The following is a 72,089-nucleotide window of genomic DNA, read 5'->3' as shown; positions in this document are numbered from 1 at the left end:
CCGAGAAAGAACACTCCACCGGTTGTTATTTTTTGGTCGTCCACATTACCTACCCAATCGACATCGGTATATACCTTGAGATTATAGTCACCATTATATAGATACCACAATCCATAATAAACTGTTCCTTTCAGATATCTAAGAATCCTTTTGACAACTACCAAGTGGGATTCTCTTGGACATTTATCAAAATGAGCTACTATGCCCACTGCATGAGAAATATCTAGTTTGTTGTGAACCACATAGTGTAGTTTAACGATCATTGACTAGTACTCCTTTTCATTTACCAGTGTTGAATCATCTTCCTTAGTTAGTTTATAGCCAGTCACCATTGGTGTACCAACTGGTTTTCTTTCCTCCATGGCAAAAGCCTTCAATACCTCTTTGACATACTTGGACTGGGTAATAAAAATACCCTCTTTCATTTGCTGAATCTGTAAACCAATGAAGAACTGTATCTCTCCTATCAAAGACATCTCAAACTCTTTCTTCATTTCATCTGCAAACGCATGACTCATTATATCATCTCCTCCAGAGATTATGTCATCCACAAACACTTCACAGATCAGAATCTGATCACCTTCTGATTTCAAGTAGATGTTGCTATCTTCACTTGTTCTCTGAAATCCAATCTTCACAAGATGAGAATGTAGTCTTTCATATCATACCCTAGGTGTCTATTTCAGTCCATACAGGGCTTTATGTAACCTGCACACCATGTCACTATCTTCTGATAAGGAAAACCCTTCTGGTTGCTCTATATACACTTCCTCTTCTAGGATTCCATTAAAAAAAGCAGACTTCACATCCATCTGATAAACCTTAAATCCCTTAAATGTTGCAAATGCAAGTAGCATTCGAACACCTTCTAGTCTAGCCATAGGAGCAAAGGTTTCTCCACAGTCTTCTCCCTCCTCCCAAGTGTATCCCTTGCATACAAGCCTAGCCTTGTTTCTTACAACTGTGCCTTCTTCATTCAGCTTATTCTTGAAGACCCATTTGGTACCTATGACATTTTTATGTTCTGGTCTGGGCACCAAAGACCATGTTGCATTCTTTTCTATTTGGTCTAGCTCCTCTTCCGTTGCTTTAATCCAGTCTTCATCTGTAAGAGCTTCTCTGGAAGTCTTGGGTTCAAATTCAGAAATCATGTAAGATTTCTCCTTCACTTTTCTTCTTGTGAGTATCCCTGCATCTTTATCTCCTATGATTTTCTTTGGATCATGATGCAGCTTCACATATCTAGGAATGACTCTAGCCTGATCTGCTAGCTTTTCTTCTTCTTCTTCTTCTTCACTAACCTCTTCTTCTTCTCTTACTGTAGCTTCTACCAGTACAGGAACATTGAGATCTTTACAAGTTTCTTTCTTAACCGATTCCTAGAAGGATATACTTGGTTCATCTTCCACTTCTTCACTACATGTTTCCTCAGGTTCCTCAGGGGATTCATCAACCCTGACGTTGATACTTTCAACAATTTTCTGAGTTCTATTGTTGTAGCACTTGAGAGCTTTTCTCTTAGTGGAATATCCCAAAAATATTCCTTCATCACATTTTGCATCAAATTTTCTCATATGCTCACCTCTCTTGATATAGCACTTACTACCAAAACACTTTAAAGTAACTCACATTGGGAGTTTTACTGGTCCAATACTCATAAAGGGTTTTATCTTTGCCTTTCTTGATGAGTACCCAGTTCATAGTATAGACTGCAGTGCTCACCGCTTCTCTCCAAAAAGTGTGAGCAACCTTTCCTTGGATCAACATTGTTCTAGCCGCTTCAACTACAATCCTCTTGTTTCTTTCTGCTATGCCATTCTGTTGTGGTGTCCTTGGGGCAGACAACTGCCTCTTGATACCGTTATCTTCACACTACTTATTGAATTCATCAGAAGTGAATTCTCCTCCTTGATCAGTTCTCAGACATTTTATCTTTTTACCACTTTCTTTCTCTACTAATACTCTAAAAGCTTTGAATTTTCCAAATGCTTTAGACTTGTCTTTCAAGAATGTGACCCACATCATTCTTCAGCAGTCATCAGTAAGAATCATAAAATACCTATCTCCCTAAATACTCCTAGTTTTCATAGGACCACACAGATCAGTATGCACAAGATCAAGTAAATTTTCTGCTGAGAAAGACTTACCTTCAAAAGTTGAGAAGACATCTTCCCAAGTTGACATTCTCTACACAAAGAATTCTCAGGTTTTTTTGGCAAAGGTAGTCCTCTTACCACCTTGAACTTACCAGCTTTAACAATGTTGTCAAAGTTCATATGACAGAGTCTCCTATGCCATATCCAACTGTCATCAAACTTAGCCATTAGACACCGACTTATATTGGCATTCAATTGAAATAGGTTACCTCTTGTCTGATTACCGGTGGCAATAAGTTCACCACTCTTCCTAATTATACTACAGACTCCACCTTTGAATTCCAAAACTAGTCCTTTGTCATTCAGCTGAGCAACACTCAACAGGTTATGCCTAAGACCTTCTACCCAGTAGACATCATCTGCACTACTCTTTCCATTCACTAAGATGGATCCTTTACCTTTCACCAAGCATGGTGCATCGTTGCCAAATCTGACAACACCTCCATCATATTCCTCTAGAGACAGAAACTTTCTCCGATCACCAGTCATGTGGTGAGAACAACCACTATCAATTATCCACTCATTAGATTTGTCAATGCGAGAGACAAGATATTGATTGTCAGACACTTCTTCCTTTACTGCTACAAACACTATGTCTTCATTTTCTTCATCTTCTGTTTCTTCATCAGTGATACCTTCATCCACAACAACTAGATAATTTCTTTTGTTTCCTCCTTTATACTTTCTAAACCTCTTTGGTTTATCCTTATTGTCATTGTTAGGACAATTAACAACTATATGTCCTATCTTGTTGCAGGAAAAACATTTCAAAGGAAGTTTAACTCTATATTTTCCAGTTCCCTTCTGAAGTCTTTTAGCAAGAAGAGCTTCAAACTCTATCAGAATATCTTCATCATCCATATCTCTGCATTGTCTAGATTCATAACTGGTACTAGTTTCTTTTCCTTTTCTGGATAGCACAATAGATGCTTTAAAGGCTGATTCAGTCTTCTAAACACTACCATCATAGCTATTCAACTCATATGTAGTTAACTTTGCAATGATAGAATATAAGGATACCTTGGTTTTATCAGTAGACCTTACTTCCTCGATAGAAGCAACTCTAATTGCATAGATTGGTAACAATGATCTAAGGAATTTACTAACAATAGTGGTATCATCAATAGTTCCACCAGTGCTTTTGCTATCACCAACCATAGTCTTAATCCTAATGCCATATTGCTGAATGGTCTCACCTTCAAGCATCCCCATATACTCAAATTTACCTCTAAGGCTCTCTTCCCTAGCTTTTTTTACATTCTCATCACCACCATAGATGTTTTCCAGTGCATCCCATACATCCTTAGGTGTTTCCTTATCTTGTACATCAATAAACTCAATATTTCACAAGCTATTGATAAGGACTTCCATGACTTGCCCATTTTCCTAGATCAATCTCTTCTGATCATTAGTCAGAGTGCTAGTGGGAGCCACATAGGCATTCTCAACATAGATCCAGTGTTGAGCTCCCATACTCTTGATGTAAAGCAGTTAAGCTTATATCACCGAGGACCTCGAGGTGCTCTAATACCAATTGATGAATAATGATGAAGAACAGATACCCCAATCGGTACTAAGAGGGGGGGTGAATCAATACAGGCAAAAACTTTCTCAACAACTTATCTAGTCAATGCAATACCAGCTAGTTGTCACCATTACTGAACTTAACCATGGCAACACTGGTTAAACACAGTAAGACATCAGATACCATAAACTGATAAGCCTGAACACTTCAAATACAATCAATACTCGATATCAAATTCACCCATAAACATATGCATGTGGTATACTAGAAATACAATAACCTATTAACTCTGAATGCATAATCTTTCAACCAAATACTTCATAAACATCACATGAAAAATGCATAACACATAACACACAGATTTTTCACATGGAAACCTAAATGGGAAAAACCACGGTGGGGATGAATACCCACAAGCTTGTTTTTTGAACTCTTTTGAAGCTCGTCCTGTTAGGAGCCTAGTCCGGTTAAAGGCTACAAATAAGGTGTTGCTAGGAACCAATCCTGTTAGAGATCACCTGGTTAAGGGATGGCTATATACCCTGTTAAAGGTTACCTTGCTAGAGGATTTGAAGAACTCAATGATCTTGAGTCACCTAGTTATAGGTTTTACAATAAGCCTGATAAAGCTACCCGGTAAAGGGATTTTCCATCTGTTGAAATGATTAGAAGACAACAGGAAAAACTTTTGATCTGATAACAACACTACATGCCAAGGCATATCCTTTTCATTTCCTCTACTCTGCAATCACACTCTACATTTTTCCTCATACTGGTCTAGCAAGTATCTCATCACTCAGATACACACACAATCATTTGCCAACAACTTTACAATAACAAACATCATCGACCTTATAGACAACAGATAGGTCGATAGCATAAACCCTAAACCCTAAGCATCTTAGGTTTACAACACAGACGGTCCAATATTGACCATCCAAACACATTGCATAGAGTATTACAATTTCAAATAGATCACAAGACAATCTACATCGTTCATTCATCACCTCTCATGGGAATCAGTAACCCATCACACTTTATTCTCATACCACTAAGAAGAATGATCATTCTCGAGGTAGACTTCAAACGTAGTCAATCTTCTCATATCTCAATCCTTCACACACACAAGGCTAACGTGGCACCTTGATCTCATTCATATCTCTTAGCTAACTCATCACAAAGTATCAGCGGCTGCATCCCACAAGCTAGATCGCCAAATCGATAACCATAGACCTGAGACTACCAACCGGTAGTCACACTTAGTGAAACCTTGACACCGGTTCACTACATCTCCTCATACCTCTACATATCGGTTCACTTAAACTTTATTGACATCAATGAAAACATAGATTATCATCATATCAACATATCGGTTCACCATATCTTCAATATCCAACAATCTCCCCATATGCCAACAATATCCAACAGATATCATGTGTGAAATGTATAAGTGTTATGATTAATTAAAATACATATATATGTGTGCTTGTATGTTCTATCTTTTTAATTGCAGGAATAAATGAGATGTTGCAGAGGTAGTTATTGTGTCACGTCATAAAGGCAGTTGGAGATATTCAAAGGGCGGTTAAATATTCAAAACAACAGAGAGAATAATGGGCGTAAGAAGCGGCAAAGGAATAGCAGGGTGCGCCAAGACTCATTTATGTTTGTCTGCAACAAACATCAATCTTGTAATACCGCCATGATATATTCCTGGTTGTGGTTTAGCAGAGATCCACTTTTTCAGTGGATTAGCTCCGTCTATTTTATGTCATAAATGTTTTCTACCTCATTTCATCAGCATGACCTAGATTGTAGGTAGTTGTTGTAGTTTTCTTTTAAATAAGAGTTTGCCCCTCTTCTCAGAGGTTAGAGACAGGAGGATTAGAAATAGAGTTGCAGAGTATTTTTAGAATTAAAAAACATATTCTTTCATTTTATGTGTTGTATCGCCCTTTGAAAACCAATGAATAAAATGATGCTATTCTGAGTATATAGAGTTATCTTTGAAGTCTGGATACACTCATCCAAGGGGGGCTACTTGGTGAGTATTCATGTGCATTCGTTAGATTCATTTTTTCTTTTTGCTGCAGTAGACGTTCTTGTGATTGACTGTTCTGCAGCAACTAGAAACAGATCCTGTGACTGTTCCTGCAGGCAAAGAAAATAAAGTAATTCCTATTTGACAACTTTGAACTTAGTTATTAGTTCTTTGATTAGAATTTTCTGTTAATGTTGAGCTTTCCTGTAGTCATTCAGTTGTTATAATTATTGCTTGCTAATTTCAAATAGGTTTAGTTATTGCAGTAATGCATAATAGCTATCGCAGGAACTTAGTGCATATATAGTGCAGACCCATTTCAAGTAATACGTCCCTAGGTTGACAAATAAATGAACTTCAGTTATGGAGATAATAACTTCACAGAGTGAATGTCTAAACTTCGGGTTGAAAATTTAGCCTCTAGTTATTATTTTTATTGGTGAGGCAAATAGCGAGCGCCATACGTTCAGCGTGAGCAAAGGGAGTTTTAGCGCGTGCGCACGCGCTTTAGCGCTAGCGCTCAGAATTTAAAATGTTAACCCGCCTTTTCTGCAGAATCCCATAATAGTGTGACCACCACTAAAACAACACCTCTGACAACAACATTTTCATACTTGCTTTTAGCTTTATCTTTTTGGTGTATTTTCTATTTTATTACTTAATCAGTAACAAAAAAACACTAAAAAAGGAAAAATATTTTTTTTTTGTTTTTTAGTGTAGTTTTACAATCTTTTCATTCTATATTTTTGGTTGAGCATGGGCACTTTAGTGATTTGGCGCTCATTTTTTAAAATTTCAATTTTTTGGGTTTTTGTCTATTGTTTTTGTTGCTAACTTATTTCAGCGCGTACGCTTGTGTTTTAGCACGTTCGACTTTACATCAGCGCGACCGTAGGTATATTGTGTTATTTTTAATTTTTTGTATAGTTCCTGTTGCTTTTAATTTTCTACCCCTTTAGCACGTATGCAGGTGTTTCAGCGCCTACACAAGCGCTTCAACATGGGTGTCTACAGAACAACGTGAGCACTGTTTCTGCAAACCTTTGTCTACTAATCAAAATTGTGTAGTTTTTGTAGGTTTTTCAATCAGTCCAAGACATCATCCTAGACTACTAACAATTGCTTTCCAGATTGCTTGCCAAAGAATACATTGATTAAAATACTAATCATTTTTTTTGTAGGTTACCAAGGAGATACAAATAAATCTTGTGTCTTTATTTTTTATCTTAGGCACCTAGATTTAATTAGGAGGGTTAAAGAACTAAAGTGCTTGATTTTGCTTGGGAAAAGTGTGAAAGTAGGGGAGTATGCTCTTGTCTATCTAGACAATCTGACCTTAGGCACTTTTCTAGTTTGATTGTGTGCTTTCCTTTAGTGGACCTTCCCTACCGATTTTCTTAGGCATTGGTGAGAGGGGAATGACCCAAGTGAGTATGGTCGGACCTGTGCATTTTGGCTCACTATAATAAATAGGCCTCTTGAGATGAAAGTTTCAGAGGACAAAGCTATTTGGGAGTTCACTCTTATATTGGGAATTTTGTAGGGCCTTTAGGTCTCAATCATGCTTGTGTGACTACATCTTTCTTGGTACTTTGTAGGGCTATAGGCCTCAATTGTGCTTGCGCAACTACAAGGAGTAGTCTTCAAATGGAAATCCATATTAAGAACTCTAGGATTAGAGGCCACCAGATTCACCTCTGAAAGGTGGATAATCTTTGTGCAAGGGAGATAGTAACTCCCCCAAGAGACTTTCCATATCGTGCCCCCATTAGTGTTTGGAGTCGGCTAATACGGCGTTGGGAATCCATTCCATGAGACCCAGCAGCCGTATTGTAATTAGCTCTTAGGTGTGTACCTGAGTTAGCAAGCAAAGGTTTTCCTCCTTAGCCAATTCCTTAGGGTAGCTTGATATGCTTGATGTGCTTATTTGAATTAATGTCCAATGTGTTTTCTTTGTCTTTTTCCCAAGAGTAGAATTAGTCAACATCCTAGTCATTATCACCAAATTCAAGTCTAGTCCACATCATATTCAAGGTCATGTCTTAGTCACACAAAATTTTGAACCAACATCAATCAAGTCCAAGTCATAACAAACTCAAGTATTCCAAACAAGTCCCAAACTACTTTGGAACTTCGTCCATCTCATATTTCATAAGCCCAAGTTGTATAAGCATCCCAAGAAGCCAATCCACTGACAAATCAAGAAGAAGAAGCTCACACAAGCACAAATCGTTAGACATCATAAGTTTTGGTACACCAGTCATAAACTCTTGCTTAAACATAGGAACTTTTTGCACCATTACCATGATTACATCCATGGTCATAGCAATGAGTTTGATGCTAGTGATGAATTAAGAGTATGTGCCCTCCATCAAGGTTCAAGTTTGTCTTTTAACACTAGCTATCATCAGAATCGAGGTGGTCACATTTCTTCATACAACTTGCCATCTGAATCAATCATCTATTGAATCATGTTCATGCCAAGAATATCCTAGTCGTCAAATTTCTTCTAATTATCACTATCACCTCTCTTTGATTAATCATCCTCAATCTTTCCTAAGAACTTACCACATCAATTGATCACAAATAAATCCTCAAATCAAACATCCTTAATCAAATCATCCTTTAATCCAATTTAGCCTTACATTAAGGTTTTATGCCTGGTGAAGTTTTATTTAGACCTCATCCTTAATCAATCAATCATTTGGCTTCATGCTTGAAGAAGAATCCTCTCCAAGTACCTTTTCCCTATCCTTTGAGTCGATCAAGAATCTTATCTCACGTCTTTACTTTTCTTAGGATCATTAGTCAATCCTTAGTAGAAGAAATACTTTGATCATTATCCTAAGGTCTAAATTTTACCCAGCTTGGTCATTACCTTGCTTGTGGTTTCATCAACATCTCTTGCCTAAAATCCTCATCCAAGGACTAAGGTGTAATCTTAATCAAACCCATGTCCTAATCCAAGGACTCTACCAATCAATCAAATCCAATTTCATCAAATCCAAATTAAATCCAAAATCCAAGATCCTTGCTAAGACCTTTCATCAAATTTCTTCTTCCTCTAATCAACCTTTCTAATGCTATTCTTGTATGGTCACAACTCGATCTCAAAAGAAAAATATGGTCGGAGAACAATATGGCATGATGGACATTAATGTCCTATAAGAAGACTCTACACAAGATCTTACACAAAGTATGCAACCCAACATCCAAAGTCAACCACAACACCCTAATATGGTTAATCAAGATGAACTCTCTCCAGAAGTGCGAACATTCTTAGAAGACTTATAATCAATAAATGTTGAAGAAATTTATCCGACATAATCCTAGTGCTCTTCTAAAGACTCTACTTGAAAAATAGAGCTCAACTCCCCCCAATTTTTATAAATAAGGAGACCTTGCTCCTACTCATATCGTCACACCTATTCTCCAACCCCATTGAATTATGCCCCCACTCATCATTCAACCCCAATCAATAGCACTCACGACATCTATCCCCATGGTCTCCATTCTTCCTTCTTCCTTCTTAGCATCTATGCCAATATCAAATTTTATCTCGTCTATTCTCCAAAAGGCTTCTATGCCATCTTCTTCTACCTGACCATACGTTTCTATTCCACAATCCTAAATTCCTCTAAAAAATGTTGCTAACTTCATTTGAGCTTCACTTCCTCTTGTCACAACAATTTGTGGGTCGCAACCAACTATCACTCAATTCCCTATGACATTGATCATCACATCTCACATCCCCGCTTCCTCATCACATCAATACATTAGTGGTGGTGGTCCAACTTCTATGACACATCCAATTCTAGGGGAAAACACAATTCATCATGTCCAAAATCCAGAACAAGACCTCATTAAAAAAATCCAGGACATGAAAAACATTATCAAAGACATGAAGGAAGGGACTAACAAGAGCAAACCTTACTTGTTCGAGGAATTTTGTCTTGTCCTTATGACCCATCTATATCATTTGCACCATACCCAACAGGGTTTGAGATGCCTAAGGTCATGAAGTATGAGGGCAAAGGGGACCCCCGAGACCATGTTCGTGAGATTCACATCTTATGTCAAGAAGTCTCCTATAGTGACTTATACCTTCAAAGTCTCTTCCCTAAGAGTCTCACGGGAGATGCTCTTGCATGGTTCTCATCCTTACCTCAAGGTTCTTTCACCTCCTTCCTGGACTTAGTAGAGAAGTTTGTTGCTCACTATGCCTACAACATTGCCAATAATGTTTCCATGATGGACCTTTGTAACATGAAATAAAGGCCTAGAGAGACTTTTGCTAACTTCTTGCAAAGATGGCAACATCTTATAAAGAAATTCCAGTGGGACGTGCCAGAACAACACCAAATTGAATTATTTCAAAAGAATCTGGTGCCCAAACTATCAAGTCCTTTGACATCTCAATGTATCAAATCTTTTCGAAAATTGATTGACAAGGGCCTAGCTCTTGAATGTGTCTTGTTAGAGGAAGGAACCTTAAAACATTACCAAAAATAAAGTCAAAATTTTTCTTGTTACCATAATGATAAACCAAAATTTTTCTCCAAAAATAAGAACGTTGTCCATGATGGTGTGACTGATACAAAACAGGTCTAGACCGTGGCCACTCCTAAAAACCCCACCACCACCAATCGCCAATTCAATAATCAAAATAATCAAAATCAATCTCAAAAACCCCCTAACAATGTCTCAATCCAGGGGCGACCACCCCGATCCAATAACAAGACTCCAAGAGATTTTACTCCTCTTGTTGAGCCCATTGAAGAGGTGTTTTAAAAGCTTGTCCAAGCAGGCGCACTGGTCTTCCCGATAACTTGCCCATTTGATCCCAATCAACCCAAACCTAGGTGGTATAATGAGAACGAGTATTGTGAGTATCATCATATCAATGGGCATGATACACGAAAGTGTATGAATCTTAAAATCTACATGCAAGATCTCATTGATAGAGGTGAGATTGAGGTAGCAACTTCAAAACTGGTAACAACAATGACAAACTCAAAATGTACTAGGAACCCTTCCCAAAACATGATAAAGGTAAAGGCTTAACATCTAACACTATGAACTATGATTACACTAATCATATAATGGGCGTTGACTTTTTAGTGGGTTGCATTGAGCCTACAGACAACCATGCCAATGTCATAACTATCCAAGGAACTAACCCTCCCCCTTCCCAAAGCGGACCTAACCCTACTAAGATATTCATTCAAGACACTAGACCTTCCGCTTTCTACTCTCAGAATGACTTCAATGTAACCACCCGTCAAGGCAGAGTCACTATCCAAGGAGCCCCTCCCCCACCAAACCCTTCCCCCCATGTCTTCCGCCCGCCGATATGACCTCCTTGACCAGATTGGGAAGACCCCCACACAGATCTCCATCCTAGAACTTATCAATACTTCCCTTGTCCACAAGATAATTTTGGAACGATCTCTCCTTGAGTCTCACATTCCCGATAATATCAATGTTGCCCAATTTCAAGCTCTCATTGGAAACCTTGTCGCCTAGCGAAGCCTTGTGTTCACTTCCAATGACACTCCTGTAGATGAAGACCATAATAAACCTTTGTACATCAAAGCCCTTATCCAAAAGCTCAAGGTCAAATGTATCTTGACAGATGGTGGATCCAAACTCAATTTGTGTACATACAAGTTCATAAAACAATTGGGGCTTTCAGAGGACTTGGTAGATACATCAAGAAGAATCACAATAAAAGCATATGATGATGCAGAAAGAGTTTCTAAAGGCATGATGACCTTTCCTCTTCAAGTCGGCCCTATTACAATTGAGACCCATTTCCAAGTCCTAGATCTTGATCTCCCTTACAATATTCTCCTCTGTCGCCCATTGATTCATTCCTTGTAGGCCCCTCCACTTATCATCAATGCATTAAATTCCCCTTCAATGGAAGAGAGATCACTATCAAAGGTGATCCACAACCCTTTCAATATTGCAAGCTCTTAAGAGGGGAAGAATCCATATCATTTCCCACTAAATAGACCCTCTTCAACTCCTCCATCTGACACATCAAACGTCTCCTCCACCTCATCCCAAGAAGAGCCCAAAATCAAGATCCTAGATATGGCTGCAGAGAATACAAACTCGAGGATGTCTTATTACCTCATCTCCAAGTCATTCGGCAAACCAAAAGAAATAAAAAAAGATCAAAAACCTGTTATACAATGCAAAGCTACCACCTTTTAGCAATGGGGTCCACTTGATGAGGAGCACCTTGACACACATGTGTCTTCATGGTTGTACCAGGAAGAAGATGAAGACCCAGCAAAAATACCTTAAAAAATGTATCCAAAAGCATCAACTATAGTAGAAAAGATGCATTACAAAGGACACGACTTGGGACCAGAGGAGAAAGGAAGAAAAGCACCAATAAATCCTATCTCATACAAATATAATAGGGGATTGGGGTACACTCCAGTGCCTAAGATCACTATCACTGGTGCCCCTTCAAGTCCTTCTTTGGATGTCAAAGACTTTGATGAAGAGGAGTTCCATGAAATCCCTTTAGAATACGAAGATGACATCTTCTTTGAAACCAACATAAACACCGTCACTCCCATAACCCCTCCTCATTCCACATGAGCTACATCTTGTCCATCCCGAACTTACAGACCGGGGCCAATGAGAGAATTTTTTTAGAAAATTGACATAAAATTCTCGAAAAGAAGAAGAAAGAAGAAGGGGGCATACACCATCGGCGTTTTACGCTGGGGCATATTTTTTCTTCTATATTTTACCCATCACCAAATTTGTCGTTGTGTAAAAGAGGGGCAAAATTTAGACACTTAAATTAATTATTTTAATTAATTAATTTAATTTCCTCACATAATTAATTTATTAATTATGTCAATCCCTATAGTTTCTCAATATTAATTAAATATAATTAATATTGTCACTATAGTCTAGTTGATTGATTTATTTAATAAATCAATCTACCTTTATTCTTCTAAAAAACCTAAAATTAATTCTCTCTAAATCCCCCCTTTAATTAATTAATTTCAATTAATTAATTAATCTAGGTGATTCCTACAAATCACTTTTTTCCTAATCCATCATTAACCTAATGAATTCTTCTAGAAGCCCCCTAATCTCACTTATCATTATTCTTCTAATTTTTAATTCCCTCCACTCATTCTCTCTCCTAGACAATTCCTCCTACAAATCCCATTTTCCCTAAGCTCACCTAATCATTATTCTAATCCCTCTCCTAATGAGTTGCTAGTGGCTAATCCTCATGATTAGCCACGAATTCAACTCCTTGTCTCTTCCATCCAAACACCTTCCTTAAATGCCCTTTTCCTAGGTGAATGTGAGATTTTCAAAATCTCACATTCCTCTAGACATCTCCTCCTCCAAGGAATTTTTAATTCCTCCTTATTCCTCCAATCCTTATGACTATCCTTTTTAAGGAATTTTTCAGTCCTCATCCCCATCTCTCAAGGAATATTTTATTCCTTTCTCTTCCCTCGAAACATTGAGAAGTCTTCCCAATGATCCTTGAGGAGTGTGGAGATAAGAAATGCTTTTAAGGCATATATCTTGGTCTCCACACTTGTCTTATCACCTCCTCTTGGGCCATGTGTGTGCTCACATGGAATCCTAACCCTTCATCTCAGATCAATCCTAGCCCTCCATTTCTTCTCCTATTCTCCTATAAATTGAGGACTCCATCCCCTTATTTCACATTTCCAAACTAGTTAAGTTTATGTTTTCCAATTGAGTCAAAGAAATCTTCCATAGCATCCAAACTCTACTCAATTTTCCACTTATCCATCACTTAGTCAAAATCCCTCATCCATTCCATCTAATCATCTTGTGCACAATCTTGGAGAGCCATCCACATTCAACAAGGGACCCAATCCAATCAAGTTAAGGAGAGGCACATATTTGGCTTCATCAAAGGCTCAATCTGAAGGAGAAGGTGTAGATTTGCAAGGTATAAATAGTTTGTTTTGTGTTTTTATATGGTTTGTTAGATGTTTTATGTTTTTGTGTGTTTGAATGCTCCATTTGCATACTAACCATCTAGTCTCACCTTGTTGGTTTTTCCCCTCTTCATTTATTGTAAGTCAGTGAGACTTCTTTTTGTGATTAGCAGTGAGCTCTAGGTGATTGGCTTGATTGCAAGTGCAATCCCCATGGTCATTTCACATACTATTGTAGAAGTATTATCTGATTGTGGGTAGAGTTTCCCACCATGTTTTTTCCCTTTATCTAGTTTTCCATGTCAAAATATTTGTGTTGTGTGTACTATTCTTTCATGTTCTATCCTTCATTGTGTTGGTTTCTTTGTGCTCTAGTTTAATGGTTTTGATATGCATAAGTTCTTATTTCTGGTGGTAAACTGATTCAGCCCACCCCCCCTCTCAGTTTACTCCTCGTATCAGATTTGTCTAACAATTGGTATTAGAGTGAGATCCTCTCTACAGAAGCTTAAACGCTTGAGGAGATTTAATGTCAACTACATTTAGTTCTACATTCAATCACTATGGAAAGGAGAGTCCCATATTTGATGGTATAAATTACAAAATATGGAAGGAGCGAATGAAGATTCATCTCAGATGTCTTGGAGCTAAAGTTTGGGAGATAGTGGAGAAAGGGTAATACCTCATGATCCTAATTCTGGAACACTGAGACCTACTGATGAACAAAACAAGGTTGAACATGATGTCAGAGCTAAAGAAGCATTGTTAAGTTCCCTATCCGATGAAAAGCTATTGAATGTCATAGAGTTGAAGAATGCAAAGCTAATCTGGACAAAGCTTGAAACTCTTTATGAAGGCAACCAGGCTTTGAAAATTGCGAAACTTGAAGGTTTCTGGGTAAGGTATGAAACTTTGAAGATGGAAGAAGATGAGAAGATAAGTTCTTTCATGGATAGAGTAAATGAGATTGTTATGGGAATCAAATGTTGCGGTGAATCAGTTAGTGAGGATGAGATAGTGTCAAAGGTTCTGAGAGTTCTACCTTTGGCTTATAAGATGAAGGCTACTGCAATCAATGAACTCCAGACAATGTCAAGTACCCTTGTTACCAGATATACACTACTTGGGAAATTGACTACTTTTGAGCTTGAGGAACTTGGAGATCAGAGTGCTACTAAAACTGATACTGCATTTAAAGTATCTGCCTCTAGTAAGAAGAAGATAGACTGGAAGGATATGTATGCTAAATATATGGACATTGAAATAGAAGAAAGAGAACTTGAAGAGTTGGAAGCCTTGATTGCTAGAAGAATTCCTAAAGGACTAGTTGGAAGTAAGTATGAAGGAAAAGTCCATTTTAAATGTTTTTCATGCAATAAGATTGGTCATTTTTCTTCTAGATACCCTAAAAGAGCTTTTAGCAATCATGAAAAATTTATGAAGAGTTATAAGCCTAATCCAGAATATCAGAACAGACCTAGATTCAGAAGGAATAAGGATAAATCATGCTATTATGTTGGTGATGATTATTTTGGTATTACTAATGTTGATGATGAACCTATGAGTGGAACCGGTAATGGAGCTTCCTCCGGTAAGGATTGGGTTTTTATTTCTATCAAGGATGATTCTTCGGAACCTATCATTGAAACAACTCATACTGAGGAAAATGCTTTAGCTACTAAAATTGAAGAAAAGGATGAATGGGTTATAGATAGTGGATGCTCACATCACATGACTAGTGACAAGAGAAAATTTCTATCACTACAAGAATTTGATGGCCGATTGGCCAAATTTGGAGACAACAAGGCATGTAGGACCAAAGGCATGGGAACAATATCATTGGATGGTAAGACTAACACTAATAATATTTATTATGTTGAAGGCTTAAAGCATAATCTTTTAAGTGTAGGTCAGATGGTGGATAGAGGATTTTATTTACAATTCAAGGATGGAAAATGTAAGATCATCAATAGATCTGGATTGGAAATTGCTTCCAGAACTCAAACTAATGGAAACATATTTCATTTGAACTCTAATGAGAAAGCTTGCTTGATTGCTCAGATTGATGAAAGTTGGTTATGGCATAAGAGGATGTGTCATGTAAATTTTGATTGCATAGTGAAGATCAGTTCAACACAGGCTATCAGAGATTTGCCCAAAATTGTCAAACCTCATAATCTGGTATGTAGAGAATGTCAAATGTGTAAGCAAGTCAAAACTTAAATTAGAAGCATACATGATAAATCTAATAAAATTATTAATCTTATTCATACTGATATGTGTGGACCGGGAAGGACTAAAAGTTTTCAAGGTGATAGATACTTCATGTTACTTATTGATGACTATTCTATAATGATGTGGGTAGCATTTTTGAAAGAAAAATCTGAAGCTTTTGAGAAATTCAAAATATTTGAAGCTATGGTTGAGACTAAGATGAGACTAAAGATAAAGTGTTTGAGATCGGATCATGACGGTGAGTTTACATCTGGTGAATTCAATAACTTTTGTGAGAAGAATAGAATCAGAAGACAACTTTTTGCACCTAGGACTCCACGACAAAATGGATTGGTGGAAAGGAAGAAGAAGACCATATTGGATGTGGCAAGGACTATGATGACAAAAGCTAAATTGTCTGATATTTATTGGAGGGAAGCTGTCAATATAGTTGTATACACTTTCAACAAAGTACACATAAAAGGTGATACCGGTAAGACTCCTTATGAATTATGGTTTGGTCATACTCCTACTGTCACATATTTCCAAATTTTTGGAAGTAAATGTTACATTAGAAGAGATGATGCATTGGGAAAATTTGATCCTAGAAGCGATGAAGGAATATTTTTGGGTTATTCAACCAAGAGAAAAGCATACAAATGTTATAACAAAAGATTGAATAGGATAACGAAGAGCATAAATGTCAACGTTGATGAAGATGGCAGTAATCAGATCAGATCATATAACTGTGGAACGGAAGATGAATTTATCAAACCTAAACCGGTAATGTGTGAAGTTGCTCAGAATAGTGAACTTGTCACTCCAATAACATCAAAAAACTCAACTGTGATAGAGGAAAAACAAAAAGAGTCAGTAAATCAAGACAATTCAAAGACTCCTAGGTATGTGAAACTAAATCATTCTGAAGATCAGAACATTGGAGGTAAAATAAAAAGGTGTGATGACTAGGAGAAGGCTAGCTACCGAAGAGGTATGTTTGATTTCTCAAATTGAACCAGAATCATTTATTGAAGCAAGTAAAGATGAAAATTGGATAAAAGTAATGGAAGAAGAATTAGATCAGATTGAAAAGAATAAGACATGGGAACTAGTTCCTAGACCTAAGGACAATAACATTATTGGAACTAAATGGGTTTACAAGAATATATTAAATGAGAAAGGTCAAATTATGAGGAACAAGGCTAGACTGGTTTGCAAAGGTTATTCACAAGAAGAAGGAGCTGATTATGGTGAGACTTATGCCCTGATTGGAAGAATTGAAGTGGTAAGACTTTTCCTTGCTTATGTTGCACACAAGAACTACAAAGTATATCAAATGGATGTCAAATGCGCATTTCTGAATGGAAATACTGAAGAGGAAGTCTACATTGAGCAACTTGATGGATTTTATTTATCAGAAGACAAGGACATGGTTTGCAGATTGAAGAAAGCTTTATATGGACTAAAACAAGCCCCTAGGGCATGGTATGCTAGATTGGACAAATATCTTTCTAAGCTTGGTTTTAGCAAAGGTAATGCTAATAGTAACCTATATTAGAAAATTGAGCATGATGACATACTGATCATTGAATTCTTTGTGGATGATATCATTTTTGGAGGAGAAGATAGTCTATGCATGATATTTGTTGATGATATGAAGAATGAATTTGAAATGTTTATGGTTGGTGAGATGAAATTTTTCTTAGGTTTTCAGATTACTCAGAGTGATAAAGGTATTTTCATTTATAAAACTAAGTATGTGAAGGATTTACTTAAGAAATTTGGACTTGAGAATTCCAAACATGTCGGTACTCCTATGATAACCAATTACAAATTGTCAAAGGATTATGAATCCCATAAAGTGAATCCAAGTAGATACAAATCAATGATTGGTGGATTGTTGTACTTAACTGAGAATAGACCTAATATTATGAATGGTGTTTATATTGCATCTAGATTTTAGTCAGATCCTAGAGAAACTCATGATACAATTATTAAGAGGATATTCAAGTATTTGGCAGGTACAAAAGACCTTGGGTTATGGTATCCAAAGAGTGATGACTTCAAATTATGTGCATATACAAATTTTGATTGGGCAAGAGATGTGGATGATAGGAAGAGCACTATAGGTAGTGCATTCTTTCTTGGGAAGAATTTGGTTTTATGGCTTAGCAAGAAATAATCATGTACTTCATTACCTACTATTGAAGCAGAATATGTAGCTGATGCTACCAACTTTACTCAGATTTTATGGATGAAACAAATATTAAAAGATTTAAGCGTAAGTTATGATGAGCCTATTGTTTTTCACTATGATAATACTGCTTCTATTGATATGTCAAAGAATCCGATATTTCATTCCAAATCAAAACACATTTGTATAAGGTACAACTTCTTGAAGGAAAAGGTTGAAGCAAAGGAAGTCAAATTGGTTTATGTGCCTAATAAGGAGCAGATTGCAGATATTTTAACTAAACCATTTCCTAAAGATACTTTTGAATATCTCAAAGATCAGTTGGGGGTTACCAACCCTCTGGAAGAGACTTAGAGATGCAGGAAAGCATCAATCCGGTAAGCTTATCAGATATTTTCTTTGATCTGGGTTGATGAGATGATGCTACTACTTAGGGGGAGTAGTCAGCTATTTGGTTTAGTAATTTTTTTTTATTCGTCCTTTGTCATTGATGTCAAAGGGGGAGAGGTGGTATTCATGTGAAAATCAGTCATATCTTTGAGGGAGACTGTTGGCATTATGTTGGTTTCTTTGTGCTCCGATTTAATGTTTTGATATGCATAAGTTCTTATTTTTGATGGTAAACCGATTCACCCCCCACGCCCCCTCTCAATTTACTCCTAGTATCAGATCTAGCTAACAATAAAAAACTCCAATATGATCCCTAGGATCGCCTTTTCCTCGATATCTATCAAATTTAGGTGTTTCAAAGTGAGGAGGAAAATCCAACATGTATAGTGTACGATCAAAAGGATATGGATTTAAGTCCTGCATCATATAGTTTTCTTGTCATTGCCGGTTTGCATATTTTCATCTTTTGTTGGATATTTTGGACTTGCTGATCAAGGATATCTGTTTGAGTTAATGGTACATTTTGTGCATACATATTCCCAATAAATGGATTAGCAGTAGTATAGATGGGAGGTCGTTGAAATATACCATAGTTGTAATTTTACGTGTTCTAGGTTCCGCTAGGTGGTGTGAAATAAGCAAATTGTGAACCAGTATTTAGCTGAGTTATACCAATTATATTAGCGGAACTTGGATTTATGTTTTGATGGCTATACGTGGAGCCCACTGAATGGGAAATTGGAGGTTGTATTGCACTTGTCGGAATTGAAACTTTTGATGTTTGTGTTTGACCTTGTGTGGAAGTACTTGATATAGTTGATCCAGTTTCAGAAGTGACACTAGTCTTTGTTTGTGTGTTGACACTTATATTTGATGATGCCATGCCAGTTTGTGAGCTATTAGTTGGAGCTACAGCTACTTGGGTGGATGATACTTGTGTTCTTTGGGTAGCATTTTGTGTAGAACTTGAAGCCGCAGCTTGCATTTGTGGTGTATTCGATGTTTGACTAGAATTTTGAATCAAAGTAACTCTTGATGGTAAAATTATTGTAACATCAAAATCTTGTGGTAGCTTAGCACCATTTTGCAATAATAGGGTGAGATACCTACTCTTGTCATGATTGATAAGTTCATTAAGGATCATAAGGACATGCAAGTTTTGTCAAGCGGCCTCAAGTTCTTCATGTGTCAAGTTTTATTGAGTTTCTTGTATCGTTGGCATGTTGTTAAAATATAATTGTCTGTGGGGTTGACTGTTTGATATGTCCATATTCCATGTACAGTTATACAATGAGTCACTATTGGATCCATCTTACTTTTTTCTTTATACAGTCTTGTGATAGACATTAAGGACACTATGATGCAAGACTATGATGTTCCTAGCATGTAAATGCAAGACTTAAGACTAGAGGACTATAAAGCATGCAATATATACCGACGTGCTCTATTGGGGATTAGGATGAGGTAGTTATTGAGGACCTTATTGAGGTGACTGTTGAGAACATTGTTGTTGTAATTTCAGCCTCTCAAGTCTTTCTTGAAGAAGTCCTTGTGTAATTTATTTATGAATTCTACAAGCCTTCTTATACTCTTGATCTATCTCAAACTCAACTCTTATGTATTGAGGGGCACTTGTTTTTAACTCCCAAGCCAAGTTATCTAAGCCGTCAAGAATTTCTTGTTGACCGTCATTCGACACTAGATTAGGTTGTTAAAAGGGGAACAAACCATCACCTGGTAGACCCATGCTGACTCATGCTATGACCTAATATGATTATATATCTAGTGAAGAACTGTGATAAACATAAATGGAGACTAGACAAGGACTAATGTAAAGATTATAATGACTATGCCAGAGCCTATGCAAAGATTTTGACGATGCAATTGGGATATAAATTAAGAATCTATAATGACAATGCTTAAGACTTATGAGGACGTAAATAGGTTGAAAATGATGACCCTATAAGGATTATGCAAAGACCAAGAAAGAATTTATATGAAGATTACGACGATGAAGAGGGGAAATCTATATGAGGACTATACTTGGACTATGCAAGGACTATGTAAGGAATGGTACCAAGATTATGATGACTATTCAAGGAATTATGCAAGACCCATGACTCTAGGTAAACTTGTAATCGCAAGTAGTAAGATGTTTTTGTTGTGAATGATTTTTACTTTGTTTTTAATGTTTGTGTTTTAGACAAACTAGTTGATGTAACTTTGTTTTAGTTACAATTTTTTCTTATTTGAGAACACTATGTATAAATGAGTGATAGACAAAAAAACATAGTAGACAAATCTTAGGCTAGAAATTTGAAACCATTTGATGATGCCCTTACAAAATACCAAAACAAGACGGACAACTAGAGAATATAGCAGCATTGGCTCCACTGCACGACACATACTTCTCGAGAAATACCAGTTTCTCTTACCTCGAAGATCTGAAGATCTTATCACTGAGGGATTTATATCTCATAATGCAAGGTACATGGAGGGTATCTATGGGGTACGATCTACAATCCTGGAATCATCAAATGTGGGATTTGGGCTACTAATTTGGTTCTTAGTGTAATTTCGAGGGGTCTCGATCCAACGATGGATTCTCAGAGAAAGCCACTTAAGGATTTAGTTAATCTTATTGGTGTAGGGAAGGCCCCCACATATGTCGAATTCACTCAACACTTCAGCCACCTAACCAGTATATTTATAGAGCAGCTCAAAAAACCCACTCGAGACTACGCTGGGAGAGATGATATCCCCAAAACATCCCAATTTGAATAACCTCTGTGGGGTGATGAAATCCCTAGTCAAAGATACCCCTCACTACTAAAAATAAAATTTAAGTGTCACTAACACTTTTCTCTTGCACTTAAGTCCACGAAAGCTAGGGGAGAGGATAGTGTGTGTTAGTAGTAGGACCACTCCAGACACAAAAAAGTTATTTGCCTTTAAAATATGGCAATGTGTGATGTAGTCTAATCAAAAGCCAAATTCACATCTATTTTAGAACCCAAAACTGAGGTGTGAGATACACATGTTCATATCAATTTTAAGCACCAAAGTCTTAATGTAAAATTGTATTGCATGTCAATTTTACTTGCATCTCATGTCAATTTTAAGCACCAAATCCAAAAGTGAAATCATGCACATCAATTTTAAGCACCAAATCCAAAAGTAAATTAAAGTCTATGAGATCCTGCAAAAGATATCAGTAATTTCAAAGAGCTTGGACCAATTGAGACTTCTCTGTTTTCTTTCGCCACATGCTACAAATAGAACATTAGTAAAACCAGAAAACCAGAGGTAAACAGAAATATCTCAAAAATAGAAAGATTCCTATTTTAACAGACGATTGTGACACAATATTTTAATGAATGAGAAACCCTATCAAGAAGAATGTGAATTACTGACAAAACTAATGTGAGTTACTGTCTAAATGATTGTGAATTTCTAAGTAGATGAATGCGACATGCAAAAGAGAAAACCTACAAAAATAAAGGAACTTGCAAAACAGAGAATTATTCAAGAATGACATTAACCATTACTTCATCTTTGTTTATCATATTGTATCTCATAATGTAATTTGCACCCTATTATGGTTTTGGATTCTCTTCTCTAATGTTCGCATTTGTTGTCGTTCTGGAACCTGAAATTTTAAACCTTACTTTATCTACCATAAGATGTCATGTATTTTATGAAGCATGTGAAAGTAATGATTTCAGGAATTGACAAACTAATGATGGGGTTAGACAGAAGATAGAATTACAACCCTAAATGATTAATCTACATGAATGGAAAATTGACCTAAACGGATGGGAATCATCTTAAGGAAGATTGCGACATGGATTTTGGATGATTATGAAATTTTGTAAAGGCACTTCCAAAGATTGAACCCAAGAACCCTTAGAGGATTTAATTAAAATCTCAATAGGAAACCCTTTTTAAACATCCATTTCAAGCAAAATACGGGAAAAGGTGGAGTGAAAAATATCATAGGATTCATCATCCAGCATCAAAAAATATCCAAGGGCATCACCTACTTCATCTAAAAGAGTATCAACATGTAATTGAAGGGGAAAATCAGGAAGTCAAAGCCAAATCAAAATCTTCCTCCCAGCTAAACTAGTGATCACATAAAATTTTGTTTCTATCTTGACCATTATCAAACTTAGCAATAAGAAACCCCTTAGCCATGGGGAAAATATAAACTTTACTAGTAATAAGAGGCTCCCACTGTTCTAAGATCTAGGTGTGTAGCTGAGGGAGGCTAGGCCAAAAACCCCTAAACTGACAAATTACACCATATAAGGAAAGAACATAAGCATTATGATCTATTTCCTCTTTTGTTTCTACTTTTAAATTAACAAAAATGGCATTTGCAACAGGAATGAACCCACCATCAAATGACTATCTCCCTTGTCGTGAAATTTAATCCTTCTGCTCACTAGACACAACCGCACTAGCGGCAACATTCAACAACTTTCCAGAAGGCCGCACACCATGTAGACCACCAACAAAGGATCGAGTCGAAACACGTTTGCATTAGAGAACTCCACCACCATTACCAGTAATGTTAATTGTTGGCAATATATTGGATTTGGTTAAGTGTTGTCATTGATGTCAACACTATATCTCGGTTGGAGGGTATCCTGGTTGGACCTATCCTGGTTAGTCTTGGTGATCATCTTGGTTTTGGCTACGATTCTAATCTAGTGTGATCAGATCTCTGGAATTAGTTTTGGATGCTTACTCTAGATGGTTATTTATTTGCTATATTATGTCGGTTCATGTTTTGGTGCTTCGGTAACTATCGCTTATGTTCCCGGTTGGTATTTCTCAGTACCAGTTAGCTTTACCTGTAACTGATATTTAGTGTTTAGGTCAAATGATTTTGGTCCGACTTATGGAATCGATTTCTATCATGTTGAAGGTGCTTCTTGATCATATTTTGAGTGTTTAGTGACTTTGCTTTGGCTAGAGTGTAGTAATGGTGGTCCTATTTGGATCTAGTTAGACTTTCTATGTTACTTAACTAAGAGTTTCTACCGGTTGGTGAAGCGTGTTGAATTTTGATCTTAGAAGAATTTCTGGCAGATGGAATTGTTTGGTTAATTGATTTAGGTCCATGTTATGTAATGTAAATCATAATATTGGTCCAATGATATCGTGTAATATAATTTTTATTATTATGGGTTTATGGGTTTAGGGTTTAGCCGACCTTGTCAATAAGGTTGATGATCTGTATTTATAGGGGACTTATTCATGTAATTTGAATATCTATGGATGGATGGGATCGATGGTTATGTCTATATTATCAGAGGAAGGTTTATGTGTGAACAAGTGATATATCATTCGGTGAAGGTTTTTGTATTGTAGGGCATACATCTGTGCTTAACTGAAACTGTATCAAGCATTAGGAGATGCTACTTTCACAATTCATTCTTTCTGAATTGCAGTCCGATGTTTTTGTAGGTCAATGAGACTTCTTTTTGTGATCAGTAGTGAGCTCTAGGCGGTTGGCCTGATTGCAAGTGCATTCCCCATTGTAATTTCACATAGTGATGTAGAAGTATTATCTAATTGTGGGTAGGGTTTCCCACCATGGTTTTTCCCTTTACCAGGTTTTTCACGTCAAAATATTGGTGTTGTATGTATTGTGCTTTCATGTTCTATCCTTCATTGTGTTGGTTTCTTTGTGCTTTGGTTTAATGTTTTTAATATGCATAAGTTTTGATTTCTGATGGTAAACTGATTCACCCCCCCTCTCAGTTTACTCCTGGCATACATATACACATGTATGTATGTATGTATGTATGTATGTATGTATGTATGTATGTATGTATGTATGTATGTATTTATGTATGTATACATATATGTATATATATATGTATATATATGTGTGTATATATATATGTATATATATATATACATATATATATATACACACATATCTATATATATGTATATATGTATGTATGTATGTATGTATGTACACACACACATATATATATGAATTTTTTCAAATATTTTAAATATGAACATACAAACTGACATACATACAAACAACATATATACAAATGAGAAAAATAAATAAATTAATAAAGAATGAGAGAAGGAGAAAGTGTAAAAGATACAAAATTGTTGAAGGAAAGATGAATTAAATAAATGGAAGGAAGAGAAGAAAGGATGAAAGAGAAAAAAGGAGGCTAGAGAATGACTAAAGGGGGGCTGAAACAAGGGAATAAGAGGGGAAGAGAGCTAGGAAAATGAAAGGGGGTTCCAAAATGAAATTGAAGGAAAAGTTAAGAAGAGGGTAAATAGGGGTTCTAAGGTGGGATAAAAGAAGATGTCAAGAGAAATTAAGGTTCTGACCTTTGTCATTTTTAAGGTTGGAGAGGTGTTTGTTTATTCTATAGTCTCTTTATACATCATTTGAATTATTTGTCTTTTTTGGATAAGGTTTGAATATTTTCTAAGCAGCTGTTGTGCTTGGTAGAGGAGGACAGTTTGGCAAGGGCTGATTTAAAGATACACTCATATATGATGCTGGCACTATGTTCTTTGATTCTGATGCCGAAAGAGCAACTCATTTCATGCATGTAGGGAATGACATAAAACAAACAACTCTATAGCCCCTAGATTCAATATAAAGGTCCATAGAGGCTTTGGGAGATGAGATGCAACTTTTAAGAATCTCGACAAGCTTGAAGGTACATCAAAGATCTTTTTGAGAAACAGTTTTGAGATTTTGTGAGATATGCCTCCAATATAAGAGAGTGACATTGTGAACAAGATAGAAGGCTGGGTAGACATAAATTTTCTAATAAAATTTGATGTGACTTGATTAAAAGTTCCGAGAAATTTGATTGATGGTGTAAGCATTCATCAAGAAGACTATGTGAAGATATGTTAACTCATGGCTTAAGTTTTCTTCGTCACAGATACAAAAATATTCGTGGATAAGGTTTTTAGAAATTTGGGATTCGATTGTCAGTCATTATGTGCTACATGGGTTTTAGCCAGTAGTACCAAGTAGTAGAGAAATTGATATGTGCGTTTTTCGAAACTTGATTCTATTTTGTCCTTTTAAATAGAAAATGAGAGGTGGTAAAAATTTGAAGAGAAAGGGTTGTCATAGATTAAATACCAAATTTTGAGCAGTTTTTGGTAGTAGGTCCGATTCAACTTGCATTGCTTAATTCCAGGTGCGTACAAAAATCCTGTGACTGTAGCTCACTGTTTTCATGCTTTTACCTTCATTTTTTAGCATTTTACCTAAATTCAGAACTTCAATTCACAAAAGAGGATACCCCCTTCAATCCAAATTCACTTATCATTTAGTCTTGATTTGATTCATGACTAGATCTAGTGAATTTCCCATCCTCTTTTGAATGTGAAGGCTCTGAGCCTTAAATTCCTCTAGTGTTCTTCATCCCTTGAATGAAACACTAAAGGGGATCATTTTTCCCCTTCACACCTTGTTAATTAAATCCATCATCATCTTAGTTGATTAACTCCATCACATTTCAACTTGTTGGTGTAATTAAGGTGTTTTACCAAGTCATAACCTCACCTAGGTCCTAATTACACATATCACTTAGGTTTACTTAGTGATCACTTCACACTGTAGGAGCATCTCCAATTTAGGCAGTTTTATCATGTTATCACTAATCCACCTTAAGTGGATCTTCCACTTTTAGTGGTCTTATGACACTATTACTTTTCCACTTTATGTGGGTGATAGATTGTGAATTGCATATGATCAACATATTTGGACCAGCATTCTATTTAATCGTCTATTGTCACCTTGACTTTATAAGCAAGGTTCATCATGTACATTGGCATATCAATTAGAAATAGCATCATCTTGCATTGTGATGCAATTTTCTTGCCATTCTCTTATGGAATTTATTTTGGTCTTTCATTTATCTTGGGGGAGTTGTAGAGTCTCCTAAAACTCTAACATAGCCAATCAATTCTATTATCATATTTTAAATGACTAGTTAGATATTGTCTTCATCATTATGCCACATTGATATTGACTTATTAATTTTTTCATGTTAATTCACCTTGTTGATTAATTGATTACATTATATTAATTAATTAATTAATTTCATGTACCCATATTGTTGGGAAAAATATTGCTAGTGTTCACATGTTTGTTAGAATTATAGGATACATATAAAAATATGTATTAGTTTGTTTAGGAGCATGTATATTTACGTGTGTCTGATATAGTTTGGTTATTTGTTATCCCATGATGTAAGAGATTTGTCATGGGAGTTATCCTATAATATAGGACATCCAATTCCTATATATTGACATATGTAATCTATGATTGTTGAAGCGTGTGAAATAGTAGAAGTTTGTTATTTTATGTGAAATAATTTTTAGGCTTTTGTAATTTTTAACCATATTCCTTATACATATATCATCGCATGATTAATTTTCATAAAATATAATTAATTAATTAACTAATTATCTCTTAATTAATACATGAACATATATCCATTAAAATAAATAAATAATACTATTTATCCTCATCCACATTTAACTCATGTCAACTTAGTTTCACTTACCACTCATAAATCAAATTTATTAAATAAGTTTTTTGATTAAATACAATCATTATATTTTGCTTATTTATCAAGTCATCTTTAGGTTAGTTGACTAATCAATCAATTGAGTTAAGTAGTCAATCAAACTGGTTAGTTCTCTAAATAAAATATATAGTCTTTAAAATTAATTAAATCAATATACACCATTCATTTTAACTTTTGTAAAAAATCTAGAAATAAAATTTGAGAAGTAATTTGCAATTGATCATAGGGAGGTGAAAGGTTCTTATTCTTCAAGTCATCATTCTCAAGTCTTTTCTTTCTTTGTTGATGATTTGTATACTAAGTTATATTAATTAAATTTCTCAACAATTCACATCATCAAACAGTATAAGTGTGAATTTCATTATGAAAATTTTGAGCTTGAACAAGTTTTATTATAGAATTTTGTTCTCACTAGAAGAAGCATAGTGAGTTCAAATTCTTAGTAAATATGAATCTATAGAAGTAATATCATGTAAAAAGTCATATTGGTCATATTAAAATAAAGACGCAGTGGGATAAAAAATATTCTATCATTTGAGATGCTTCGATATGACTCTTATATTGATAATGATGATGGAAAAGTAGATTAAATGTTTGATCTAGATATGGAGTTCATCAAATCAATATACTCTAACTACTTATTGCACATGATCTTGATGAGAGTACTATTGATTGTCATGCTTTCATCTTTAAGGGTGAAGTTATTACCACTATGGATAATGGTATACCTTAACTTGAATGCTTTATACATGCCCAATATACAAGTGATAATATTGTTAAGTAGAAACATATAAGATAAGTTGAAGATACAAAAAAATTATCAACTTGGTGGTATGCTCTAGATTATTTTTTTTAAATATGATTTGTGTGAGGAAAATATTTTGTGTAAATTAGCAATGTAATGAGACACTATTCTTTGTTGTGTGAGTTGGAGGTTTTTTCATTTTTTCTTGATTCATATGATGAGGTAAATAGGTGTAGAAAGGTTGAATAATTATTTGGTGGATGTTTTTTTTCATCCATATTTAATACTATTGACTTGACTTTTCTTATATCCCCTATTTTCATTTGCCTATGTGATACATCAAGTATTAAGTCATGCATCTACTGCTTATGGTTTCCCTACAATCATTATATTTATGTTGAAGTAGATATTCACTTCATTGCCAATGTTCATAAGATCATGCATATAGATTTAAGAAATACATTTTTACACATGGGTGGTGAATATAATTGTGGCTTGATGGAGATCAACCCCTTCAATTAGCTTATCTTTGATACAGTGGGGTTATTGCAATAACTTTTCCATAACCTGGTAATATGGTTATTCATGGTCTATTTGACATAAAATAATGTTATTATTTTTGCTTACAACTATATCTTAGGGTTGGTATGCAATCCATATCATTGGTTGCAAATTTTTTATGCCATGTCTTGTAGAAATTTGGGAAGCTCTCTAAATAATTATTGATCTAATTTTATTTTGATTTCTTTTTTAATTTCTAAATTTTATCCTAAAATCGCAATATGTAACTTGAGATTTTATATTAAACTAGTATTAGTAATTTGTATAAGATTTAAAAGTTATATTATTAGTGAAAAAGTAGGCAAAATTATATAATACGTTTTATATTCATTTTTATTTTTAGATTTATTTCAAAAGATTAATAATTATATAAAGATCTTAATTTCATAAGAATTTGAAATAAGTAAATGCACAAGGTATTCTTTAATAATAAAAAATATCAAATAAATTTGACAATGTTTTTTATTTTTTTTAAAGAAACAATTCTATATGACCATACTATAACAATGCAATATGCATTGACTTCTTTTCATTTGATAGCAGGTATGTCTTAAAAGTAGTCATCCTCTTCATATTTTGAAATTATTGGAAGATGTTTGAATCATCATGCTATGATCTATATCATCCCTAAAATCAACATCTAATTTATGGAGTCTAATTAAATTGTTCTTTCTCTTAAAGAAATTGGTGTTTTCCATTTACATTTCTAATTTGAGAATGTCTGTAATATACATATTTTCTGAAAAGTTTGATTCACTTCTACAAGCCAACCTTTTGCAGCGAAGAGTTGGGATCTTTGTAAATACATGTAAAGCAAAAGATAATACTATTCTGTATAAGGATACAACCTCTATAAAGTTACCACAGCTAACCTTTTTAAAATCCTGATAATATGAGAACACGTTAATAGAATCATGGGAATACTTGACTTTAATCTCTAAAAACTCATCTCTGTAGAAGTTTTAAAATTCCCTTTGAAGAGTCTTTTCCTGGAAAAAAAACATTTTGAAAAATCCTGCAGAAAAAACAAAAGCTCCCACTTTGATTCTGATGCCGAAAGAGAAACTCATTTCATGCATGTAGGGAATGACATAGAAAAAAAAACTCTATAGCCCCCAGATTCAAGATAGAGGTCCATAGAGGCTTTGGGAGATGAGATGCAACTTCTAAGAATCTAGACAAGCTTGAAGGTACATCAAAGATATTTTTGAGAAATAGTTTTTAGATTTTGTGAGATATGCCTCCAATATAAGAGAGTGACATTGTGAACAAGATAGAAGGTTGGGTAGATATAAATTTGCTAATAAAATTTGATCTGACTTGATTAAAAGTTTGAGAAATTTGATTGATGGTGTAAGGATTCATCAAGATATACGAAAATCTCCATGGATAAGGTTTTTAGAAAGTTGGGATTCGGTTCAGTCATTATGTGCTACGTGTGTTTTAGCCAATAGCACCAAGCGGTAGAGAAATTGATATGTGTGTTTTTCGAAACTTGATGTTCCTAGGATGTAAATGCAAGACTTAAGACTAGAGGACTATAAAGTATGTAATATATATTGACGTGCTCTATTGGGGATTAGGACGAGGTAGTTATTGAGGACCTTGTTGAGGTGATTGTTGAGAACATTGTTGTTGTAATTTCAACCTCTCAAGTCTTTCTTGAAGAAGTCCTTGTGCAATTTATCTATCAATTCTACGAGCCTTCTTATACTCTTGATCTATCTCAAACTCAACTCTTATGTATTGAGGATCACTTGTTTTTAACTCCCAAGCCAAGTTATCTAAGCCATCAAGAATTTATTGTTGACCATCGTTCGACACTAGATTAGGTTGTTAAAAGGGGAACAAACCATCACCTGGTAGACCCATGCTGACTCATGCTATGACCTAATATGATTATATAGCTAGTGAAGAACTATGATAAACATAAATGGAGACTAGACAAGGACTATTGTAAAGATTATAATGACTATGCCAGGGCCTATGCAAAGATTTTGAGGATTAAATTGGGATATAAATTAAGACTCTATAATGACAACACTTAAGACTTATGATGACGTAAATAGGTTGAAAATGATGACCCTATAAGATTATGCAAAGACTACGAAAGGATTTATTTGAAGATTACGATGACGAAGATGGGAAATCTATATGAGGACTACACTTGGACTATGCAAGGACTATGTAAGGAATGGTACCAAGATTATGATGATTTTTCAAGGACTTATGCAAGACCCATGACTCTAGGTAAACTTGTAATCACAATTAGTAAGATGTTTTTGTTGTGAATGTTTTGGACCTTGTTTATAATGTTTGTGTTTTAGACAAACTGGTTGACGTAACTTTGTTTTAGTTACAAGTTTTTCTTATTTGAGAACACTATGTATAAATGAGTATGGACAATTGAATTTTGTTTTAACAGACTTTGTGAATCAGAGTAATGTAAGGTAAAGGGCCTGAACTACCTCAATAACTGACTCAATAGTGGTTCAAGACGACTGATAGACAAAAAAACATAGTAGACAAATCTTAGGCTAGAAATTTGAAACCATTTGATGATGCCCTTATGAAATACCAAAACAAGATGGACAACTAGAGAATATGGCAGCATTGGTTCCACTCCACAACACATACTTCTCAAGAAATGCTAGTTTCTCTTACCTCGAAGATCCGAAGATCTTATCACTGAGGGATTTATGTCTCGTAATGCAAGGTACATGAAGGGTATCTATGGGGTACGATCTCCAATCCTAGAATCATCAAATGTGGGATTTGGGCTACTAATTTGGTTCTTAGTTTAATTTCGAGGGGTCTCGATCCAATGACGGATTCTCAAAGAAAGCCACTTAAGGATTTAGTTAATCTTATTGTTGTAGGGAAGAACCCCAGATATGTTGAATTCACTCAACACTTCAGCCGCCTGCCAATATATTTATAGAGCGGCTCAAAAAACCAACTCGAGAGTACATTGGGAGAGATGATATCCCCAAAACATCCCAATTTGAAGAACCTCTGTGGGGTGATGAAATCCCCAGTCAAAGATAACCCTCACTACTAAAAATAAAATTTAAGTGTCACTAACACTTTTCTCTTGCACTCAAGTCCATGAAAGCCAGGGGAGAGGATAGTGTGTGTTAGCAGTAGGACCACTCCAGACACAAAAAAGTTATTTGCCTTTAAAATATGGCAATGTGTGATATAGTCTAATCAAAAGCCAAATTCACATCTATTTTAAAACCCAAAACTGAGGTGTGAGATACACATGTTCATATCAATTTTAAGCACCAAAGTCTTAATGTAAAATTGTATTGCATGTCAATTTTACTTGCACCTCATGTCAATTTTAAGCACCAAATCTAAAAGTGAGATCATGCACGTCAATTTTAAGCACCAAATCCAAAAGTAAATTAAAGTCTATGAGATCTTGCAAAAGATATCATTAATTTCAAAGAGCTTGGACCGATTGAGACTTCTTTGTTTTCTTTTACCACATGCTGCAAATAGAATATTAGTAAAACCAGAAAACCAGAGGTAAACAGAAATATCTCATAAATAGAAAGATTCCTATTTTAACAGACGATTGTGACACAGTATTTAACGAATGTGAAACCCTATCAAGAAGAATGTGAATTACTGACAAAACTAATGTGAGTTACTATCTAAATGATTGTGAATTTCTGACTAGATAAATGCGACATGCAAAAGAGAAAACCTACAAAAATAAAGGAACATGCAAAACAGAGAATTATTCAAGAATGACATTAACCATTACTTCAGCTTTGTTTATATATTGTATCTCATAATGTAAATTTTCACCCTATTATGGTATTTATATAAGGCAGTTTGATCTTCCAGGTTTTGGATTCTCTTCTCTACTTTTCGCATTTGTTGATAATGTCTTGCTTGTCTTCTCTGCTTTGTTGTCCTTCTGAAATCTGAAATTTTAAACCTTACTTTATCTACCATAAGATGTCATGTATTTTAAGAAGCATGTGAAAGTAATGATTTCGGAATTTGACAAACTAACGATGGGGTTAGACAGAAGATAGAATTACAACCCTAAATGATTAATCTAAATGAATGGAAAATTGACCTAGACGAATGCGAATCATGTTAAGGATGATTGAAACATGACTTTTGGATGATTGTGATTTTTTGTAAAGGCACTTCCAAAGATTGAACCCAAGAACCCTTAGAGGATTTAATTAAAATCTCAACAGGAAACCCTTTTTAAACATCCATTTCAAGCAAAATGCAGGAAAAGGTGGAGTGAAAAATATCATAGGATTCATCATCCAGCATCTAAAAATCTCCAAGGGCATCACCTACTTCCTCTAAAAGAGGATCAACCTGTAGTTGAAGGGGGAAATTAGGAAGTCAAAGCCAAATCAGAATCTTATTAAACATTTCATAAGAAGGGTTAAAATCAGAGTGCCAGGACTTAGTCATCAACAAAAATCTGTCCTCCCAGCTAAACTAATGATCACATAAAATTTTGTTTCTATCTTGACCATTATCAAACTTAACAATAAGAAACCCCTTAGCCATGGGGAAAATATGAACTTTACTAGTAATAAGAGGCTCCCACTGTTCTAATATCTAGGTGTGCAGCTGAGAGAGGCTAGGCCAAAAACCCTTAAACTGACAAATCACATCATGTAAGGAAAGAACATAAGCATTATGATCTATTTCCTCTTTTGTTTCTACTTTTAGATTAACAGAAATGGTATTTGCAACAGGAATGAACCCACCATCAAATGACCATCTCCCTTGCCGTGAACTTTAATCCTTCTGCTTGCCAGACACAACCAGATAGCCAATAGCACCAAGCGGTAGAGAAATTATGTGCTACGTGTGTTTTAGCCAATAGCACCAAGCGGTAGAGAAATTGATATGTGCGTTTTTCGAAACTTGATGCTATTTTGTCCTTTTAAATAGCAAATGAGAGGTGGTAAAAATTTGAAGAGAAAGGGTCGTCGTAGATTAAATACGAATTTGAAGTGAGAGTGAGAGAAGTTGAACAATAACTGTTAAATGTGGGTGCGTTTTCAACTTAGATGCCCTTCTGTCATAATCCAAAAACATTGGAGAGAAAGAAGGATTCTAGAATAACGGTGGGTCTGAATTTTTCAATTCTGATTCCGTTGTGTCGTTTATCGTACCAAAGAAGAAACGATGGGTGCAAGTGAACTATAAATTGAAGCCCAGACAAAAAGAGAGGCAAGCGAATTGAATTCCTCAGGTCTTTCAATTGCAGAAATGGCCTTCTTTTCATTTAAAGCAGCACCTCTCATGACAATTGGATTCTCAGTGTTAATAGTAATTTTCTTGTGGTGGGTACTAAAGAGAGGAAAGAAAAATGCAAAGAGATTGGCATTACCACCTGGGCCATTTGCATGGCCTGCCATAGGAAATCTCCATCAGCTGGGAGATCTGCCCCACCGTTCTCTGGAAAAGCTCTCAAAAAAATATGGGGAGTTGATGTTTATGAGACTCGGCTCTGTTCCCACCCTCGTTGTTTCCTCTGCGCAAATGGCAAAGGATATATTGACAACACACGACTTGGTATTCGGAAACAGGCCGGCGACGGCGGCTGCAAGATATGTAGCATACGGAGAGATTGATCCAGGCTTGGCTCCGTATGGACCGTACTGGCGGCACATGCGCAAAATCAGCGTCATGCAATTGTTGAGTGTCAAGAGAGTCGACTCATTCGCCTGCCTGCGAGAGGAAGAGGCAGCTGTGGGCGTGCGTTCCATTTGGGACAGGAGTCTGCATGGCAAACTCCCTGTCAACGTCACAGCCGCCATTTCCTCCATCATCTCCTCTATCATGTGGGGAACTCTGGCGGGCACCAACACCGGCAGCTATTCTGATTTACTTGGGAGCAGCGATGAGCTTAGGATGATGATCAACGAGGTCATCAATATGGTCGGTGCTTTTAATATTGGCGACTTCTTTCCTTATGGAGAGTGGCTTGACCAGCTGAGAGGCATGAAGCGTCGAATGACAAGGGCTCACGACTTCTTTGACCGAGTGGTGGGGAGGATAATAGACCAGCATGTGGAGCGCAATGCAAAGGTGGATGCAGGGGAAAATGAGCATGTCAAGGACTTGGTTGACGTTCTCCTGGATATTGAAAAGGAAGAGCCCGATGGTGAGAATGGCATTAAGGTCACCCGAGAGCACATCAAGGCAATTATTTTTGTATGTCTCTCTCTCTCTATGCTTCAATTTCGATTCCATTTATGTTTATCTTCTTGCACTTAACTACTCATTTCTTGTAGGACATGTTCCTTGGCGGAACCGAGACAACGATTGTTACATTAGAATGGGCAATGAGTGAAATGTTAAGAAATCCTCGAATGGCCAAGAAGTTGCAAGAAGAGATTGAGTCCATAGTAGGCAAGCATCGCATGGTAAAGGAGTGTGATTTGGCAAATATGGAATACCTACAATGTGTTGTAAAGGAGACATTTCGATTGTATCCAGCAGGACCTATAATGTTGCCCCATGAATCTACAAAAGCTTGCACTGTTGCTGGCTACCATATACCTAACAAAACAAGGCTTGTTGTCAATGTATGGGCAATAGGAAGAGATCCAATGATATGGGAAGATCCATTGACATTTAATCCTGAAAGGTTTATGATTAAAAATCAGAATGATACTGGTCGAGACTTCAACATGCTACCATTTGGTGCTGGAAGGAGAGGCTGTCCTGGGGCTTACCTTGCCACTCGGGACGTTGAGTTTGTTTTGGCTCAACTAATGCACTGCTTTGACTGGAAACTTGAAGCCAATAAAGATCCATCACAGTTGGATATGAGTGAAGCATTTACAACAAGTATCCCTCGAAAAGTGAATCTTTTCGCCATTCCCACCTTCAAAGTGGATATGGGGTTTTAGCCATTTTATCCTAATGTCCTTAACTTATCATATCTATGTTGCTTAGCTAGTTTAATCTTATATAATGGCATTCTTAGCTAATAAAAAATATATAATTAGTCAACAGACTAGGAAAAGAAAGTTCAATAATTAATTTGAAGGTAACTAGGTGATTTACATGTATTGTGGACCCACAAAAAAAATAAAGTAGTATTTTAGTGTGTTTTTGTTTTTATCTAAATTCTTATTTTTTAATGTTGAGCTACATGGGAGACAATCTTGTCATTAAAGATCAAATTACAATATAATTTAATAGATAATTCCCCTAAAGAATTTAATGTTCTAAATTTTGTTATGTTGATAGTATTTGTTATTGAATGCATAAATATATGGTGTTGAGCTTTCATGTGATTTATGCTGTGAACTTTGACAATGTTACGACTATTTAATTAATTGTTTAGTTATTTTTTATCATATTATATAGTTTCTAGATGTTCTTCTATATACTTATATAGTTTCTATTGATGTATGTGTATATGCATACACCATTATCAACAAATAATTTATTTATGTATCTATTTATGTGAATAATACAATCATAGATAATCACTCCATGTAATATTACTTATAATCAATGAGCCACACATGTTGTTATGGAATCTTTATAAAATGAAACAATCAAAGGACCATAAAAAGAAATCTCATAATAAAAATAACATGTAAAAAAAAACATAGTGTATCATTAGGGCCTAAATTAGTATGAATCATAAATATTATAGAAATACTAATTGTTGATGACCATTTTGATATCAAGCCTCAATAAAAATATTTTTTCATAACCTTCTCTTGAAATAGATGAGTGTCCTTAATAATTCATTTTCCTAGTCTAGACTACTAAGAGAGTTGTACCATCAAATGTTACGAGTCAACACACAAGAGTCTTACAATGTATAGAAGATTCAAATATTTGATATTATGCTTGAAGGGTTTGAGTGAGATCAACATGGTAAGTATGAACCAAATATTATTCAGGTTGATCTTGATGAAGTAAAACTAGAATTCTTATATGAGTTTGAATATTTAGAGCTTGAACATATGAAAATATTGGCATTAAAATAATACAGACAATAATAAAAAAGAATCAATTAATTAATATGAATAGTTATTCGAGGACTTAATGTGTCACAAGCATATGGGGCAATAAAATGGTTGAAGGAAAATATAGTTCACATGGCCCTACATGCATGGAATGGTTGATAGTGTGAAATGATCTAAAAGGTAAAATGGATAACTATTTAATCTTGAGGGTTTAGGTTGCTAGTGCTACTAAAAAAATATTGCACATTTTAGAATGTGAAATTTAACATGAGCACCGTTACACTTCTCCAAACATACTATTACAAGAATTATATGTTACCAAATTGAATTATTGGTGCAATGTTTGTGTGAACATAACCCAAAATACCAATGTAAGGTTGTTCAAAATCTACAAGAAGCTCAAGAAAAGCATGTTCTTCATGCTACATTGTAGCAATGTTTTAGATGCATGGACCTTAGAACCAATACACCACTAAAAAAGTATATGTCCCCCAACCACAATATGCACTACAACAATAATACTATAATTGATTCCAATGGTGGAATAGATGATAAGTTATGGAGATAATGAAAAGGATCATGGATTTGCATATTAATGTGTGGAGAGAATGACAATATGTAAATGTGTGAATTTTTTAGCTTGTGTGTAAGATGATAAGATACATACATAAATAATTTCCTAGTATTTTAAAATCCATTGAGTTGAATAAAAGAATGGTACATAGATTATTTGAATAATTAAGACAAAAAAGAAACATATTATAGAAGTAGATAGGATGGTTTACAAAAAGAATGGGGGATGTGCCAAATACGTGTCTTCCAAGAGAAATATATTTCAATCAATAAATGAATGAAAAAAGATTAATACCATAAAAATATATCTAAAATAAGATGCTACAAAAAAGATGATATAGTTAGGTGCACTAATGAAAAGAGAAGTATTTATTTGGAGACCACAAATTTGTATCCCCGTGAAAAAGTGATGTACTACATTAAGTGCAGGTAGATTTAATGTGTTCATGCATGACATGTGGGTTTCCATTAGTTTGTTTCTTAAATATTATAAACTAGGTGAAGGATCAATGGTCGACATTGATCATCAAAGAAGATAAAAAATGTTGTGTATTGGATGAAACAAACATGCATGGAGTATCTTAGTTTATAATAAGGTTTTATTCAATGCAATAAATATCTCACATTATCTTTTTCTTTTATAATCATCTACCTTTTTAAATGTTAATGAGATTGATAACAAATCATGTTGGGTCCACCACCATTATTCTATATTTTAACCTATAGTACGGATGAGTATATGTGTTGATAACTTCAAGCTAGTATATCCCTTTATCAAGTTACATGATTTATCTAGTCTATATATGTCGCTAAGTCAATTTGGGTGGCATATACTTATCATATAAATATACGCATATTTATATATATTGTTGGAAAATAATTTTATCAGTATGATATTCTACTAAAAATAGTTCGAACTCTCCAATAGACAATGATAAAGTCTATAAAGGTTGGAGAGATCTATATTTGATGATCAATATTCTTCTATATTGGAAAGGGGAAAATTCTTCATAAGATAGAATTTTGGATTTTTAAGTGATATATTAGAACAAAAAAGGAGGACTATTAAAGAAATTAAAACCAAAATAAAAAGAGAAAAAGGTAGATAAGGCTAACATGGGGCCAATAACCTAGTTTTTTTATTAAAAAATGAATATATTTTAAAAAAAGTAATAGAAACAAAGATTTATCCCATAAAAAGGTGTTTTTGAAAGAAAATTTCAACAACAGTTTAAAGGAGGAAAATATACCTAACATTATAAAGGAGATGTTCACTTTGGATTTTCATATGCTTATAACATAAAATAACATAATATTATTACATTGTTTTTTATTAGGATAAAGCAGGTTTTGAAGGGGCTCCAAAACCCTATACAATAAAAGAGTTGTCAATGAGAAATAGAGTAAACTACTTGGCAGAAAACAATAGACCTCAGAGAACATATATCAAGGGTTTAACAAGCACCCTCAGCCAACAGGAAGGGTGATCCCAGGCTCCCATTACCTGTAACATCTCTAGTCCACAACAAACCAAGCCTAAACCTAACCAAAAATGAAAACTAGCCAAATTAGGCCCTCAAAAACTTCCAGCATTCAATCTGTGTAGTAACCCTACCCTGTTCATACCCTTTTTGACCTCGTTGATCAAGGTTGAATTTTATGTGGCTTACATGGATGGTTGATTTATTGTGATTGTGATGTGTTATTGTGGTATTATCCTTTGGAGTGTAATTGGTAAATTTGAGTATACATTATCACTTATTGATGTGTAGTTGTAAATATTAGGATAATCGATGGACAACTGAGAGAGGGAGGGTGAATCAGCTGTCAACAAATTGTCAGGAATTCAAGCACTAAGAACCTTTTACTGGAATAGCAGAAAACATATATGGATATAGAAAATTAAGCATTAAAGCATAACAATAAACCAATGAATCAATAACATACAACCATACCGCATAACACCATGATTTGTATGTGGAAAAACTGGTAAAGGGAAAAACCACAGTGGGAAACCCTACCCACAGTCAGATAATACTTTTGCAGTAAGTATATGATTACAATAGGGGCTTGCACATGCAGGAAGGCACACTACCTAAAGCACATTGATCATCACAATGGAGTCTCACTGACTACAAAAGAGGTTAGCCACCTAAAAATAATTCGGACAACAATCCAAAAAGATGAACTGCCAGAGTTAGCATCAATCATGCCAGATTACAGTTTCGGTTAAGCTCAATACCAGAGGTCTAAAACATCTTGCATAAACCCAACTCGATCACCTATGATCAACCAAACCCTCTTCTCATATAATTATTACATTATTCACTCCATACATATGATCTACAATGGGATCTTACACATTTATACAAAAATGGGACCTAAACAATTAGGTCAGCCACTCAAATGCTAATACAATAAATCCATTATATAATCCCAAATTAAAATCATAAGGTATGTCAGTCTGGGGCCAAATAAATGTCACCCAACCAATAAAATATCTTAGAGATGCATCAAAAAGATCCAACAACATGTTTTATGAAACCAGTCTAAAACCTAGATAGTACCAGACCTAAATAGATCCACACATGCTACAATGATTCTAGTTAGTCGAGGCATGAACACAATCACCATCAGAATCCTGAATCCCTTCTAGAAGCCACACCAACACCACTTATGTGTAATATAAATAATCTTCAATAAGGCTCTGTCGGTGAAACCCTTACTGCATCAAGAAAGCAGGCATACTAGAATATAAGATAGCATCTGATCATCAGGTCAATACCAAATGACTGAAACACACTTCAGAAGCATATGAACCATCCATACAAAATTATTCCATCATCCAGATCGTACTGGTAACAATCAACTAATAACCTTCGCAATCCAATCCTTCTACCGGAAGCCGATAAATAGTCATAACAGCTAGTGTTGACATCAATGCAACACATAATCAATTCCTTCATTTTGCCAACAATCTTCCTCTTTGGCATTGATGGCAACACTAGATGTGAAAAAAAAAACATCCAAGTGCCAAGAAATGCCAACAATCACTTCTAGAGAATATAGCAATAAAGCTCTGAACCAGTTCTAAATTAGGAAACCAAATACCACCACACAATACCACCAAAGCTCCCCCTAAGGAGTATAATCAATGTCTCCCTATTTTTCTCATAAATCTATTCCCCTTTGACATCAATGCCAAAGATATGGCATAGACATCAAATAGAATATAAAATCTCCAAATCACAAGGATGACTACTCCCCCTGAGTAGTAGCATAAATTCATCAATCCAGAGGAGAAGATAGCTCTGATAATGCATACCAGACTGATGCACATCTGCATCAATTAAGTCTCTACCGGAAGGGTAGAAACCCCTAATCTATCTCTCAATTTCTTAAATGATTCCCGGGACAAAGGTTTAGTGAAGATGTCTGCTATTTGTTCTTTAGTGTTCACATAAACCAATCTGACTTCATTTGTTTCTACCTTTTCCTTTAAAAATTTATACTTGATTGATATGTGCTTAGTTTTGGAGTGAAATACAAGATTCTTTGATATGTCAATAGCTACAGAATTATCACAATGAATAATAACAGGATCATCACAACTTACTTTTATATCCTTTAGCATCTGCTTCATCCATAAAACTTGAGTGCAATTGGTTGCTGCTGTAACATATTCAACTTCAGCAATAGATAATGAAATGCATGACTGCTTCTTGCTGATCCATGAAACTAACTCCTTACCAAGAAAGAATGCTCCACTAGAAGTTCTCTTCTGGTCATCAACATCTCCTGCCCAATTTTGCATCTGTATATGCACATAAGGTGAAGTCATCATCTTTAGGGTACCATAAACCAATTTAGTTGTTCCTTGTAAATACTAGAATATCCTTTTTACTACACTTTCATGATTTTCTCTTGGATTACTTTGATATCTCGATACAGTACTAGCTACATTGATTATATCCGGTCTAGTTTGAGTTAGATATAGAAAACCACCAATCTTGGATTTGTATCTTGTATGATTTATTGGTGGGGATACATCTTTAATTGAGAACTTTTCATTTGTTACCGTGGGATTACTAACCAGTTTTGAGTTTTCCATACCAAATTTCTTCAATAATTCCCTTAGATATTTAGTTTGACAGATAAAGATGCCTTTGTCAGTTTGATTAATCTGCAAACCTAGAAAAAATCTTATTTCAGCATTCATAGACATTTCAAATTCATTCTTCATATTGTCAAAGAATTCCACACATAATTTGTCTTCACCTCCAAAAATGATATCATCAACAAATACTTCAATAATCAGAATATCATCATTAGTGATCTTATAATATATGTTACTATCAACATTACCCTTTTTTAAATTTAGCTTCAAAAGATACGTGTCCAACCTTGCATACCAATCTCTAGGAGTCTGTTTTAATCCATATAGGGCTTTCCTCAATTTGTAAACCATGTTTTTATCATCTATCAATGAAAATCCATCAAGTTTCTCAATAAAGACTTCCTCTTCAAGTTCTCCATTTAGAAATTCACAATTAATATTCATTTGATAGACCTTGTAGTTCTTATAGGTTGCATAGGCAAGAAATAGTCTAACAGCTTCAATTCTAGCTACTGGTGCAAAATTTTCACCATAATCAATTCCTTTATTATGATAATATCCTTTAGAATCCAATCTAGAGTAGGGGTAGGGGGAGGGAGAGAGGAGGGAAGGAGAGAGATAGAGAGAGAGAGGGGGGGTGCGGAGGAGGGAGGGAGAGAAGAAGGGGTATGGAGGAAGGGAGAGGGAGAGAGAAAGAGAGAGGGGGGAGAGTAGGGGGAGGGAGAGAGGGAGAGAAAGAGAGGGGAGAGGGAGATAGAGATAGAGAGAGAGAGAGAGAGAGGAAGGGGGAGGGAGAGGAAGAGTGAGAGACCATAACACAATATGACCCCTAATAACATCTAAGGGGTCATAGGGTGTCCTAAGGGGTCATATGACACTATATTATCACTTAGCACGCCATAGGACCTATAAAAACACCAAATAGTGTCCTAAGGGGTCATAGAACACCATATGACCCTTTAGAACACATATGGTGTTGTTATGGGTCGTATGGTGTCCTGAGGGGTCATATGGAATCCTATGACCCCTTAGGACACCATATGGTGTTTTTATGGGTCGTATGGTGTCTTAAGGGGTCATATGGTGTCCTAAGGGGTCATATGGAATCCTATGACCCCTTAGGACACCATATGGTGTTGTTATGGGTCGTATGGTGTTTTAAGGGGTCATATGGTGTCCTGAGGGGTTGCATGACACCATATGACCTCTTAGGAAACAATATGAACTCTAATGACACCTAAAGGGTCATATGGTGGGCTAATAAAATGATATATTATTTAAAGTTATGAATAGAACATCATACAATAGAACATATCACTAGTTTAGTTTTGATATAGTTAAGTTAGACCATTGTCAGCATAAGAGAGACTCCAAGCGAACAAACAATGAGGCTTCGCTAAAAAGAAAGTGTAAGAGCTTGACCTAACCCTAAGAGTACTACCTAAGTTCTAAAACATATGATGCTATTAAATCTGCAAGGTTATAGGACTGATCTCGATTGTGACTATAGGAATTACACACTTGATTTCTTTCATGGGTATGTACCAGTCCAAGCCTTTTGACAAGTGATGATCATCATATACTACCATTGCCACACATTAAACAAACTTTAATTTATTTAGGTGACAGGCATTGTGTAACAACATGGGAACTCTCGCGTACCCACCATTATCATTCTCTAGGACATCATCTGTGTTACTCTCCCTCTTTCTCTTCCTACCGGTTGTTTCCTTATGAAAAACATATTGCAGGTACTCTGACTCATCATTTTGCTTTGTTGACAGTATTTTCCACATCTGCTCTGCTCATTAAAAACACATTCAAGAAGAATATTGATGCAGGTTTCCTTGTTTGTCACGATAATGCACCCGTGGTTCAATTTCAAACCATATTCCTCCTATTCAATATACACACACAAATCCATCAGTCAATTTTCTTAGGAGAGCATACATGATAAAAATCAAAGAGGAAGTTGTAGACAAGAAATAAATTCACTTATTCTATAGAAGTGCAGACATGGTTGCAGTGGGGTATGGAGGGAGGGAGGGAGAGAATAAGAGAAAGAGGTATGGGGTATGGAGGAAGGGAGAGGGGAGAGAGGGAGAGAGAGATAGGGATGGTGTATGGAGGAAGAGAGAAGGGGAGAGATGGAGGGATGGGGTATGGAGGAAGGGAGAAGGGAGAGAGAGAGGGATGGAGAGAGAGAGGGATGGGGTATGGAGGAAGGGAGAAGGGGAGAGATGGAGAGAGAGAGGGATGGAGGAAGGGAGAAGGGGAGAAATGGAGAGAGAGGGATGGTGTATGGAGGAAGGGAGAAGGGGAGAGAGAGAGGAATGGGGTATGGAGGAAGGGAGAAGGAGAGAGAGGGAGGGAGGAGAGAGGGATGGGGTATGGAGGAAGGGAGGAGAGAGAGAGAGAGAGAGAGAGAGAGAGAGAGAGAGAGAGAGAGACCTTGTATGTGCTTGAGAGGGGGAGACAATACACTTATATGTGTATACATATACTTAGTATATTATATATTAGTATATACATATATATAAATATTATATATTATATGTATATACACATATTATATATACAATATCATATTATACACACACCCAAAATTTAAACAAACTTAACGCGTACGCGCTATTTATAGTAAAAATAGCGTGTACGCATTGTTTATAGTAAAAAGAGCGCGTACGCGCTTCTTACAACATAAGTACCCCATACGCTCTTTTGATACCATAAGTACCCTGTACGTGCTTTTGCTTGTTTAGGCTTGGAAATAGGCCTGGATGACAAAGCTACAGTTTAAAAGTTTGATTTCCCTCAATTTCTCTCATTTTTGACGTGTTTTATTTTATCAACTTGGTTTACCGACTTTGTCATCATCAGGTTTACACTTCATCAAGTGGGTATTTCTATAATTGCCACCATATTTTCACCCATCTTCTGAGCTTTCTAACCATATAATTTTTAAAAAATTTGAACAACAATAACATATTATTATTGAATTTCTTTTACTAGTCTCTCCATAGTTCTCACAAACATAGGTGCACCATTTTTTTAATAAATTTTGATATACTTATCCAAATTTTTAAAAATTTATATATTATTGTAGTGCACTTGATTATTTACAATTTAAAACAAAAAATTGTATTTTCAATTTGTTTAGTGCAACTTATGCTTCGCACACAAACAGGTACCTAATTTTCAGGATGTGCTTGATTGGAAAAATCATTAAAAAAAAATAATCAACAAAAATTTACAAAAAAATACAATTCTTCTAGTGCTCACTCTTAACTATATTTATGCCAAAGGATTTGTCAAAATACTAAATCTAACTATGACTTTTTTGATGCGCACGTTAGACACTATGTTATGTTTTTAAGAAAAAATCAGGGTCTGTTTTTCATGTGCGAAAGATTTGACCCCCTTAATTTTATCCAATTTTGAAAAAATTTAGTAGTTTGGAAACTAGATTCAGAGCATTGAAATATTTTTTCTTTGATTATCTTCATATCTTGAGTGGATAACTTTCAAATTTTGTCTCCAAGTTTAGGTTCACCTAATTTCAGAAAAAAAAAAAAGGTGTCCACTTATACCCCCCTTTTTGACCACCATCTTTGTGCACTTACCCCATATGCAAATTTTTGTCAAGGCATATGTGAATTTATGTTAGGTTAAATGCGATGCAAGGTCTAGATGAATGCAAAATAATTAATCGCGTCTGTGAAAATCCATATAGAATCCGCAACTTGCGAAAAATCATACAAATTAGTAAAAATCCGTACAAATATGTAAAAACATAAAAAGAACAAACACAGAAGATAGTCAATTGTAGATTCACATTAGGTTCATCAAATGTTTATTAGAAAAATTCATCATAATTAACTAGAAATAATAAGGAAAACATAAATCCCTATTATAGCTAAAGAATTTTAAATAAATCAATGAAAGTATGTGAGATAACAATAAGGATATAAAATGCGCTCCCCTTGGGAACCCAAACTAACCACCTCGTTGAAGCTATTGGGGCCTTCCAAAGTCTTAATCTTGCTAGGCAATATAATTTTAAACATGTCTAGATTGAGGGTGATTCTAATCAAAGGTGTCCCTAAACCATCTTGGAATGTCTAAGTGTGGATAAATAAATCTAGGGAAATCATCAATTCTTTTGACATGTGTATTATCTCTCATATTTATAGGGAGTCCAATGTTGTGGCTGACTACCTTGCTAATAAAGGGGTCAATAGTGCTAGTCAAGTGATGTGGACCAATGAAGACAGGGTGGATACTGAGCTCTACATGTTTATTTTTCATGATAGACTTCGAGGCAGTAAAGACAATGAGTAATACCGCTTTTATTACAAGAAGTGATTCTACAAAGATCACCTTTTTTCTCCTTTTGGCATGTGATGGCTGCGAGCGATGTAATTATGAAGCTATTATTTCACATTCTTTTTGGGTTGATATTGCTTATGCCTGGACCTTTCTTCATAGAGCTACTATTGTGATTTCTCTGAGCATCATGGGGGGAGCCAGGAAACGGGTTGAGCTACCAATTTGTGAGCAGTTGAAGAAGAACTAGAAAATCTAGAAGCTTCTTGTGAAAGGGGGTGTTAACCCCCTTCATTGAGAAAATGTAGTGGGTTAACAAGGATGTTATGACTTATTTTGATAAGAATTGGAAGGATGACACCATTATTCTGCATGGGCGCAAGGTTGCAGTGGATGAGAGCTTGATAGCTGAAATTATGGGTCTCTCCTCTAACAACATGAAATATTACAGAGATAAGAATTATACAGAGACTGTGGTGTAGAATTTTCTGAAATATGAGAAGGAAAGGGGGAAGCTGATGAAGAAGACTGCCAGCTAATATGATATTGGTGTCCTCTAAGGAAATCTGGGCCCAACTCCTTAAGGTAATAATGGATTATTTTACCCTTCATGGATGTTTTACCAGGGTTTATGGCCACCATTTTGTTATGTTAAATCATTTATGCCATAATGTTAAGGTCTAATTTCCTTTATTCTTGTTGTCTTCGCTTCGAGCTAGCTTCAAAGCTCATAGGAAGAACCCGGCCAAGCACCCTATCCTTGATGAAGGGTTTCTTATGTTAATTGATAGAAACTTTCATGCCCTTCGCACCCCTTCTTCCTGTATCCTCACTTCTTTAGATGAAAATACTAGTGCAAGGGAATCAGAGGATGAGGAATCCATGTCGGATTGAGAGGATGAAACCTTCTCCCTCAATAAAAAAGCTAAAACTAAGAATACCCTCAAAACCAAACCTATTCTAGGAAAGGGTAAGAAGGGTTTGAAGCGAGTTGTTGTCTCTTCCTCTTCTACCTCTATTGATAATGAAGATTCTTTTTTTGGTGGCCATAGGGGGAATTTGAGGATATTATGGCCAATAAGAGAGTCATCCTAAAGCTTGGGAGTCAGAATTATGAGATACCCCCTTTGCCTCCTCATCAAGAGACTTATAATACTACTAGGGTTCTAGTTGAGAAGGACCTTCATGCAAAAAGTGTTGATCTCAATGATAAAAGAGATGATTATGTGGACATTTTGGGTATGGCTAGAGACCATGCCATTGATACTTTTAGTCTTTTCAAATGACTTTTTCATGAAATCAAAGAGGTTAAACTCAACCAGAGGACCTTGAGAAGTAATTTGGATGCTATGCCTACTGCTATTAGCCAAGATAAACAAAGAGGCAATGATCAGTGGATAGAGGATGGAAAAAAATTGGTTGTGGACTGTATCAATAGAGTTGTTGCTGGTATTGATCAGATGAAGAAGGGTTTTGAAGAAAGATTCATCCATGTTGAGGAGAATTACAAGAAATTCAAGCCACCCTCATTACCATTATGTCCAATAGCCATAAAATTGTCAAACAGATGATAGATGCTATGAATATCATGGTGAATAACCTTGACAGTGCTCAACAGGACAAAATGTTGATCAACTTGGATGAGGATAAAGATAAGAATCAAAAGGACTTTGGCCCCTATAAGCGGACAAGGGTAATTTTGAAAAAGAAAGTTGATACTCAAAGTGTAGACTAAAAGGAGCTGAGGTCGATTTCTAATAATATGAGTCTCCTGGAGGTTGAGGTAGTTGAGACCCTTAAGAACCTTATGTAGGTTTTGTCCTCTATTTTTTCGTATATTGGCTCTTTTTCTTGTTGTTTTGTGGTTCATTACTGGTTTTTTGTAGCTCATCTATTTTTTTACGAGATCTTTGGCTGCCATTTGTATTGTTCTAACTTATGCAGCATGTCTTGTTTTGGATTTTGTTATGATCTTTTGATTCTAATCCTTTTAGAATCTTCTTTGTAAAGGGTTTTAGGGCCCCTTCAAAACTTGTCTTTTCCTTAATCCAAAACAATAAGGATATAAAATATTAAATCAAAACTCTGTATTCCATGATTGCATGTTGCTTACATTGCTCTTCTCCTCTTTGAGTATTGATGCTAACTCTCATATATTGTGTTTCTAACCTGCATAAATATGACACAAAGATTCAAAGTTTGTGATTGTTGAAAATAGAGAATTGATACTGAATTTAGAGATTTTTGGAGAGGATCGAATAACAGGTGTAACTCAAGTGAACTCACATGTTGATTGATAGTGTCACGAACCTTATTTTTCCATAATTATTTAATTAGGAAAATAATGTTTATTTTTCAAATGAAATTGAAATGAAATAGAATTGTTAATGAAATAAGAAAGGATATCGAATATACTGATATGATTTATATACAATTGAATGAACACTAATAATTTTTATTGTAAATTGGGATCGTCATTGCTAATGAGGGATTGAGTGCAAAGTTAATGTAGGAACAGGTGAACAATGATGAAGACGAGAACATGGTTCAGGTAGAGTTGCCTTAGCTCTTGTATTTCGTTAGGATAGATGGAATCTCTCACACACCACATTAGGATTTATAATTTGTATCGTGAAAATATGGATGATTTAAATGACTTTATTTGAGTGTTTGTTCAAATTGAAATGATGAATTTGGAATGAGAAGTAGATTGATTTAAATGTTTATACATGTGCATTAATTGCATGATGTGAGTAGTGTTTGAATTAAATCTAAGTTGTGTGAGTGATTGTGAAATATTATGCTTTATTGTTAAAAGAGATAAAATGTGTACATGATTCGAAAAGGAATATCGACCCTAGGTTTTATGTTCTTTTTAGACATGTATAAATGTATGAAAAGTGTACTTATGAGTTTACTTTTGTAAATAGATAATACATATATATATGAGAAATTTATTCAATCATATACATATATCAATATCCAATTATAGTGAAATTTGATTTCGTCAAGAATTTTGTATATACATATACGTAATCATTTGAGATTAAAATAAAAATTTATATGTATTAGATCATGTTATGGTAAATGCGTATGTAATTATCGAATATGTAAAAATATAAGTAACCAATTTAGGAAATTAAGTCATTTAATGAATAACCAAAATATATATTTACATACATATTTAATTATAGAAAGTGGTTATTAAAGAATTAATTAAACAAAGTTTAATGTTTAATATATATATATTAATGAAAGGTCATTAAATATATATTAAAAATATAATAAAAATGAAAATTAAATAAAGTGCGGTGAAGTAAGTTTTTTAAGAGAATTAAATGATAGAGAGGGTGGTTGATAGTAATATTGACCACCCCCCTTAATAAAAGGGATTGGTCGGTATTACCACCGACCAACCCTCCTCCCTATTTATAAACCAAACACCACGTTGCATGAAACTCCTATTAAAGGATACTCCATGTGCAGATCCAATATGGTAGTAGGCGTAGTTTAAGGGATTATTTAAGTCATAGTCAACTTTGGTTTCACATCGACCACGTTGCAAACATAAACCGTGATGACTATTAAACGTGAGGTGGGATGAATTAATAAGAGACATGGGTTATCATCCCACGTAAACACCTTGATCGACATGTATAAGTTAGTTATTTAAACTTTAAATATTTTAGGGAAGTCATTTTTAGTAAAGTGGACATAGTCTTGGAATTAAAAGCCACACGGATAATCAATAATTATGAATTTAACAGCTTAGTTGTGTGGTGTCATGAAATGGATAATGGATAACATTGCATGGAGAACACATAAGTGTTCAAAACCATTTAGGATTGTTATGTTGCAATTAGATCATGAGTGGTGTCACTTAGAATCAATCCACCTCTAGGGAGATAGCCCGAAAGTAGGAAAGGAAGGTAGACAACAACACTATATATAGACCATTGAGTTGGAAGAGAGGGGAGGGAGATGGAAGAGGAAAAAGAAGGAGATGCAACTAAGGATTAGAGAATGGAATGAAGAAGAGAAAAGTAGTGAGAATTAGATGTGTTTTACGATCAAGTCGTAATCATCTCAGATATAGAGTTGAATTTCAGAGTAAAGTTAGAGATAAAAGAGATACAAAAGAATGATAGGAAGGATGGAGTTGGTAGAAGAATCGACAAATGGAGAGTGACAAAGAGTTTGTGAACCATCTTGAAAGAAAGTGGGCAAATGTGAAGAGGGAAGCAAGTCCATCACCTCAAGCCAGTAACAAGAGCATAAGGAGGTACGATCTACCTTAATTCTTTGATCATTATGCAAGGATAGTGAGTGATTAATGAAGCTATATATAATTATTTATTAGAATAAAGTTTGATTGAGTCAAGCCATGATTAGAACAAAATTGTTTGAACTCGCTTTTGAATAGTCTTATAGAGAAATGTATTATGAGGTATATATGATAAAATAACTAAGAACATGCATGGAAGATGTTAAAAAGTAGTAGGAATTGCATTATAGGTTGCTTTACATATTCTCTAAAGGATGATCTAGTTTTAGACCTATGCAATACACTAATGGAAGAGTTAGAGTCGAAAGAGGAATCATTGTTAATTGTTCAAAAATTACGTTCATGTAAATAGAGATACAATAGTGAAATAATTTCTCAAAGGTTGTTGATAAACATAGTAAAACTCTCATAAATGAGATTATCCAATCCTCTAGAAATTAAGTAAGAGGTTAGAGAGAGAAACTTCTAGATTGAACCATGAAGAAGATGAAATAATAGGATAACGACTTATAAATAATGAAGTTATTTTGATATCACAAGGAAAGACTTAGACTTTCAAATTTTGCAAGAAAAATAATGATGGTTATCGAGTGTCTCATTTGAAAAGCCTTATAGATAGGTGTTTTACGAACTTGTATCATATTAGATTGTCATTATAGTAAATTAGTGAAGTTGGTGTGTTAAGTTTTAAATCATGAAAAGTCACATATTAGTATTTAAACTAAATATGATGTTTTGAGAAAAGAGGTAAATGAACCACGACACTTGGAAAGATTTAGAGAGAGTTTAGACGAGATAAACTTAGAATTCTAAACCGTAAGAATGGAATGCATGTTAATGATTATGCTATTTAAACATTTTAATAATTGAATAAAAGAATGTGTACTCATTTTGTTCAATTTATATGTAAGGTACATACATGTGTTACACCTTAATATTTTTAATCTTGTCTTTAAATTGCTTGAAAGATAGAAGGGAAAGATTGTCTTCTTTTAGATGTATATTTGATTATCCATTAAAGATTGTTTCCTGTCAGATAGGATTGGTTGTAATAAAAGATTTATTTTATCAATTTCTATTCAAACGAAAGATTGTCTTCTTAGCATAGTATTTTTATCTTATAAGAAATAGGAAGCTAGAATTAAAAGGCAAAAGATTGTCTTCTGTATGAATTTATGTGAACAAAGCTAGATAGACTTGTGTTTGTGGAAAGTTACCTTCCAGGACGGGTGCCGAATGTGGATTATAGAGAGTATAGTTATTTTTCCAACTATCTATTTTTGTTGTGCATGGCATTATACTCGCCCGAGTAATCAAATTGAATTAACCATTGAAATAATGGAATTCTTTTATTTTATCCTCTCTACCATATCCTAGATTGATAATGAATGCTTGTTTCTTAATAGAAGTAGAAAATTGAAAATGCATATATCATCTAGGCACGCACCAGATTCCATCTTGCCTTTCGAATTCTTTTGCTAAGCAATCCATGCAGGGTCAGGTATTCTTGATTGACCAAGAATTCCAGGGCAGCGTAAGCTTCAAGGTTGGGCAGAAAAAGCGCCTGAATCTTGTTCTCATCTTCATGCTAAAGATTGCATTGGTGATAGCTTGGGTTGCAGATCAACGGACGCATCTCACCCTTTACTTATATTATTTTGTTATTGAACTTACGACAACTTGAAATGCGTAAGTATTGTATGATTGAAAAACTACTTATATCGATTTATTGAATGAAGAATCATTATCTATTATAGAAAATTTTGTGTTTATTACAATCTAAATGGAATGTTCAATTGAAACTATGAATGGAAAAATGGAATGAAATAGACTTATCAACCGATTTTTGAGTTTATTTAAGAATAAAGAGTATTTCGGCTCATCATTGAAGTTAGCTCGATTTACGTCTTTACAGATAGTTAGACTGTTGATTGAGAGGTGGAGCTCAATTAATTGAATTGATGACTGAATAAATTGAATAATTAATTGAGTTAACTGGGAAGATGACTAAATTTGAAAAAACTGATTGAAAGATAGAAAAGGAGATTGAATAGTTAACTGATTGATGACAAAGAAAGCTTTATCTAGAAAAAGCTAATTAGGAGATAGAAAAAGAATGATTGGAGGAAAATTAAAGGAATGATTTAATTAATCAATTAATTAAATTGATCAATTGATTATTAATTTAGCATGTGTTGCAGAATATTTAAATTTGAATTTAATTTTGATTTGCATGATAGTTGAACTTGATTTAGGAATTCAATTTGATTTTTGCATGATATTGAATTTATTTTAAATTCAATTTGATCTTTGAATTCATGAAAACATGATTTAGGAATTCAATTTGATTTGTCTATGCCTTTGACTTTGATTTCAAAAATCATGAAATTGAAATGCACATGTATTTGAAATTAGACAAAATTAGAATTTGGGAAAATTCAAATTAAATTTGAATTTGAATTAGAAGAATATTGAAATTAGATTAAATTAGAATTTGGGATTTGGAATTGAATAATTTATTAAATAATTAAATAATTTATAGAAATTATTTAATTATTTAGAAATTGAATTTAATTAAATAATAAAAATTATTTAATCAAAAGAATTAAATCATAATTAAACAAATAATAAATTTTTAATTAATATTTAGAAAAGGGTTAAATGATTAATTGATTAATATGAAATAGAATAATTAGAATATGATGAAATGATGGTTAAAATTAATTTGAGAAGAATGAATAATTAGCTGAATTAAATAATTAAAGAATTGTTTTTACTAATAAAGACGAATAATTAGTACATGATCAATGAGACATTTTTAGGTGTGTAAAATTACTTACCTTGATTTTATGCATGATAGGTATATTATATGGTTTATAGGAATATTTTGATTGGTTGGTGCATTTCTATAGTTTTCGTTTAATTTTTCTAGTTATTGGTTTTGGTTGTGCGTTGCCAAGGTTGGCATCTCTGAAAAGGTTGATTGAATATTTTTGGATTCTTGATTATTTGAGAATGGAATTGGATTGGATTGATTGCACTTCTTCAATTTCTATTATTATCACTTCTAGATCCAGATTGGAGGATCTTAACTTTTTGCAATTTAATTTTTGGAAAAAAGTGTCTTCTTTGTGTTTGCATTTTGTATGTGAGAATGGGAGAAGTAAATTTGTATATGGGAAAGGAATAATGGTATAAAAATTTATATATGTATGTAATTGAAATATTGGGGAAAATATTTTGTGTATAAGAATGTGTGTGTGTGTGTGTGTGCGCGCGTGCGCACATGTGTGTGTGTGTGCAAAATTTGGAAAATGGAGTATTGTCAAGAATGTTTATTATGTACTATTATTTATGAATCTGTGAATTCACTCCCTTACAGTTTTAGTGAGATATTAATTACATTTAATTATGTTTGGAATCTTATTATTCTAGTATGCATCTTTCAGTGTTACTGTGTAAGTTTAGTGCCTTTCTGTGCAAATTTGTGTGAAGGAGGTGCAGGGATTTGTTGTTGAATTTAATGTGTATGATTTGGTGATTTCAATTTCATGTTTTCTTAGTGTTCTTTTCTCCTCCCACACATTTTGGGAGAGTCATTTATTCATCTTGCAAGCTTATGTGTAAAACTAGGTAGTTTCATCATTGAAATTGTTCATTTACCTTCATTTTTGCTCTCTGATTTGAATGCACTAATTTGGACACTAGATGCGCTAAAAGATGCCATGGATGCACTAGATAATGTACTCTATGTGTATTGTTGGGAATTTTTATTCTACACTATTATTTATGAATCTTTGAATTCCCTTCCTTGAAGTTTTAGTGAGCTCTTAATTTCCTTGTAATGATGTTTTGCATCTTATAATGCTACTATGCATCTTTCAGTGTTACAATGTAAGTTTAGTGCCTTTCTATGCAAGTTTGTGTAAGGGAGGTGCGAGGATTTGTTGTTGAATTTCATTTGTATTCTTTGGTTATTTAAATTTCATGTTGTCTTAGTCCTATTTTGTCCTCTTGCACCTTCTAGAAGAGTCATTTATTCATCTTGCAAGCCTGTATGAAACTAGGAGGTTTCATCACTGGAATTGTCCTTTTACCTTCATTTTTTCTCTTTGATTTGAATGCACTAATTTGGACACCAAATGCACTAAAATATGCCATGGATGCACTATATAATTTCCTCTATGCACTAACCTACCTTCCATATGCGCTAGATGGTCTTTTGATGTGTTATTCTGCCTCGAATTGTCAATTTTGTCAGTTTTGCTCAGTTAGGTCACTTTTCTGGATTTTGGGCTTTTACCACAAGCTTCTTGTGATTTATTTGAGTTATCAGAGATGCATCTTAATGTTATCTTGACTATATTATGTGTGATTTGAGCTTAGGTAGGATGGTTTGTGCCTTACCATTGACAATTGTGTATATGTGTTGCTTAGCTCAAATAAGAGGGAGAATGCCTTGTTTTTGAGGGATGTTTAATCTAAACTCCAATGAGAGGACTATACCTCACTATTGAGGATGTGTTATGTTATTTTTTGAGTAACAGGAATGCATGCCTTACCCTTGTTTATTGTATGCTTTGATTAGTGAACTCTCTTGCTTGTATGATGGCTTTGTGGTTCTTGTATGTTTCACTATTGTATCAATTATGTTGTGATTTTGTATCCATCTCTTGTTGAGACTTCATGATGTTATTATGATGTTTTTGTAATTTATGTTCTACCCTAAGGTCTTGGTACATGGATAGGGAGAATGGTCTCTAGCATGTGTAGGACCTAGGTCATGAGTAATAAGCTTCTAAGAGGTTCCTAGAGAGGATGCTTAGGGTCTAGACCTATCATGGGACCACATGAGAAGTTTATGTTAATTTCAAGTGATAATCGTAATAATTTGATTAGTGGGAATGGGTAATTAGGATTCAATTAATCAAGATAAATAATAGTTGTTATGCCCCACTCATATCCCTTGAGGAGAGACTCGGGATGGGATTGGGAAGACCGTTGCGATGGTAAGACAAACTCCCTTGATTGCTCATAGGTTGAGACGACTCCACATGTCTATCAAGATGTGGCTTGGCCCCCTCTTTGTGAGGATAACATGCAATTACAATATTTCCATTAATGCGTCCATGATCTTTATGCCATTGTTGTGGATGATGCCTCCGGGAGTTTATTGATTTGTGATTAGCCTTGTGATCCGATTCGATTCATTGTCCTTGGATGTTATCTAGTGGATTTCATGTTAAGCCTCTAGGTTGTTAGGTGTCATACTAGGTCTTGAGTGTGAGTTGGAACCCCATGTCATCTCCTAGCATGGGGGGTGGTTCCTATTTGGTTCCACATGGTCGAGTGGTTTGATGCCTTTTTCCATTGGGATGTTCTTCATTGGATGGATATGGATTCTATGATTCTTCATTATGCGGATAGTTTTGGAGGTGATTTCTATGTATCTGAGATAGTATATTGTATCATGATGATATTATGAATACAAAATATTATGTACTCTTATACCTTGTATTCTTATATAATAGGACATGATGATGTAGAGACTATGATCTTGTAATGGTATAAGACGTTGTAATCATTGTATGGTTCATGTTATAAGAATGTTCATTATGTAGAAAAGAGATTGAGATCTATATGGGAATAAGATTTGAAATGGATAGCTATGTATATCCTTATTGTAGAAAATGGTGTCATGAGATAATCTTGTTATAAGTAATCTTATTTGGGAGATAAACTAGTGTAATACCCTAAAAATGGTCACCTAAACCATGGACCCCTAATCTCGATAGCATCACCAAGGTCTTAACCAAAGGCAATTAAATCAAGTTTGAGCACACGATTAATTAATTCTTCAATCATTAAATATCACATGGCAAGTGAATTATTCTATATTAATTAAATATTTAATTAATTAATTAAATCATTCCAATAAAATCATTTTGATCAATTGTCCTATTTAATTTATTAAATATCCTAACATATTTAATTAGTTAATAAATTTGCCATTAATCATAAAAAAAGAATTAATTTATCATAAAATAGGAATCAATATGCAAAGCAAGAGTTAAATTGGAAATAAAATAAAAGAATTGAATTGAAAAAGAAATAAAACTTGAGATATTATTTCTTCTTCTAAATTGAGAAAACTTGAAATCAGAAAAGCAATTAAATGAATTTAATCATTCTCTAAAATTGAAACTCAAAGCTTTTGAGAAAGGAAATTCACTTGCATTGAAAAGACTTTTCTCTTGAATAAATCAAAGAAATATGCATGGAATTACCTATTTTCATCTCAAGTGCATAGAATTAATTGAATTATATCTCTAATGTAAACTCAAACTTATAATCTGAATGCATTTCAATCAAACTATAATTGGAATCTATCTCAAGGTTAACTCAATCTGATCTCTCAATTATTTCAATTATCCAAAATTGTGTTGTTTCTTGAATAATCTCAACCACTCATTGCTAATTGATCTTGACCATTGGTCTTTCTTGTAATTCTTTATAAATTCAGCCTTCATCTCTCATTCGAAACACCCTAGAGATTTATTGTTATTATACAGTTTTTGCTCTGGAGTCATTGAAGATATTGTGCTTTCTTTTTTTTAGTTTATTGCATCTTAGCTTTTCTTTTTGCATATTTAGTTCAATTATGATCAAGCTTGAATTTATATAGCTTACTATTCATCCATCTAGCATAACCTTGCATCTATTTAGCTTAATATCATGCTCATATAGATTAAATCCTTCATCTTGGTGTAGTCTAGTCACTGGTATTGCTTATACAAATCTAAGAGCAAGTCTATACTCGCATCTTTTAGAAGGCAATTGGTCGATTTGTTATGGTTTTATTACTCATGCTTATATCTGACTAACCATACATGTAATGACTTAATTGAAGTCTTGTGTCTTATAGCTTATAGATGCTTATTCCACTTTTCACACACACATTTCTAGCGCCCACCATGGGGCAGAAGACTACATCTTTCGGCCTCGAAGACTAACTTTTTCTTATTTTTCAAATTTTTATTTTTTTAGATTTTTCATCTTTACAATTACTGTGAAATATCATACGAGATTTCCCACAGTGTCGAACGACAAACTGCAAGTATCGTATGATCTCGTACGAATTATCGTACGACTCGGTGAGAATAGTCATACGATATTTTGTGTTTTTGGGTTAAAAGAAGATTTCATTCTTTAGGTTTTCTTATTCATTTTTTATCATACTAACATTGACCCTGGCTTGTTGTTTGTCTGTCTGAGGAATTTTCATAGCCTAAACAGTTTTTGCAGAATGCTTGTTGAAGAATATGCTTGTCAAACAAAGACAATATGACTACTGATTCATTGTCTTTGCAGGTTGCCTGAGGAGATTCGAGTAAACATTGTGTATTCTTTAAATTCATTTTTAGGCACCTAAATTTCTATCTAGTTAATGAACAAATCCGTCTTTAGTGTTTTAAGAAAATTCTGAGAGGTAGGAGAGTATGCTCTTGGCTACATAGACAATTAGAAATCCAAACCCTTGAGGCTTTTTCTAAGTTTGAGATTTGTGAACCTTTAGCGGGCCTGCCCTCTCGAGGATCCTATAAGGCCAAAGCCATTAAGGTTGGTCAAAATGGAACGATCCAAGTGAGAACGGCTAACACCAAGTACTCCAACCCACTATAAATAAACATGATTTGATGAAAATGATCAAGTCAATGACAATGCTCAGGAATAGCTCTCCTTTTTACCTTCGGGTATATCAAGCCTTGGTTTTCAAGGCTGGGAGACCTCTTAATTGAGTTTATATCCTGACGCACCGAACAGATTTCTTACTAGTTCCAATTAGGATTAGAAGCTACTCGGTTCACCTCCAAAAGGGGGGATAATCTTTGTGCAAGAGAGATAGTAGCTCTCCCAAGATACTTTCCATTTCGTGCCCCCATTAGAATTTGGAGTTGGCTAATACAGCATTGAGAATCCATTGCGTGAGACTCAGTGGCCATATTCTGATTAGCTATTGGGTGTGTACCTAAGTCTGCAAGCAAAGGTGTTCTTCTCTCACCAATATCCATAGGGTTAGCATGCTGTGATTGAAGTCATTATACATATTGCATGTTTAATGTGTTTTCATCCCTGAAACTGAAACTAAAATACCAAAAACTGGAGAAAACAATAAACAACTTAGTGGTCAAAACTTTGTCCATGTCAAAAACTAGTCTACATTAGCTATCAAAAACTCAATCCATCTCAAAACTGGTCATCATCGATCTTTGAAAACCCTGTCTATCAGAATTTTGTCTCTGTCCAGTAAACTATCATACGAGTCTTTTGATTTATCATCCTGCTACATAACTATTGTCGTACAAAATTTCATTAAGTCTTACAGTTTGTCGTCTAGGTCCTTATTCTATGTCATACAAAATCTGATAAACTATTGTCTTTCTTAGGGAAGTATCGTCTAATCTCAGGTCTTGTGTTGTACGAAAAAACATCATATTCATCAGTTTGTCGTCTGAGTTATACCTATCCATCGTGCAAACATAGGCAGCAACTCGTACGAAATTATGTTTTTATCATCCTGAAGTTATTAAACTATCGTTTGGTCCTATAAAACTTGTCATACGAATCTCTGATTTTGTTAGTCTAGAATAGTCAAACTTGCCTAAAAATAGTCTACAGTGAGTATAAAACTGGTTATCATCATTCTGAGCATAAACAAATCTAAACAGTGCACTTTTGTCATTGTGTTGCACAATTTTGTCGATAATCCTTCAGCTAGTTCAATCAACCATTTATCAAACTTAAGTTACTTAGATCACGTCTTACACAGGATAGATCATTCTTGAAACTAGATTGAGTCTTAGTCACTTGTCTTAAATCAAACTAAGTTACTTAGATCACGTCTTACACAAGATAGATCTTTCCTGAAACCAGACTAAATCTTAGTTGCTTCTCTCAATCGATACGTTAAATGAACAACTAGCTCCAAATTTGATCTTGACTTCTGCAACACAAATAGCTTTAGGTCACATCAGTTAATAAAAATTCCTATTCAAACCACAAGTTCTCATAAGAAAGATAACAAAGGCAAAGGACCATCCTTTTCATATCAGGATAATTCATTTTATGTAGAGGATCTTATCGCTAATAAACCTTCATCATCAGATATACCATTTTATGATCAACCCTTGTCTCCCACCATATCTGGAATAAAACAAGACGAGCTGATAAACACAATATTTATGAAGATCTTAGTATCCAAGCTACTGACAGTGATTCCTCATCAGATGAATCTAAAGTCTCTGAACCTACCAAAACTAATATTCATAAATGTCAAAAGGATAAAGATTTCTAAAAAATGATGAAGATTATCATGGCTAGAGAAAAAGAAGACTATTTTCTAGAACTAGCAAAGCAAGGCGCTAAACTTCATATTGGTTATAACATTGAGGCCCTCATCACTAAAGAGAAAGAGAAACCCTTAGCAATGGTAAACAAACAATTACACGCATTACGAACTGAGATCATAGGACTGAAAAACAAGGATAAATCATCAAAACAATATTCTTTGGACACGATATGCCCATTTCCATTTTATAAAAACCTTTACATGCCTTCAATTCCTTCATGAGTGGAGATCCCAAAATTTGACAAATATGGTGGCAATTCAGATCCTTAAGACCATGTCAGAGAATTTTGTTCTTTATGTATGGAGTTCATGCATGAACAAACATATCTCATGCGCCTTTTCCCGAGAAGTTTAGGAGGGCAAGCTATGGAATGGTTTTCAAGCCTACCTATGGGAATAAAAGCTTTTGAATAATTAATCCAATTGTTTCTACAACAAAACTCCTATGATATTCATCATCCAGTCACTATGATTGAGCTTTGCAATACCAAACAGAAAATAAGAGAGCCCTTTCTCACTTTCCTCCAACGATGGAGAAAGATGTTCTCTAGATATTCATAGCCTATTCCAGATTCTGAGAAGCTGGATATCTTCATCGACAACTTGATCCCTAAATTGAAATACAGTATCCAAATGCAAGTATACCCTTCATTCAACAAAATGGTAGACAGTGCCCTCAGAATGGAAGATGTGCTTATAAAGAAAGGAGATATCTCAATTTGGGAAGAAACACAACAAGGTTCTAGTTCCAAAGAAAAGAACAAATATTGGAAATATGGCAAAGACAACAATAGAAACGTTGTTAATGATGGAGTGGTAGACACTGTTAAAGGAAAATCAAAATCCATGATATTTAACTTGTCTAGTGACACACAAGCACTCAAAGCAGCTGAAACTGCAGCAGAAAATACTCTGAAGAAAGTAAAAGAGTGGTTTAAAGAGAAACCTTGGCTTTTGAAACCTAAATGCGACTTCACTCCCCTAGAAGAATCATACAAATCTGCTTTTAAAACTTTATTGGCAAATGATCTGATAACCTTACCAGACAATTCTAGGCCATATGATCCGAAAGTTAAACCAAAATGGTGGAGAGAGAATGAATACTATGAATACCATCGAAACAAAGGTCACAACACAAACAACTGCATGAAGCTCAAGCATGAGATTCAAGATCTCATTAACGCTAGCAAAATTGTTGTTGGAAATCACACAACTAATGCTGATCACAAATCTTGTAAAGATCCCTTACCTTCTTATGAACAAGGTGATTCCTCACAGTCAAAAGGAGGTGCCAAAGTTAATTACACTTATACCAGCAATGGCAATGTGATTAACATGATTGAGTCTTCCCAACCTGAATATTGCAATGTGATCATAATCAAAGATAAAATGAATCATAAAATGCAAATGCTATGACCCATGCTCAAAAGAAAGTCACTCTCCAAGGAGCTAGTTCTTCAACTCCTGATCAAACAACATCAAACCTACCAAGTTCTTTGAACAGACAAACAGATACAACCATGGCTAAATCCAAACAACTGGCTTCATCATTCTCTCCTAGTTATAGCATTGTTGAACAATTGAAAAGAACGAACGCTCAAATCTCCATCTTTGAATTGCTCAAAATCTCTTCTGCTCATAAAGAGATCTTGGATAAAGCGTTGCTCACTACTAATGTCCCCAAAGATTTAGATATTGATTAGTTTCAATCTATGGTGGGTCACCTCACTTCACCTCATTATCTTAGTTTCTCTGAAGAAGATGACAACTCGCTGAATCACCCACATAACCAGCCATTGCACATTGAAGTTATAATCCATTAACACCGAGTTAAACATGTTTTGATAGGTGGAGGCATTGGGTTGAATAATTGTACCTATAATCTTCTTATATGGATAGGCTTTTCTGAAAAATATCTGATACACAATAGCTGATACGCTTAAAACTACAAACAGAGATAGAAGAAATAAGACTAAAAAGACAAGCAGACTATGAACAAAAGTTGAAAAGAGAAAGGACACAAGAAAATTCTTCACCTACTATGTCTCCCTCTAATAGGGCAGAACAAATCAGGTATGTAACTACACAAGAAGAATTGGAAGCTACAGAAATAGAACCAGTCATTAGTCCAGAGGAAGCTGAATGGAGTAGAAAACAGAAATTCACATAACAATCAAGGTTATGTGAATAGGTATGTCAGATACAAGTGATAAATGAACCAAATCATGAAGGAACTTGCAACATCAAAGATGTAGGTATTGACGCTATACATACATTCACTCAATCACTTGAAGATGAGTCACACACTTCATCCTATGACTCTGATGACTCTGACAATAGTCCTATTGATGATAATACCTATTCAGCATCCACTAGTACATTTGGGCCTAATTTCCGACGGACAATTGTCGGTAGTTCGTCGATAAAACGTTGGACTTTCAACAAATTTAACCATTGAAAACTCATCGTTGGTCTTTCCGACGATGCCATTGGCATCAGACTTCTGACAACTTTATGAACTCTTCCAACGGTAGCTATATTTGCTCCCCCAGCCAAAAAATTACACAGATTACCGTCGGAATTCCGACGGATACCCTGTTTGCTCCTCGACGAAAGTCCAACATGGAAGTGATGTCAGATATACAGCATCCTTGTCGGATGTTCTTTAGTTGTTGTTGGAATTTTGACAGTATCAAATACTGTGGGTCAGACGGCTTTGTCATCGGTGCATGAAAGTATTGCATGTGTTCTACTTTTAAAAATTGCATAAAACATCTGTAATTTATTTGATTTAGTGTTATTTGAAAGAAAATTTATCAATGATGTTTCCTTTCTCCAAGAATTGGATCTAGGACCTTTCCGTCAGATAATATGTAACATCCAATGACTAAATATTTTCTTTACAAATGCTTATTTTATTTTATTATCGTCTTAGTGTGAATTATAATTTATATCTGTGAGGTAGCAAAAGATACAAGATGAAGACTCATGCGCATGTAAATTTTGTAAAAGAAAGCAAGAAAGTATTATCTTGAATGACATGGAAACAAGCTCATCAACTGCCTAGAAGAGAGCAATTGGAGAAAACCAGAGGATAGTGTTAAAGGGTGATAAATACATAGAGATTAGTATGCAATACAAACCAACAATGTCTGGAGTGTGTGATGTGACATCTCTAATTTATGTCCAGAGGGACTAACTGGTTTTGGAGTTCCAGGAAACCTATTGGGCCATGCTTGGAGGAAATAAATGTGTACTTCATGCAAGGGCCACCTTTTTTTATTATGATAATGATGCTTTTGCATCGAAGGATATTTGGAAGGCAATATTTGACAATTTCTATAGTGTGGAACCATAGTTGCCGGACTCGAAGCACTTTTCGGCTTCCAGAAGACCACGAGGTTATGTACACAATCTCACAATAGAAGGGTGATTTCAAGCATTACCTCTCCCCCCCATGACTATTTAGGAAGCACTTCCTCAGACAAAGGACTATTGGCCTCCATGGGATGAAAGAAAAAAATTGAATTGCTAGATTGTAGATGATGTGGTGGTTTTCTTCATGAAGAACTCTACACTATAATTGAAAATTCATGAGGGAAACTGCAAGATAGTGAATAGAAATACATTCTTGAAAAGTGGGACGAATGGATCTTGGTTTGGGTGGGGCCAGGTCAGGTGGCTCCTCTAGAGGTTGAGGAGATAGAAATAATATTAGGATTTGAAAAAGATCACACTCGTGGAACTTCATGTGCGACTGATTGATTGTGTTGTTTGGATACTGTATCTATTTGGAATGCATTACCCAAACAATGCAATCGATCAGTCACACACAAAGTTCCACGAGTGTGATCTTTTTCAAATCCTAATATTATTTCTATCTCGTCAACCTCTAGAGGAGCCACCTGACCTGGCCCCACCCAGACCAAGATCTGTTCTTCCCACTTTTCAAGAATGTATTTTTATTCACTATCTTGCAGTTTCCCTCATGAATTTTCAATTATAGTGTAGAGTTCTTCACGAAGGACACCACCACATTGTCTACAGTCTAGCAATTCAATTTTTTCTTTCATCCCATTGAGGCCAATAGTCCTTTGTCTGAGGAAGTGCTTCCTAAATAGTCATGGGGGGGAGAGGTAATGCTTGAAATTGCCCTTCTATGCGAGATTGTGTACATAACCTCTTGGTCTTCTGGAAGTTGAAACGTACTTCGAGTCTGCCAACTCTGGTTCCACACTATAGAAATTATCGAATATTGCCTTCCAAATATCCTTCGATGAAAAATCATCATTCTCATAATAGAAAAAAGGTGGCCCTTGCATGAACACATTGATTTCCTCCAAGTGTGGCCCAATAGGTTTCCCAAGAACTCCAAAACCAGTTAGTCCCTCCGGACATAAATTAGAGACGTCGCATCACACACTCCAGACATTGTTTGTTTATATTGCATACTACTCTCTATGTATTTATCACTTTTTAACACTAACCTCTGCTTTTCTCCAATTTCTCTCTTCTAGGAAGCTGATGAGCTTGTTTCCATGTCATTCAAGATAATGCTTACTTGCTTTCTTTTATGAAATTTACATGCGCATGAGTCTTCAGCTTGTATCTTCTGCTACAGCATAGATATAAATTATAATTCACACTCAGACGATAATAAAATAAAATAAGCATTTGTACAGAAAATATTTAGTCATTGGATGTTACATATTATCTGACAGAAAGATCCTAGATCCAATTCTTGGAGAAAGGAAACATCATTGATAAACTTTTTTTCAAATAACATTGAATCAAATAAATTACAAATGTTTTATGCAATTTTTAAAAGTAGAACTCATACAATGCTTTCATGCACTGACGACAAAGTCGTCTGACCCACAATATTATCCATAATAGAACAAATCACTATAATAGGCTATTATAAAGAATCTATAGAAAAATATGAAAGAACATTAAATTACCTCCAAAAATAGAGGAGATATTTAATAAAGATATCATCTTTTAAATTAAGAAATGGGCAGGAGATTAAGAATACAAACCTTCCATATTGCACACTTCAAGGTATATTCAAACCTATTTGACCTAGGAAAGCCCCCATCAACAAACCTATTTTTGTCATTTTGTGTGTAGGAAATTGATTCAGGAGTTACGTGTGAAGAATCTGGCAAAGTAAATGATGACAATCAAACTCAAATTTTGATGGCATGAAAATTAGACGAGTAGGCTAGTTTCATACACCTTCCTTTACTATTTTTAAAATATCATCGACCAAAATATTGTGCAGCAGTAGTATGGAGTGCATTTCATCTTTTTTATGCCCAAATATTTTATCAGTGTATATATCACTTAACAAACAACCTGATACTTAATCGACGTGTCTATCATATGCAAGACAACATATACTAATCAGTATGTATTAGTTAAGCCCGATAACAATCAATGTTCACAGTTAATATATTAACTAATATTATTTGGAGTGCATTGGTTAAGCCCGATAACAATCGGTGTTCGTAGTTAATATGTTAACCGATATTAATCGGAGTGCATTGGTTTTAATATAAATTGATACCAATCGGTATTCTATGCTATGAGAATTACAACTGATGATTATCGGTAGTTAAGCATTGATTGAACTTTTCAAGTATGGTTGAATATATACAAATTTAAGAATGATCATCGATCAAATGAAGGAACAATAGCTTGAAGTCTTCATCATAGTTTATCCATGCAATAGATGATTGAATGAGAGACTTCATTTATCTCTCATTCAATCATTTATCTTACCGAGGCTATCATGCATTAACAGGATAGAGGGACCTTATATCAAATTAAGGAAGGCATGAGAGTGATATATGTATTAGTGTAATTATTATACTTTTTGAATATTTATCCTTGGTTACATTCAGACCAAATTACAAGTTACATTCAATATAGGACCACAAGTTACATCACCCTATCTACAAGTTACATTCAATATAGGACCACAAGTTACATTTATAGGGTTTGTCCTATTCGAGCTAGCTACTATTTCAACACATTCTAACACATGTATCTATTTCTATGCAATAATTAGTAGTAGCTACATAGACTAGCATGGTACATAAGTTCTTTTCTAATAGTGTCCTTTATATGCAATTCTTTCAGGATTATTTAGTTGTATCTACCTTCTTAGGTTATGCAAATGGAGATTAGATTAGGTTATGTTGGCATTTTGATGATGTTTTGATTGTCATTGATGGACACACACTTTCTTTATGTATGAGTTATGCTCAACCGGTAATTGTTCCAACCGGTATTATGTATTATAGTCTTTAGACTATCGGTGTTTTGCAGAAGATGTTTACCGGTCACAAATTGACTAAAGACCTCAAGCGGTATGGAGAACCCAAGCGGTATGAAGACCTCAAGCGGTTCGAGGATCTCAAGCAGTACAAAGGAACAAAGTGGTAGTTAACATTTTCCAGTCTTCATTTTTGACAACTGGTAATTGGTATATTGTATGAACCGGTATTACTCTGTGATGAGTTACCAACCGGTATTTTTATGATGAGTTATCATCCACCAACACTTTGGTGGTGATTTTGTGCCATGTTACCAAATGTGTCTAGATGCACTGAACCTAGGAACTTGTAGTTTAATCCTATTGGACCGACATAAAATCAGTTCCTTTTATAAGGATATCATGTGTAGGGTTTGTATGGATGAGAGATGTATGATGTATGAGAAGGTTATGTGCGATCTTTTCTAAGAAGATTAGGTCTGTGTGAAGAGCTAGAGTGTGGAGCTATTGAAGACTGAAGTAATGCTGAAATGCATTAACAATGAGCTATTAAGGATCTAACCAAGCATACTGTGCTAGTATCTAGATCACTCACTTGTTGATTACTCACATCTTCGACAAGTCTGAAACCCTTAACTGAGTATGCCCAGCAAAACCTTTGTAAATCCTATAACAAGGTGGTTCACAACTGTGGATCTGAAATCCTTTAACAAGGTAATCTTTAACAAGACTTATCTCTTAACAGAGATCTAGATTCCTAACAGGATCTGTTCTGGTGAAGAATATTGTATGACCTTAACCAGTCTGGTTTCTATTTTGCAGATAGTTACTTGTGAGTTTCTGCTCACCATGGTTTTTCCCATCTGGGTTTCCACGTCAAATATCTTGTGTTATGGTGATTGTAGTTTTGTGGGTGAATTCATTATTTGCTATTTGGTTTACATTTATCTTAACCAGTTTATTAGTGAATCTATTATATCGGTTATCTACTAAATTGTTTAAGAGTTTGAGTCCAGTATTTTTTGGTATACTAATTCACCCCCCCCCCTCTTAGTACTCATCAATTGGTATCAGAGCCAACCTTTCTATAAGTCTAACCACTTGGAAGGAGATATGGGGGAATACGCTGTGAGGGAACTTACTCATCATCTCACTTAGACTAAGAGAGCCTATGATGAACTCAAAGTTAAGTATAAAGCCTCTTTGGCCAAGAGAAGAGAGCATACTGAGAAACTGATGGAACTTACTGAAATTAGCTCTTTTGATGAAGCTGACATGGATGCCCTAGTTGAAGAAGTTGAAAAACTGAATGAATCCAAAGCCAACCTGAGAAAGGAGTTGGAAGGACTCACAATCAGAATGTGTCAAGAGCTTGAGAACCAAAGGAAAGTTGAAGATCTGGTAAAAGACAAAGATCATGAGATCTCCAAGATGAAGCAAGAAATCGGTGCCCTTACCACTCATCTCCAAGAGAGTAAAGTGGAAAAAAGAAGAAATGCAAGGTGAACTAAACATGGCTATTTCTAAGAATGCAACCTTGATGGAATCTAATATTGCTATTTCCAAGGAACTTACTGAGGCAAAGGAGATACTTGCCAAATTCAATCAGAGTACTGCTAAGCTAGAGCAAAAGCTAGAATCGGCAAAATCGGTAAAGAATACCACTGGACTTGGTTTCTTTGGGTATGAGGAAGGTGAAACCTCTAGAACAAAAGTTGAAGCATCAAAGAAGCAACCAACATCCAAGGATAAAGGTAAGCAAAAGTTTAAACCTATTTGCTTCAATTGTCTTAAGGAAGGACATACTGCTAATGTGTGTAGAAGCAAGGCCTACAATAATTTTCCTTATTTTCTAAATAATAAGCCTAGATCCAATAGATTCAATGGAAACTACTATGAATGCAACAAGTTTGGGCATAGAGCATTTGAATGCAGGTCTATTTTGCACAACACTGGGAGATACCCTCCAAGGACTCAAGGAGTTATCCCAGAACCCTCTGTGAACCGGAATCCCAACTGGTATAATACCTATGACCATCGGTCAGGTGGCTATCAAGCAGCAACTGGTTGGAGAGAAACCTGTTTGATCTATCATCGTAGCATTCACACTACTACAACATGCAGAAGGAAGAATGGTAGTATGAATAATGGACCATGGAGAACACCTGGAATGGTATGCTATCATTGCAACAAACCGAGACACACTGCCAAAACCTATAGAATGAGAAAGAACCTATCGGATGATATACCAATCACTCCAGAAGGGAGGATTGACGTTGAAACCGTTCAAGTGGGAATGAATAAAACTTGGAAAAAGAAACCTGAAGAAGTGTCACAGGATGAACCAGTTTCTGCACCTAGTGTGGAAGTCTCTGAACCAGCAAACTGAGCTTCAGAAAAGCTTAGGGGGAGCATATCGGTGAAATATTTGAACCCCTAGTTTATATTGATAAAGACCTTAACTGATATATGTTACCTGTCAATCAACAAAAGACTTGAAATGGTAAAAGGCAAAATTAGGGTTTGTACCCTAGCGATGATGCATTTATTATGGTAGGGGAAAGATTGTTTAAAAGGGATTTTTGTCATCATTTTCACTTATTAGTTTGCAAAAGAAGAACTTTCAAAGAGTAGAATGAGAAAGAGCGATTCGCCTAGCAATTCAAAGTGAATCCAAAAATCTTGCAGAGGAATCCATCAGACTTTCAATCTATCGGTGAAGAACACTAAGAGGTGTTCCAAGCAACCCAAGTGGTGTGTTGTGAGCGACATTGGCAAACCCTAAATTTTGAATTGTGAAGGTATTTCTCAAAATTCTTGTTTGTCATTTAATCATGGCTTCTGCATCGCACTCCAGTTCTAGTGTACCTGTGGATTCAGCCAAGTTTCTTCAAAAGAAGATGAAATACAATGCCCTATCCCAGATATCCGTCAGAGTTATTGTTGAGGAAGACATTTTAGGATATATATATTGTAAACTAGAAGACCTAGGAACCTTAGTGATTCATTGTCAGCTAGGTCTGTTCTATGGGGATGACAAGAAAGTCAAACTTGAATATAGCATCCTAGAGAGGAAGAAATTGCACAATGTGGTTTATTTTCTAGAAGAGTTCACTGAAGATCACATCTGCATCAACCTGAATATAGCAGAGTGCTAGTTTCTATAACATTGGAGAGCTGCCAGCTCTAAGGAAGGTCACCAAGACTGAAATGACTAAGTTCACCGGTTCTCTGAGTGACCAATGGGCGATGACCGTCAACACCATCAAAGATGATTTGGTTAGGTATGCTTGCATGGTGATTGGCTACGGGATGTTTTATGCTAGCAGAATGAACTCTGTCCCTGCTACTGCAATGAATGATTCCTATAGAATGATTAAGGAAGACACCTCATTTTATTTGTGTACCTGTTTGCAGAGGCAATTGCTACTAAACCTAAAGTCCATTAAACAAGATAATGCTTTAAGGTTCAGGTTTGGACAACTTCTAGTCGGCCTAATCTTATACTTTCAAGGTTATTCCCTGGAATAGGTGGTGTGCAATGGTCTGTTGACTTACGGGTCTCCAGACAAATCAAGGAAATTCTTCAAGTAGTGGGAACTTCACATCCTAAGGTTTTGAACAAATACTTTGATGAATTCAAGCAGAAAATGAGCTAGAGGATGAGGATATCTGGAGATATTCTGAAGAAATGTGAAGATGACATCTACTTCACCATAAAGGTAGATGAATGCATAATGGAAGCAGTGGAACCAAGAAAGGAAGCAATTGAACCAATGGGGTATGAAGTGATGTATGAAATGTTGATCGAGTATGACTCTACCCTACTTGCCTCACCACTAGATGCTAAGAAAAAGAGAACCAACACCTACTTGGAGAGGGTAACACCGGTTGAAGATCCTACACAAACAAAGGGTAAGGTAGTGCCATCGGTATCAGCACCAATTACCTCAACAAGTCCAAAAGTGACCAAGCAGTCACCTACCAAGAAGAAACCCGAGGTTGCTCCCGCTAAAGTATTCGAGAGGAAGCGAAAAACCAAAACTAGCTCACCGAAGTTAGAGGATACTGAACTAGAAATTCAACCTAAGAAGACAAGACAATCAAGCAAGAAGGCAAAATCTACCAATAATGCACCTGCAACTTCAGCATTGGTAAACATAGATATTTCCTCCTATAAGCCTATGACACATTGTCAAAGGACAATCAAGAACATTAGGAGAAAATTGATTGATGATTTAAAAGAGCATTTTAATGATTTTAATGATAATGAGAAAGATGAAGTAGAACAAGAGGTTATTAGATATTTGTGTGTCAATGACCGGTCGCCATATGAAATCAGATTGGTCATACCAAATTCTTTATACAATTCTGTAGATAACAAATGGCACATTGCCATTGAAAAGGAACAGGAAATAAGGGAGAGAGTTTTTGCACAATACTTTCTCGATGCCTCTAATTCTGAATTATTTGAGACAATGGATAAGAACAAAGGCCTCTTATTCATGAGAAGAAGAAGACTTGGGCTACTGGAAGGTAAAGTTTCTGAAGTGGAGAAGGACACACGTTTACATGCCAAAGTTGTTGTCCGACTACACCAAGTGTCTGAGGCTAATCTGAAGGCTGAACAAGCACCTGATATAACATCAGGCAAACCAGATGAAGCATTTGATAGTGAAGGGGAAAGAGTGACAGAGCAAAATGATCCCATTGATGTGGATGCATTAGATGGTGAGGATGTCACTCTGGAAATAGAGAAGGAGAAATAGGACAAAGAAAAAGTAGAGAAAGAGAAATAGGACAAGGAAAAAGCTAAAAAAGAGGAAGAGAAAAAGAAAGAGGAAGACAAGAGGAAATAGGAAGAGAAAGAGAAAGAGGAAGACAAGAGGAAATAGGAAGAGAAAGAGAAAGAGGAAGACAAGAGGAAAGAGGAAGAGAAAAAGAAAGAGGAAGACAAGAGGAAAGAAGAAGAGAAAAAGAAAGAGGAAGACAAGAGGAAAGAGGAAGAGAAAAATAAAGAGGAGGAGAAGAGGAAACAAGAAGAAAAGAAAAGAAAAGAAGAGGAGAAGAGAAAAGAAGAGGAGAAAAAGAAGGAAGAAAAGAAAAAGCAGGAAGAAGACAAGAAGGAAGAACTGAAGAAGAAACAAGAAGAGGAGCAAAAGAAGAAAGAAGAGGAAAAGAAAAGAGCAGCAGAGGAGAAGGTAGCAGAGAAAACCAAACAAGCAAAGACTCCCAAGGCAACCAATGGTCAAGCCAAACCGGTTGACACCACCAGTCCGATTGACCTTCAATCAACAAATGAGTCCGAGCTTCTGTGAGGCATCAAACTGGCACAAGAAAGACTAGAAGAGTTGTGAAGGAAGAAGGATAGGGATGTCATAAAAACTATGGTTGACACCCTTCCTAGTCTGATTCCCAGTACTAACCTCCCTAGTACCAATTCCTCTCTATCCAAGCTAAAAATCCTTTGCACTATAGTAGAGGAGCAAGTACAATGCTTGGAAGATGTTGCTGCAGCCACTGTGAAGAAGAATCATGAAAAGGCACTCAATACTTCCTTAGTCAAGAAACTGAATGAGCTCTGGTCACAACTTTTGAAGTAGCAGAAGGATATCAAGGGTGCTATGGATGAGGGCAAATTACTGTTGAGTAAAATCTGCCAGCCCCATCTATTTTTTGATGATGTGCTTAAGCAGAAAGATAAACTCGAATCAGAGTTCCAGACATACATTAGCACCATCAAGCTGCCATATGATTCATTTACTACATATGGGAAAATGGTTCATCATTATCAGCTGCAGATTGCCCGGGTGGAATTAGAAATCTGCAACCGAACAAAATATTTGCAGGAGCTTCAACTGGTCTTATTACCCAGACTGCAGATTCTTCAGAAATGTTTTCTCAATCTTGAAGCTATCACTGTAACTCAAGAGATGAGTACCATTGATGCTATGGAAGAACTGGTATTCCAGATGCAAAGAAAAAGTGAGGTTGCTACCTCATTAATTGAGTCATGGATATTGGCCATGAAAACTTTTTTGAAGGATTTTAAATTTGTTTTTGATAAGTTTTATTCCTTATTGTCATAAACATTTACTTTTTTTATATATATAAGGAAACAGGGGTTATTCTGCATTACTTTGTCATTGTTGGCAAAGGGGGACTAGTATTTAAAATTTTGGTGAATGTTACCATTTCATGTATACTTTCATGTTACCACTTTGGGGGAATAGTATACATTGTAATTTCTGCAAAAGGGATAGTGTATATGCTTAGGGGAGTAATTTTGATTATAGCATATTTTTGTTGTAAAAACACTTAAATGTCAAAATTTTCCTAAGTGTTGCCATCAACGCCAAAGGGGGAGATTGTTGGCATTTTGATGATGTTTTGATTGTCATTGATGGACACACACTTTCTTTATGTATGAGTTATGATCAACTGGTATTATGTATTATAGTCTTTAGACTATCGGTGTTTTGCAGAAGATGTTTATCGGTCACAAATTGACTGAAGAGCTCAAGCGGTATGGAGAACCCAAGCAGTATGAAGACCTCAAGCGGTTCAAGGATCTCAAGCGGTATGAACGAACAAAGCGGTAGTTAACATTTTCCAGTCTTCATTTTTGATGAAAGATAATCGGTATATTATATGAACCGGTATTACTCTATGACGAGTTACCAACCGGTATTTCTGTGATGAGTTACCAACCGGTATT

The 72,089-nt window shown here is 35.2% G+C and overlaps 1 protein-coding gene across 1 annotated transcript; it reads left to right on the top strand.

Moving 5' to 3' along the window:
- The first annotated feature begins 33,635 nt into the window (after positions 1–33,635).
- LOC131034113 (cytochrome P450 750A1-like) lies at positions 33,636–35,518 on the top strand. Its single transcript, XM_057965501.1, has 2 exons — positions 33,636–34,603; positions 34,684–35,518. Exons 1-2 carry the CDS (start codon positions 33,656–33,658, stop codon positions 35,302–35,304), a joined length of 1,569 nt encoding a protein of 522 aa, XP_057821484.1. The 5' UTR covers positions 33,636–33,655; the 3' UTR covers positions 35,305–35,518.
- The last annotated feature ends 36,571 nt before the right edge of the window (positions 35,519–72,089 follow it).

The sequence above is a fragment of the Cryptomeria japonica genome, chromosome 10, assembly GCF_030272615.1.
Source record: "Cryptomeria japonica chromosome 10, Sugi_1.0, whole genome shotgun sequence".
Classification (NCBI taxonomy): Eukaryota; Viridiplantae; Streptophyta; class Pinopsida; order Cupressales; family Cupressaceae; genus Cryptomeria; species Cryptomeria japonica.
Note: the sequence above shows the minus strand (reverse complement) of the source record. Positions and strands in the feature narration are given on the sequence as shown.

Coding starts and splice junctions, on each gene's coding strand:
- LOC131034113 (XM_057965501.1), top strand. CDS start 33,656: ATGGCCTTCTTTTCATTTAAAGCAGCACCTCTCATGACAATTGGATTC. Junction 34,604..34,683: donor ACATCAAGGCAATTATTTTT/GTATGTCTCTCT, acceptor CATTTCTTGTAG/GACATGTTCCTTGGCGGAAC.